A 72,089-nucleotide genomic window follows, 5' to 3' on the forward strand; every position below is an offset into this window, starting at 1 on the left:
TTGAGACGCAGACGTCTCATCTAGACACCTGGAAATGCAAATGCGCTACGCTAAATGCTAAATGTACTCGTTAAAACTCAAACGTTCATTAAAACACACATGCAGGGTATTGAATTAAAGCTACACTCGTTGTGAATCTAGCCAACAAGTCAGATTTTTAAAATGCTTTTCTGCGAAAGCATGAGAAGCTATTATCTGATAGCATGCAACACCCCAATATACCTGAAGGGGATGTAAACAAAATAATTAGCGTAGCCGGCGCTACACAAAACGCAGAAATAAAATATAAAACATTCATTACCTTTTATGATATTCGTTGTTGGCACTCCTATATGTTCCATAAACATCACAATTGGGTCTTTTTCCCGATTAAATCCGTCCATGTATGCCTAAAATATCCATTTGTATAGCCTGTCTGGTTCAGGAAAAAAGCTCTCTTCCAACACGCAACGTCATTTTTAAAAATTATATAAGTTGCCTATATTCTTTGACAAAACACTTCAACCTACTTTTGTAACCCAACTTTAGGTATTTGTAAACGTTAATAAGCGATCAAATTGATCACTGGGCGATCTGTATTCAATAGCAGCTACTCAAGAAAACAATGTCCCTTTTTCTCTCTTCCAAAATCGATTGCTGTATGCTGAACGGAATTAAGGATCTATTTGTCATGACACAAAGGATTTTTGGCTACATCGTGTGGAAGCTGTAGGAATTGCAATCTCGGCCCTATTTAATTTGGTGTCCCTTAAACAATACATGCAAGTGGCGCATGGATATTTTTTTCAGTTTTCAGTGACCAGTTTTTCTTGCGCTTTTCGATGAAACACACGCTCTGTTATAGTCACAGCCGTGATTTAACCAGTTTTAGAAACTTCAGAGTGTTTTCTATCCACACATACTAATCATATGCATATACTATATTCCTGGCATGAGTAGCAGGACGCTGAAATGTTGCGCGATTTTTAACAGAATGTTCGAAAAAGGAGGGGGTAGACTGAAGAGGTTTTTAAAGAAATGATGGACTGTCATTTGTCTTTGCTTATTTGAGCTGTTCTTGCCATAATATGGACTTATTGGTATTTTACCAACAAGGCCATCTTCTGTATACCACCTCTACCTCGTCACAACACAACTGACTGGCTCAAACGCATTAAGAAGGAAATAAATTCTACAAATTCACTTTTAACAAGGCACACCTGTTAATTGAAATGAATACCAGGTGACTATCTCATGAAGCTGGTTGAGAGAGAGAATGCCAAGAGTGTGCAAAGCTGTCATCAAGGCAAAGGGATATTTTTATTTGTTTTTATACTTTTTTGGTTACTACATTATTCCATATATGTTATTTCATAGTTTAGATGTCTTCATTATTATTCTACAATTTAGAAAATAGTAAAAAAATAAAATATCAAAAAACTTGAATGAATTGGTTTCCAAACTTTTGACTGGTACTGTATATGTCTGTGAGTTATGTTTACTATAGGTTAATGAGGCAATAAATCAAAATCAAATGTATTTATATAGCCCTTTGTACATCAGCTGATATCTCAAAGTGCTGTACAGAAACCCAGCCTACAACCCCAAACAGCAAGCAATGCAGGTGTAGAAGCACGGTGGCTAGGAAAAACTCCCTAGAAAGGCCAAAACCTAGGAAGAAACCTAGAGAGGAACCAGGCTATGTGGAGTGGCCAGTCCTCTTCTGTCTGTGCCGGGTGGAGATTATAACAGAACATGGCCAAGATGTTCAAATGTTCATAAATGACCAGCATGGTCGAATAATAATAAGGCAGAACAGTTGAAACTGGAGCAGCAGCACGGCCAGGTGGACTGGGGACAGCAAGGAGTCATCATGTCAGGTAGTCCTGGGGCATGGTCCTAGGGCTCAGGTCAGTTGAAACTGGAACAGCAGCACGGCCTGGTGGACTGGGGACAGCAAGGAGTCATCATGTCAGGTAGTCCTGAGGCATGGTCCTAGGGCTCAGGTCCTCCGGAGAGAGAGAAAGAAAGAGAGAAGGAGAGAATTAGAGAACGCACACTTAGATTCACACAGGACACCGATTAGGACAGGAGAAGTACTCCAGACATAACAAACTGACCCTAGCCCCCCGACACATAAACTACTGCAGCATAAATACTGGAGGCTGAGACAGGAGGGGTCAGGAGACACTGTGGCCCCATCCCCGGACAATAACATTTTCACGTGACTAAAATGGGACTCAAAATTCAAAAGGCACTTGCACTCTTGAGCTTTTTGTTTTGCAGGTGCACGGTAACAGTTTAATAAAATGAGAAAAAGGAAGAAACCCGCAGACTGCTCTTGATAGTATCTTATAAGCTTTACGTATCGGCCTCACGGCTTATTAAGTGATACTATCAAGAGCAGTGTGCGGGTTTCTTCTTTTTTCTCGCTAAAATGTGACTAAAATGAAAGGGCATTTCATTGACTAAAAATACCTGCTGTTTTTCGCATTTTGACAACTACACTAAGTCATTATTCAAATGACAAATGTGATCGGAGCTGTGCTTGAATACTCATACTAACCACACTGTTTGTGACATAAATTGAGTATGTAGTATGCTTATTTGTCATCGTATGGATATAGGTTGTATGCCAAAAGTTCCAGGATGTTGTACTACATTCTCCATAATACGGAGTATGCAAGCAGTGGACACTATTCTGTGCTTTTACGGCCCACAATGCAATTCTTCAGCAAATGGGCGATGCGTGCAAAAATTTTTGAATAAAATGGCCGAAAATATGCAGCCGAAGTCCGACGAGAGCGGATGCAAATTCATTGATTTAACTAATTATGACAAATGTTAAGAAAACGTTGAGCAATGTAATAAAGTAATGAGCTTTCAAATAAGTTACAAATAAGTTGTGAAGTTTGGGGCTGTTTGTAGGACACGTGGAAGAGGAAACTGATTAGAGGGCAGCAACAGGGGGCTATGGTAACCACAACGTATCAGCATCCACACTCCATCCCCATATTACTGAGAAGCTTTCTGAGCCTTAGGTTAGTACACACATGCTCAGATTTGCACACACACACACACCTAGCATTGATCTTATTTTGACTCCCACAGCCACTGCTCAAAAAGGGATAGCAAATCCGAAAGACTTGTGTCTTGTCATTACCAGAAAAAGTATTGTAACCCCATTAGGTTAATGTGATTGTGTACAGGTATGTGTTTTGTATGGATTGTGTGTATATGTCTGTGTAACTGCTTATTTTTGCAGCTGTGCCTGCCTGCTTGCACAGATCTGGGGAAGGGTACCAAAAAACATTCTGAAGCATTGAAGGTCCCCAAGAACACAGTGACCTCCATTTTTTGTCATTATGAGGTGCCGCACAATTGGCCCAACGTACCCCAAGGGGTAAAACAAATGAACACTGGTTCACACCATAGAGATACAGTAAATGCAATCATTATATTCATTATCTTATTTGGGATTGGAGAGGCATGTGGGGCATGTGGTGTGATGAGGTAGAGGAGGAGTGATTTGTGGAGTATTGTGATAGTGTGGAGGTAAACGGAGAGGTTCTAATAACAAGGAAATTGGGGTGAGGGATGAGAGGAAATAAAGGTGTTGAAGAAGGCAGAGGCATGGTGTTGTTGTGATAGGGGATAGTGACGGATGTTATCTGCTGTTGTGATAAGGGATAGTATAGTGATGGATGTTATCTGCTGTTGTGATAGGGGATAGGGGATAGTGATGGATGTTATCTGCTGTTGTGATAAGGGATAGTGATGGATGTTATGTGTTGTTGTGATAAGGGATAGTGACAGATGTTATCTGCTGTTGTGATAGGGGATAGGGGATAGTGATGGATGTTATCTGCTGTTGTGATAAGGGATAGTGATGGATGTTATGTGTTGTTGTGATAAGGGATAGTGACAGATGTTATCTGCTGTTGTGATAAGGGATAGTGATGGATGTTCTGATAGGTGATAGTGATGGATATTATGTGTTATGTGCTGTCCTGATAAGGGATAGTGATGGATGTTACATGCTGTTGTGATAGGGGATAGTGATGGTTGTTCTGATAGGTGATAGTGATGGATATTATGTGTTGTTCTGATAGTGATGGATGTTATGTGCTGTCCTGATAGGGGATAGTGATGGTTGTTCTGATAGGTGATAGTGATGGATGTTTTGTTGTTGTGATAGGGGATAGTGATGGATGTTATGTGTTGTTCTGATAGTGATGGATGTTATGTGTTGTTGTGATTTGTGATAGTGATGGATGTTATGTGTTGTTCTGATAGGTGATAGTGATGGATGTTATGTGTTGTTGTGATTTGTGATAGTGATGGATGTTATGTGTTGTTCTGATAGGTGATAGTGATGGATGTTATGTGTTGTTGTGATAGTGATGGATGTTATGTGTTGTTCTGATAGGTGATAGTGATGGATGTTATGTGTTGTTGTGATAGTGATGGATGTTATGTGTTGTTCTGATAGTGATGGATGTTATGTGTTGTTAAGCTAGGTGATAGTGATGGATTTTATGTGTTGTTCTGATAGGTGATAGTGATGGATGTTATGTGTTGTTGTGATAGTGATGGATGTTATGTGTTGTTCTGATAGGTGATAGTGATGGATGTTATGTGTTGTTCTGATAGGTGATAGTGATGGATGTTATGTGTTGTTGTGATAGTGATGGATGTTATGTGTTGTTGTGATAGTGATGGATGTTATGTGTTGTTGAGCTAGGTGATAGTGATGGATTTTATGTGTTGTTCTGATAAGGGATAATGATGGATTTTATGTGTTGTTCTGATAAGGGATAATGATGGATTTTATGTGTTGTTCTGATAAGGGATAATGATGGATTTTATGTGTTGTTCTGATGAGGGATAATGATGGATTTTATGTGTTGTTCTGATGAGGGATAATGATGGATGTTATGTGTTGTTGTGATAAGGGATAATGATGGATGTTATGTGTTGTTGTGATAAGGGATAGTGATGGATGTTATGTGTTGTTGTGATAAGGGATAATGATGGATGTTATGTGTTGTTGTGATAAGGGATAGTGATGGATGTTGTTTCATGACATGGACCAGAAGCACAAACATGTAAACAGTGCAGCAGTCCCCATGGACAAAGTATATGTAGGGTTGTCTAAGGCTACTGAGATGGGTACAGGTATATATGGTTTTTGGTGTTAATTATTGGAAAAATATTCACTGGATACTGAAGACCTGTTTATTGAGTCAGTGATGTAGATGGTCACATGTTACCACATGAAGCCCCACCTGAACAGTCACATGTTATAGGTTTAGATCCTGGGCATCATATACTCCATGACCAAAAGTATGTGGGCACCTTCTCGTTGAACATCTCAATCTAAAATCACGGCAATCAATATGGTGTTAGTCCCCTCTTTGCTGCTGTAACAGCCTCCGCTCCTCTGGGAAGGCTTTCCAGTAGATGTTGTAACATTGCTGACAGAGACTTGCTTCATTCAGCCACAGGTAGGGCACTAATGTTGGGCGATTAGGACTGGCCTGTAGTCAGCATTCCAATTCATCCCAAAGATGGTCGATGGGGTTGAGGTCAGGGCTCTGTGCAGACCAGTTAAGTTCTCAACAAACCGTTTCTGTATGGGGGCATTGCCACGTCGGCCCACTACTACACAGTGTGTTCCACTACTACTACTACTACTACTACTACTACACATTGTGTTCCACTACTACTACTACTACTACTACTACTACACATTGTGTTCCACTACTACTACTACTACTACACATTGTGTTCCACTACTACTACTACTACACATTGTGTTCCACTACTACTACTACTACACATTGTGTTCCACTACTACTACTACTACTACTACACATTGTGTTCCACTACTACTACTACTACTACTACTACTACTACTACTACTACACATTGTGTTCCACTATTACTACTACTACTACTACTACTACTACTACTACTACTACTACTACTACTACTACTACTACTACTACTACTACTACCACTACTACTGCCACTACTACTACTACTACACATTGTGTTCCACTACTACTACTACTACTACACACCCACTACTACAAGTACTATACTACTACACACACCACTACTACACATTGTGTTCCACTACTACTACTACTACTACACACCCACTACTACAAGTACTATACTACTACACACACCACTACTACAAGTACTGCACTACTACAGGTATTACACACCCATGACTACAAGTACTACACACCCATGACTACAAGTATGACACTACTACACACCCACTACTACCCTACTACAAGTACTACACTACTATACACCCACAACGACAAGTACAACACTATTACTCACCCACTACTACATGTACTACACACCAACAACTACACAACCACAACTACAAGTACTACACACCCACAACTACAAGTACTACACTACTACACACCCACTTCTACAAGTACACTACTACATACCCATTACTTCAAGTATGACACTACTACACACCCACTACTACAAGTACTACACACCCACTACTACAGGTACTACACTACTAAACCCACCCTACTACAAGTATTACACTACTACACACCCACTACTACAAGTTCTACAAGCACTACACACCCACTACTACAAGTACTACACACCCACTGCTACAAGTACAACATACCCACTACTACAACACTACACACTCACTACTACAAGTACTACACTACTACACACCCACTACTACAAGTACTACACTACTACACACCCACTACTACAAGTACTACACACCACTACTACACACCCACTACTACAAGTTCTACACTAATACAATTACTACACTGCTACACACACTCTACTACAGGTACTACACTAGTAGTAGTTTGTGTAATTTGAGTTGACTACAGAGATAGTATCATGACCATGGCTAAAGTGTTCCTTCACCTCCCATCTGACTGAACCTCTATCTCAGAGTCTCAGCCCCAGACCCAAAAGGTTTGGATGACATCACTGGTTACTCCACTGTACGGCGAGGAAGTCACAGGTGCGTGCAGATGAGGCTCCTTGTAACTAATTGCAGAATACCGTGATTAGATTATCTTCTTCTTCCTCCTCATCCTTTACTTCTAGTCATCTACCTGTCTGTTTCATGTATTCTCTCTCTCTGTTCTGTCCAGCTGTTGTATGATGCACATGTTGGTAAAAAGGAAAACCATTATTATGGTTCAATTGTAGGGTAGATAACAGAGAGAGATTAGTGAAGAGAGAGGAGAGAGTGTACGTGTGTCTGAATGCGTGTGTGCACGTGTCTGTTTGTGCGTGTGTGTGTGCGTGGTGCCAGACAGGTGGCAGGAAGTGGTAGGGTAATGAGTAGTGAGGTCAGAGACCCCTCTAAAGGGCTAGAGTAATTAGAATTCTGAGGAACAGCAATAAATCTCATTAAAAAGATAACATCCTCTACTAATTTCTCTTTTATCCATTGCTCTCTCTTTCTCTCTACTCTGCCATCTCTTTCCTCTGTCTCTTCTATCTCCTCTCATTTCTCCAAAATGTTTTCTCTTCCACACAGTTGTCTCCTCTCTCTTCCTCCTCCACCTCTGTCTCCATCCCCTCCCCTCCTGACCCTTCAAACTGCTTTCGTCCCCTATTCTGTTTCATTGCTCCAATCATCTATGGTCATATGTCCTTGTCCTCTTTTTTATTTTATTGCACTGTCCTTCACCTTCTCTTAACCCTTCTGCCCTCTATCATCAGCACCCTCTACTCTCACCCCCCGTCTCTCTCTATCATCAACCCCTCTTCTACCCCCTACTCACTGTGGAAGTCAAGCCAGAAAAAAGCCATTGCGTTGTTTGCTCTATAACCTGTTAGTTCATATGCCTTGCGATTGTAATATATAAGCCTAAAGCCGAGACAATAAGACAGTGGCAGAATAAATTCAACCACACCTTTTTTTCATCACAAAACCGGAGAGCAACCTCTGTCTGGTGAAGTCCACAAAGCATATTGCATGTAAACAAACAGTTACATGACCTAAAGCATGGTCAAGAAAGTTAATGTTTCTGACATTTTTGGACTACCAATCAACTAATGATTTAGAACCACGGAGAATTGCTTCAAGTCGCAAAGAAAACAGGTTCTGCCTCCACTATTCCAGCACCATTTCAACATCATCAAAACACATATGTTTAGTCTAATACGACACCATTCTTTCACAAGAAATTCCGTAATGTGGTATTTTGTTGATAGTGGTGGAAAACGCTGTCACTCCAGAATCTCTCATAAGTGTTCAATTAGGTTTAGATCTAGTGACTGAGAAGGCTATGGCATAGGGTTGACATAATTATCATGCTCATCAAACCATTCAGAGATCACTCATGCCCTATAGATGGGGGCATTGTCATCCTCAACAAGCTCTCAAAGAAGTTAAGGGTTAAGTTTAGGCACTCATTGGTTAAGGGTTAAGGTTTGGGATAGGGCTAAAACATTAAGTTTAGGCCATAGGAGGCTGCTGAGGGGAGACCGGCTCATAATAATGGCTAGAACGGCGCAAATGGAATGGCATCAAACATCTGGAAACATACCTCACACCATACAAACAGAAAGAACTGAACTAAATAGGGAGCTGATGAGACCAGGTGAGAAAGGAACACAGGTGAAATCAATGAACAAAAATGAAAGACAGGGCTAAGTTCCAGAACACAAAGAAAAAGAACACAAGATTGACTAAGAAAAGAAAAGCAGAACCTTACAAGTGGCAGGTCATTGGTAACAATAGAAAGAGGGCCCAGAGAGATGCCCTGCACTTGATCAAGGCAATTTAGCCTAATTGCTCCTGTAAATTGTTCTGGATTAGAGCATCTGCTAAATGACTCAAATATTTAATTCAAAATGGTTACGGTAAGGGTTAAGGTTCGGGATAGGGTTAAAATAAAAAATATGTGTTTAAATGCACAACATTCTGATCCTCAGGTCCAATTTCGACATCGATCTTGAACCTGGCTGGTCATCTTATAGGAGCATAGCCATGGTAGCCAAAATACCCAGCTTTTTTATAGATGACCCTAAGCATGATGGGATCTTAATTGCTAATTAACTCAGGAACCTACTCTCTTCATTCCTTATCCCCTCCCTTCCTCCCTCCCTCGCTTCAGCCAGACTGTAGCATGTGGAGGTAAGCCTGGAGAAGAACACCTGAGGAGATCACCGCAAAGAGAGAGTGTGTGTGTGCATGTGTGTGTTTGTGTGTGTGTGGCGGTAAGCCTGGAAAAGAGCACAGAGCAGAAGAATCCAATATGGACAGTAAATATATTTTCTTTAAAAACTTTTAACACTCCAGGCTTGTTACACACACACACACACACACACACACACACACACACACACACACACACACACACACACACACACACACACACACACACACAGAGAGAACGAGAGAGAAAGAAAGAGAGAGGGATAAGGTTATTGGAGTTTGTTTAGAAATCCTTAGAGGACTCATATAATTCAAGTCAATACTCTGGGGTATTGCCGTTCCTACAGTATAATCGAATGAGCATTTCTTCAATTAAATGTTCAATTCAATATACTTTATAGACATGTAACGTAAAATACTTACATTGTCAAAGTAAACACACACACTATGCAAACCATCACAAGCTACTCAAACCTTTGCTCTCGGTTAACAATGCACACATCGATATATTAACTAACTGTAACGTACAGTATGTATTAACTACTAATATGACAAATAGATAGCTCCCACATACTTATCTGAACAGAGCATTAAAACATCAAATCTACTGTATGTTTGATTCAGAGAGGTTGGGTTAAATGCGGAAGACACATTTCAGTTGAATCTATTCATTTGGACAACTGAATACAGTAGGTATCCCCCTTTCCTTTCCACACATATTGAAATGCTAATATGTTATAGTTGCCTAACAAGCATAGATCCACACATTGAAGTGTGTGTATTGTTTCATTACGGTTGGTGACTAGCACCTCCACATTTCTATAAGTTGTGAAGAATCGGCCACACCTTTTTGACATGGGTTGGTTCTGTGTCTAAAGAAGGTAGGTGACGGACAGGTGTGCTGGGTGTGTGGTCCCTCACACCAGGTGATGTGCCATAATCATGGGGTGGAGAGCCCACCTGGTTATTACTCATAATTACAATTCAGGGCACACCCCCTACATTCACTACACACACAAACAAATGAATGAATGCAAGCACCCAACGACCATGGTTCATCGTTCTTTCCTCTGATGATTTTACAGGGAGGCATTTAGTAGGGGAACAAGTGTTATTTATGCCCAAGGACACTCCTCCTCTCTTCTCCACTACAGTCATAACGTAATACTACCAAGTCTCCCCTTCCCTCCTTTGAGTTCAGGGAGTCTCTATGAGGGAGGTTGAAGGCCTCTAGTACATCTCTAGGTCTGTCTGCTGGGCATCTGGGCTCTGGTACTGTTGGTACTGAGTCTACATTGGTACTTAGAACAGACTATAGTGCAGACAGTACAGAGGATGTATTTCTTTATATCTGGCTCTATCTTAAAACAATTATACCGGCACACTGTTTAGAAGCCTCCTGAGTAGGGCTGTGGCGGTCATGACATTTTGTCAGCCGGTGATTGTCAAGCAAATAACTGCCGGTCTCACTGTAATTGACCATTCATTAACATAAACACGTTTAGCATCTCATGGCTTCCACATATAGCTTACAAGCCACTGATGCAGACCTTTGGAACATCTACATCTTAGAAAGTCCAATATATCCATGTAATATAGCCTACACCATCACAATAAATCACATTATTTATTTTTAGACAGGTCTAAAGAAACATGGTATGAAGAAAATGTAGTCTATTTCAGAAGAACAGAATAGCATACTCTGAGTTGTCCTTATGTTAGGCCATGCTCTGGCTATGCCATATGGCTGTGGGCTACACTAGTTCATTTAGCAGACAAGATTTGCTTAGTATTTTGTGGCATTATTTTATATTATGAAGAATACAATTGAAACAAAGCTGAATAGAAAGGATATCTTCCTGTGTTAAGTTCTTAACAAAGAAACAGGTATTACTATATGCGTAATTCAGAGTTACAGTGCCTTGCGAAAGTATTCGGCCCCCTTGAACTTTGCGACCTTTTGCCACATTTCAGGCTTCAAACATAAAGATATAAAACTGTATTTTTTTGTGAAGAATCAACAACAAGTGGGACACAATCATGAAGTGGAACGACATTTATTGGATATTTAAAACTTTTTTAACAAATCAAAAACTGAAAAATTGGGCGTGCAAAATTATTCAGCCCCTTTACTTTCAGTGCAGCAAACTCTCTCCAGAAGTTCAGTGAGGATCTCTGAATGATCCAATGTTGACCTAAATGACTAATGATGATAAATACAATCCACCTGTGTGTAATCAAGTCTCCGTATAAATGCACCTGCACTGTGATAGTCTCAGAGGTCCGTTAAAAGCGCAGAGAGCATCATGAAGAACAAGGAACACACCAGACAGGTCCGAGATACTGTTGTGAAGAAGTTTAAAGCCGGATTTGGATACAAAAAGATTTCCCAAGCTTTAAACATCCCAAGGAGCACTGTGCAAGCGATAATATTGAAATGGAAGGAGTATCAGACCACTGCAAATCTACCAAGACCTGGCCGTCCCTCTAAACTTTCAGCTCATACAAGGAGAAGACTGATCAGAGATGCAGCCAAGAGGCCCATGATCACTCTGGATGAACAGCAGAGATCTACAGCTGAGGTGGGAGACTCTGTCCATAGGACAACAATCAGTCGTATATTGCACAAATCTGGCCTTTATGGAAGAGTGGCAAGAAGAAAGCCATTTCTTAAAGATATCCATAAAAAGTGTTGTTTAAAGTTTGCCACAAGCCACCTGGGAGACACACCAAACATGTGGAAGAAGGTGCTCTGGTCAGATGAAACCAAAATTGAACTTTTTGGCAACAATGCAAAACGTTATGTTTGGCGTAAAAGCAACACAGCTCATCACACTGAACACACCATCCCCACTTTCAAACATGGTGGTGGCAGCATCATGGTTTGGGCCTGCTTTTCTTCAGCAGGGACAGGGAAGATGGTTAAAATTGATGGGAAGATGGATGGAGCCAAATACAGGACCATTCTGGAAGAAACCCTGATGGAGTCTGCGAAAGACCTGAGACTGGGACGAAGATTTGTCTTCCAACAAGACAATGATCCAAAACATAAAGCAAAATCTACAATGGAATGGTTCAAAAATAAACATATCCAAGTGTTAGAATGGCCAAGTCAAAGTCCAGACCTGAATCCAATCGAGAATCTGTGGAAAGAACTGAAAACTGCTGTTCACAAATGCTCTCCACCCAACCTCACTGAGCTCGAGCTGTTTTGCAAGGAGGAATGGGAAAAAAATTCAGTCTCTCGATGTGCAAAACTGATAGAGACATACCCCAAGCGACTTACAGCTGTAATCGCAGCAAAAGTTGGCGCTACAAAGTATTAACTTAAGGGGGCTGAATAATTTTGCACGCCCAATTTTTCAGTTTTTGATTTGTTAAAAAAGTTTGAAATATCCAATAAATGTCGTTCCACTTCATGATTGTGTCCCACTTGTTGTTGATTCTTCACAAAAAAATACAGTTTTATATCTTTATGTTTGAAGCCTGAAATGTGGCAAAAGGTCGCAAAGTTCAAGGGGGCCTTTCGCAAGGCACTGTATTTATGCAACTTTAGTTGTGATGCAAATGTTGGGCTATATTTAGATTTTTAATACATTCTAAGGCGGCGTGATACAACTCTAATGATGATTCGAAAAAAAATAGCATGGAAGGCATGAACTATGCTTTGTTTCTTGAGCAGGCTGCACACACTTCATCAGTCTCTCATTCACAATTTGACAAGCACTTTATAATATTCTCACCAGACCTCAAATTTTCTGGCAGCATCCCCCTTGTTTGGCCGTAATAACCCCTAAAAAAATCCATGCCTTTTGTGGCCAAAGTGGCCGTTGTGTCCTCCGGCTGATTATAATCATTATAATTCCCTTTTAAAAGCAATGAGGCTGATGTAACAGATCAGAACGTTTAGCTTAAAATTCAGATAAACCATTAGGCTATTTCTTATGCCAGTTAGACTCTACACCGGTTGTACATTCATTTTAAGGAGTTATTTGGCCTCTTTATTTGTGATACAAACCTTATCAAAACATATAGACCTGCGGACTAGGCTACATGATGTGTGTGACTATGATTTGAAAATAGAAGCGATGTGCTGAAATAAAGATTATAGAATCCCCATCTTTTTAAAAGAGGCCATCAAAACTTTGTTTTCTCATACAATTGCATAGCCTACAGAAATATTGCACAACATGAGCTCATGGACTCTCATAAATTGTTTGATATGATTTTCAAATACATAAGCATTGATCTCAGAGTGATTAGAGGTACAATGGAGTGCTGAGTACCAGGCAGTTAGCAAGTTTGGTATGCTAGTAATGACCATGAGCAGCATCAGAGCTTGGAGCCACCTAGTTACTGTGACTAAACGGTCACATGGAATTTGACTGTGATCATGACTTCTGACTTCCGGTGTGGTGGTAATACAGTCACCGTAACAGTCAGTAGAGGATGCCTAGTTATTCTTTAAAAGTGCCTTCCTTACCATCTTAAATAGGCATGCTCCATTCAAAAAATGTAGAACTAGGAATAGATATAGTCCTTCAATCACTCCAGATCTGTCTGCGATCTGTACGCTCTCGTTGGTTGGCCCTCGCTTCATACTCGCTGCCAAACAAACTGGCTACAGGTTATCTACAAGTCTCTGCTAGGTAAAGCCCCGCCTTATCTCAGCTCACTGGTCACCATAGCAGTACCCACTCATAGCACACGCTCCAGCAGGTATATCTCACTGGTCACCCCCAAAGCCATTTCCTCCTTTGGTCGCCTTTCCTTCCAGTTCTCTGCTGCCAATGACTGGAACGAATTGCAAAAATCAATGAAGGTGGAGACTCATATCTCCCTCACTAGCTATAAGCACCAGCTGTCAGAGCAGCTCACAGATCACTGAACCTGTACATAGCCCATCTGTAAACAGCCCATCTACCTACCTCATCCCCACACTGTATTTATTTATTTATCTTGCTCCTTTGCATTCCAGTATCTCTACTTGCACATTCATCTTCTGCACATCTACCATTCCAGTGTTTAATTGCTATATTGTAATTACTTCGCCACCATGGCCTATTTATTGCCGTAACTGCTCCTGAGTTGTAATGTTTCAACCTTACTGCATGGGTCATAGTCCTCTTATCTTTCATATGACTTAGGTTAAGAATTATTCCTGGCTATGTGACATCTGCACAATTTAGTTTTTTGGGGGGCAAAAACTAAGTTCATGAAAAATCTTGGAATTTTTGCTTTCCAAATAGTGTATGGCAATCATAACGTCTGGCCTGCTTGGACCTTTGTATGATTATTTGGAAAAGTTAGCAAGTACCAACAAGCTTCCTAAAGATGCCCTCAAAGATGCCCTCTGGTGGTAAGAACAAGTTAATGCCTAAATGTAACCGTAAACATGAAATTAATTAAATCTAATTCTGACAGTGAGAATGTGATGTTGTTGGTATGGGCAGCATGATGCGACTATAGGTTATTGATGAGTTGTAAAAAAAAAAGCTTGCACTCTATTCTTTTTTTCTTTTTTTCTTTTATTTCACCTTTATTTAACCAGGTAGGCTAGTTGAGAACAAGTTCTCATTTACAACTGCGACCTGGCCAAGATAAAGCATAGCAGTGTGAACAGACAACAGAGTTACACATGGAGTAAACAATAAAACAAGTCAATAACATAGTAGAGAAAAAAGAAAAAAAGAGGCTATATACATTGTGTGCAAAAGGCATGAGGAGGTAGGCAAATAATTAAAATTTAGCAGATTAACACTGGAGTGATAAATGATCAGATGGTCATGTACAGGTAGAGATACTGGTGTGCAAAAGGCATGAGGAGGTAGGCGAATAATTACAATTTAGCAGATTAACACTGGAGTGATAAATGATCAGATGGTCATGTACAGGTAGAGATACTGGTGTGCAAAAGGCATGAGGAGGTAGGCGAATAATTACAATTTAGCAGATTAACACTGGAGTGATAAATGATCAGATGGTCATGTACAGGTAGAGATACTGGTGTGCAAAAGGCATGAGGAGGTAGGCGAATAATTACAATTTAGCAGATTAACACTGGAGTGATAAATGATCAGATGGTCATGTACAGGTAGAGATACTGGTGTGCAAAAGGCATGAGGAGGTAGGCGAATAATTACAATTTAGCAGATTAACACTGGAGTGATAAATGATCAGATGGTCATGTACAGGTAGAGATACTGGTGTGCAAAAGGCATGAGGAGGTAGGCGAATAATTACAATTTAGCAGATTAACACTGGAGTGATAAATGATCAGATGGTCATGTACAGGTAGAGATACTGGTGTGCAAAAGGCATGAGGAGGTAGGCGAATAATTACAATTTAGCAGATTAACACTGGAGTGATAAATGATCAGATGGTCATGTACAGGTAGAGATACTGGTGTGCAAAAGGCATGAGGAGGTAGGCGAATAATTACAATTTAGCAGATTAACACTGGAGTGATAAATGATCAGATGGTCATGTACAGGTAGAGATACTGGTGTGCAAAAGAGCAGAAAAGTAAATAAATGTAACGCTCAATGAGTGAATGGGTGTGGAGTCAGGCGCAGAGAGCAAAGGATGAGGGAAAAAACACGCTTTAATGTCCAAAATCAAAAAGAACAAAATAGTTATACCCAACACAGGCGTAACTATTACTACAATAAGTACCCTTAGGCAAAAATACCAGGACAGCGAGAAAACCCAACAAAACACTAACACCTCTCACAAATCCGGAAGAACAAGCCCGCACAAACAGAAGCGGGCTAAATGAACTTAAATAACACCACCCTAACAACCAAACAATGAACAGGTGAAAACAATTAGACAAAACCAAACGAACACGGAACAAAGGATCGGTGGCAGCTAGTAGACCGGCGACGACGACCGCCGAGCGCCACCCGAACAAGAAGGGGAGCCACCTTCGGTAATATTCGTGACAATAAATATAAACAGTATGTTTGAAGTTGGTGAGGGAGATAAAAGTCTCCAACTTCAGTGATTTTTGCAATTCGTTTCAGTCACAGGCAGCAGAGAACTGGAACGAAAGGCTTGGCGACGAATATGGGTTTGGCGACGAATATGTAGCGAGGACCAGCCGACTAGAGCATACAGGTCGCAGTGGTGGGTGGTATAAGGTGCTTTAGTAACAAAACAGATGGCATGGGATAAACTGCATCCAGTTTGCTTAGTAGAGTATTGGAAGCTATTTTGTAGATGACATCGCTGAAGTTGAGGATCGGTAGGATAGTCAGTTTTACTAGGGTAAGTTTGGCGGCGTGAGTGAAGGAGGCTTTGTTGCGGAATAGAAAGCCAACTCTAGATTTAATTTTAGATTGGAGATGTTTGATATTAGTCTGGAAGGAGAGTTTACAGTCTAGCCAGACACCTAGGTACTTATAGATGTCCACATATTCTAGGTCGGAACCATCCAGGGTGGTGACGCTAGTCGGGCGTGCGGGTGCAGGCAGCGAACGGTTGAAAAGCATGCATTTGGTTTTACTAGCATTTAAGAGCAGTTGGAGGCCACGGAAGGAGTGTTGTATGGCATTGAAGCTCGTTTGGAGGTTAGATAGCACAGTGTCCAAGGAAGGGCCAGAAGTATACAGAATGGTGTCATCTGCGTAGAGGTGGATCAGGGAATCGCCCGCAGCAAGAGCAACATCATTGATATATACAGAGAAAAGAGTCGGCCCGAGAATTTAACCCTGTGGCACCCCCATAGAGACTGCCAGAGGACCGGACAACATGCCCTCCGATTTGACACACTGAAACTCTATCTGCAAAGTAGTTGGTGAACCAGGCAAGGCAGTCATTACAAAAACCGAGGCTACTGAGTCTGCCGATAAGAATATGGTGATTGACAGGGTCGAAAGCCTTGGCCAGGTCGATGAAGACGGCTGCACAGTACTGTCTTTTATCAATGGCGGTTATGATATCGTTTAGTACCTTGAGCGTGGCTGAGGTGCACCCGTGACCGGCTCGGAAACCAGATTGCACAGCGGAGAAGGTATGGTGGGATTCGAGATGGTCAGTGACTTGTTTGTCGACTTGGCTTTCGAAGAACTTAGATAGGCAGGGCAGGATGGATATAGGTCTGTAACAGTTTGGGTCCAGGGTGTCTCCCCCTTTGAAGAGGGGGATGACTGCGGCAGCTTTCCAATCCTTGGGGATCTCAGACGATATGAAAGAGAGGTTGAACAGGCTTTGGTTGAATAGGGGTTGCGACAATGGCGGCGGATAGCTTCAGAAATAGAGGGTCCAGATTGTCTAGCCCAGCTGATTTGTACGGGTCCAGGTTTTGGGTAAAGGAGAAGCTGGAGAGGCTTGGGCGAGTAGCTGCCGGGGGGGCGGAGCTGTTGGCCGAGGTTGGAGTAGCCAGGAGGAAGGCATGGCCAGCCGTTGAGAAATGCTTGTTGAAGTTTTTGATAATCATGGATTTATCGGTGGTGACCGTGTTACCTAGCCTCAGTGCAGTGGGCAGCTGGGAGGAGGTGCGCTTGTTCTCCATGGACTTTACAGTGTCCCAGAACTTTTTGGAGTTAGAGCTACAGGATGCAAATTTCTGCCTGAAGAAGCTGGCCTTTGCTTTCCTGACTCACTGTGTGTATTGGTTCCTGACTTCCCTGAACAGTTGCATTTCGCGGGGACTATTCGATGCTATTGCAGTCCGCCACAGGATGTTTTTGTGCTGGTCGAAGGCTGTCAGGTCTGGAGTGAACCAAGGGCTATATCTGTTCTTAGTTCTGCATTTTTTGAACAGAGCATGCTTATCTAAAACGGTGAGGAAGTTTCATTTTAAAGAATGACCAGGCATCCTCAACTGACGGGATGAGGTCAATATCCTTCCAGGATACCTGGGCCAGGTCGATTAGAAAGGCCTGCTCGCAGAAGTGTTTTAGGGAGCGTTTGACAGTGATGAGGGGTGGTCGTTTGACTGCGGACCTGTAGCGGATACAGGCAATGAGGCAGTGATCGCTGAGATCCTGGTTGAAGACAGCGGAGGTGTATTTGGAGGGCCAGTTGGTCAGGATGACGTCTATGAGGGTGCCCTTGTTTACATATTTAGGGTTGTACCTGGTGGGTTCCTTGATGATTTGTGTGAGATTGAGGGCATCTAGCTTAGATTGTAGGACTGCCGGGGTGTTAAGCATATCCCAGTTTAGGTCACCTAACAGAACAAACTCTGAAGCTAGATGGGGGGCGATCAACTCTCAAATGGTGTCCAGGGCACAGCTGGGAGCTGAGGGGGGTCGGTAGCAGGCGGCAACAGTGAGATACTTATTTCTGGAGAGAGTCATTTTTTAAATTAGCCTCAGGCTACTACTACACAAGCTGTTCTCTCATCAGGTGATCATATTTTCACCCATCAGTACTATTCTTAATTAAATCTTGTCTTTACTAATATGTAAAATTAGTTTAGATTTAGAATGGCTGATTATCAAATCGCCAGGAACAGGGGCAGGGGAAAAAGACATCTGTATGCAATGGAATAGCGAATGGAGGCCGCTCTCCCGTGGTTTGTTTTTTCAATCATGCAGGGTAGGCTACTCCATTTTGATAGAATGTGCTTTATATGAGCAGCTGAGAAATACATATACATATATATTTTTAGTGGCAACCGTCAAATCTCAGGTTTAATACTGCCCAAACTATTTATGTCACGGGCTTTCCATCCTTCTTCCTGCAGCTACCCAGTGCTTAATTTGGGAAACCAAATGAAATCTTTTCGGGAACATCGATAGTAACATGTTTTCACAACTAAACGTATTTCATTAAACTGTTGATAGCCCCGTTCTATACTAAATTCACTATAATTGTAGGCTAACTCCGTAAGCCGCCCTGCACAATAACTGAACCAACAGCATCCCCTAGGCCTACACATTCTCTCCCAGATTCATGGATAGAAAGTTTGGAACGTAGCATACAGTAACCAGTCCATCCAGTATGCGTAATAAAACAGTCCACACTCAAAGGCGATTACTAGAATGTGTTGAATTTTGGAGTATTACATACAAAATACATCTTAAATATGTTTTCTTTTAAAGGTTTTCCTGCCGTGTGTAATATCCGGCAGATGATTAGGCTATGTAGATTGCATAACGGCACAATATAATTTTTTTTTTTTTGGGGGGGGGGGGGGGGCCTTGGGCTCATATATAGGCCTATACATAAGCTCTAATATGGATGTTTTGAATTAATCATCCCCTTAGAAATCGCTGTCCATTTGGACTTCTTTCTTCAAATTGATCGAGTGAGGTGAGTTTTAAAAGCATGATACTGTATTGATGTGATTTTCGATTGCATTTGCTTGACATCAGAGTGGTTAGAGACTATAGAGCGCCGAATACCAGGCCATTGTATTTAAATGTAACCTTTATTTAGCTAGGCAAGTCGGTTAAGAAAAAAAATCTTATTTATAATGACAGCCTAGAAACAGTGGGTTAACTGCTTTGTTCAGGGGCAGAACGACAGATTTTTACCTTGTCAGCTCGGGGATTCGATCTAGCAACCTTTAGCGACCTGATGATTATTAGAGAGTTGGGTACTACTAACGCATGCCCAGAGGGCATAAGAGGAGATTACCGTGACTCAGCGGTCACATGGAAGTTGACTGCAGGTCATGACTCATGACTGCCGGAGTGGCGGTAATAAGGTCACCCCAACAGCTGTACTGCGGTAGGAGGCATCTACTAAATGAGGACCCACTGTAAGTAACCAGGGAAACGCTCCTACCTGATGAAGCACGAATCACATGATACACAAGCTCTGTTTCACTGCAAATGAGATACTAGGAATTCCTACAAGTATTCCTAGGAGTCTAGGAATACACTGCCTCTCAACTGACTGAATGTCTTGCTCTCTCTCTCTCTGTCGCTCTGTCTCTCTCTCACACACACTCACAAACTCACTCTCTCTATACTCTGAGTTTGTAATATCTTTCTATTGTATGCTCAGAATACACATACAGTATGTTATCAATGTTCTCTATCCTTTCACCAGACGTCACAGCTTAAAAAAGTATTTGCTTTTCCTGAAGGTCCTATCACAACAAACAGTAGTGGAATATTGCTTCAGCAGTAAGTATCTTTGTAGGACATTGCAACTCAACTCAAGTTAATAATTGTACCCAAGCACTGTAGAAGTCCTAGCTCTATTCAAATCTCCACTAAGGGAGCCCAGACCTTTCACTATGAAGAACTACTTAGCCCCTTTGCAGAAATCTACAAAATAAACTGATCACAATTAATGGGAAAACCACATATGGTGTATAGGTGTGAGAATTTTCCTTTTAATGAGGCAATATAAATGTGATGTTACTGTATTGTGACTAAAATGAAAGGGCATTTAGTTGACTAAAATGGCCTACTGTTTGTCATTTTTTACAAAAACTACAGTAGACTAAATAATCATTCAAATTATACAAATGTGACTAAGACTTAATGATATTTTAGGCAAAATGACTAAGACTAAACTAAATCGAAAAAAGACTGGCAAAATGGATTGTAAATAGGGTTAAAACATTAAGTTTATACATTCATTCAGAATGGTTATGTTAAGGGTTCATTTTCTGGATAGGGTTAAAACAGTGTTTAGATATTCATTCAGAATGGTTAACCTAAAGTAAACATATATCACTGACAGATAGATAGACACACGGACACACACACGTATAGCACACAGGCCCTTGCTTATCTTTTTGGAGTGAAGAGTTGTATGGGAGAAATGCCATGAGCCATAAGCCAGGGCCGCCGAGTCTCATACACTACCAATTACTGTGTGGAAAACCAATCAGACACACACACACTCTCTGATCTCCTCACACACGCTCTCATCAATTCACATGTTCACATATCACATGTGCATCAGTGGAGGCTCCTCAGAGGAGGAAGGGAGGACCATCCTCCTCAGTGAATTTCATAAAAATGTCAATACTGAAAGATAAAAAAGACATTATTTTTAGATGAAACTATACTAAATATATTTACCTCACCAAATAATCGATTAAAACACACTGTTGTGCAAAGACGGTCTACAGTAGCCTCAGCAGCACTCTGTAGGGTAGCACCATGGTGTAGCCAGAGGACAGACAGTTTCCGTCCTCCTCTGGTTACATTGACTTCAATACAAAACCTAGGAGGCTCATAATTCTCACTTCCTTATATAGACATAAACTGTAATTATGGCCACTTCCAAACTTTCAGAGGTCTTGCAGCATGAACTGACATGCTGTCCACCCAATAAAAGGACCAGAGAATGTATCTGGTACTGAAAGCATAAGCTACAGCTAGCTAGCACTGCGCAAAATATGTTGAGTAGTTGACTCAAAGAGAAAGACAATAGTTGAACAGTTTTTAAATACATTTATTTAAAAAAATAAGGAGAAGCAAGAGAGAAAAAGAGAGAACATCCTCATCAGTCAATTTAATAAAAATAAAAATAGTGAAACATTAAAAAGTGATCATTTTTAGATACACAGTATTTATTACAACTTCTGAAGGACGTCCTCCAACCTATCAGAGCTCTTGTAGCATGTACTGACATGTTGTCCACCCAATCAAAGCATCAGAGAATGAGATGATCTAGTACTGAAAGGATAAGCTACAGATAGCTAGCCCTACAGTGCATAAAATGTGGTGAGTAGTTGACTCAAAGAGGGAGAACACAATAGTTGAACAGTTCAAGAGAGAGCTAGCAAATGCAGCTAGCTAGTTTAGCCTACTCAAACACCCGGCTCAAACACATAGGACTGCTAGGTTAGCTAGCTGGCTATAGCTATACAACACTGGAACTCTTCCAAGTCAAGGTAAGCTTTAAATGTATTAATTTATTGCCACTGGGGCCTGCCGGTATGACTGCTAAACTGCTTGCTGACTGTACTCAGTAATGCATTGTTGTAGCGGGTTTACTAATGTGTTAGTTCTAGTAGCTATGTAGAGTAAGACGTTACTAACATTGTTAGCTAATATGGTGACAACAACGTAGGCTGTGTGTAGGGGTTAGCATTTATGATATGAATGTTTGGCTTTTTCGCCTGGTCACAGACAGCTGATGTGTTGTGCACTGATGAGCAAAGGGGAAAGGTGAGAGGAGGAGAGAGCGTGATAACGATTTATACAATGAGCAATATGTTCATGCTGTTTGTATATGGCTGTTATGAAAGTGAACTGTGTTTGTGTGTGATCAGAGGTGTATTCTTTCCACTGATTCAGTTGGATTTTTTTTTTTAAATGAAAGCAAACGGAACGAAATGGGGATAAACATACTTAGATTTGTCCAATAGAAACTCTTGTTCGCAACTTTTTGACTAATGAGGACACCATAGATCAGCTAGATGCAGGAAAGAGTGTGCAAGGCAGTAATGAACGTATGTGTCACTGTTTGTCACATTTATTACTCAAATTTCTCTCGACCTGTTCACATACGTTCTAACCATTCCTTCACAGGCTAGGTTGAAACAACTTCATGCTGGGTAGAGGGAACATGTTTGTATCATGTTGTAGCCTAAACCTATTGTCATGACTTGGCCCTTTCTGGGTGTAGATCGTGGATCCCACCCCCTCTCCTAAACGCAGGTTTTGTTTTCTCAGGTCTTGTTATCTCAGGTCATACATTTCTGGCAGAGACTCTCACCCTGGTCATGCAGAAAGAGAGGGAGAGAGCAAAGAGAGAGAACAAAGGACTTCACTTGGCCAAACTACTAAATCCCCAAAATGGGAGAATTAAACAATTTCTACTTTTGAGAATGTGGGAATGGTTCGTGGACACTGAAGGAAAAATTACGACGAGTGTGTATCATTTGGTGATTTCATGAAGGACAGGAAACACACATAACTGTATCTCAAAAAGTGTACACTTCCCAGCTGTCAGGTTTACATCTAAATATTGTGAAACGTATGTGGTTAAACATGAACTATTTGCAAAAAGTTGTAATGTGATGTTAACCTTCTATATGAGAGTTTGGATTTTCATATAAAGATTAACTAGTCAGTGGCCACACCCCCGTGAGCCCAGACATCACATTAGGCATCATGGACCGCACTAAGGTTGCAAATGGTTCAATTTCTAAGACCAAAACATGCCAGGTGACACTGGTGTGTGAAGTGGTTTAAACTACAAAGAGACCCACAGTAAGCTGGACATCTCGAGTGGTTAAAACCTCTACAAACAATAAGACTAGAAAACCATCCCTTGTGGAGCTTTGGCTACACGGCTAGAAATGGTTAAACTCTGAGACTGTCGAGTCACTACAGAATAAGTGAGAAATTCTAGACAACACAGCTAGAAATTACATAAACCTAGGAAAAGAATACAGATAACCGCCGAAACATCTATCTACGAGAACATTTCCGAATGGAAATCTGAAGTATCCATTCTAACAACCATGACATACTTTGATCTTCGGGGAAATGCAACCAGAGAGACTCCGATGAACTCTCCCACAGACCGGATTTCCACAGAGAAGACAACAACATCAGGGCATAAATATAAATTGCAATTTCTTTTCGAATGTGTGGTCGTTCATGTAAAGTATTAGCAATTTCTATGAGTGTAGTAATCCTCTGAGTTTTCCGCTCTTGAACCGCCCTCCCCTTTCTTTTGTCTACCAAGCCGTCATATCAGTTTCGTCCGCTAGGGACTTTCCTTTGTATCATGTAACAACCCAATGTATAATATCTATTTTGTTGTTATGTATTTCTGTGATTTGATTAGTTAGTAAATGAATAATTAAGCCAATTTGTATATTGCTTATTCATAATTTATGCTAGGGTTCGTGCAGAGAACCAATAATTTCATGACATTCAGATGAGACTGATAGAAGGTAAAGAATAATTAATGATGGACTGCTATTGATATAAAAGATCTTCAGATCTTTAAGAGCGTATTCGGGAGATGGCCGCTCTATTTAAACTATTGCTTCTGTGGTGCCCCGGATTCTTAATGAGTAAGTTATTGCCTGATTAATTTAATCAAAGAATTAAACGTTAGGTAATCGATTTGAAAATAACATGTTATCACATTAAGGATACTAGAGACACACCATTTAGATGCCCCTTGCAAGGAATCTAAAATAGGATGAGGCTTTAATTTTGATTCTGCTTATATAAAATTGAAAAGCAGATTGCAGAGTATATTATACAGCAAGGGAGTTGTAGACAGGAATTATTGGTCATACGTTTGGTTGCCTTTTTTTTCTTTCATTTTTAAATGTTTTACCCCCTTTTCTCCCCAATTTCATGGTATCCAATTGTTAGTAATTACTATCTTGTCTCATCGCTACAACTCCCGTACTCCGAAACACAACCCAACCAAGCCGCACTGCTTCTTAACCCAGCACGCCTGCAACCTGGAAGAAAGCCTCACCAATGTGTCGGAGGAAACACCGTGCACCCGGCCCGCCACAGGAGCAATGAGACAAGGATATCCCTACCGGCCAAATACTCCCTAATCCAGGCGATGCTAGGCCAATTGTGCATCGCCGCACGGACCTCCCGGTCGCAGCCGGCTGTGACAGAGCCTGGGCTCGAACCCAGGGTCTCTGGTGACACAGCTAGCGCTGCGATGCAGTGCACTAGACCACCCCACCACCCTGCATGTGGTTGCCATTAGAAGTGTCCAAGTGTCGCGTATCTGATAACGTCAGACTATTGAGTTGTTAAAGTTCAAATGTAGTCTGTTAGGCCAAACGTGTACTTATTCTGAGTGATTCAGACAGTATTAATTTCTAGAGGGAGGGCATAGAGCCAGATAATTAAAGTAATTTGAGAGATAGATGCGTTGGTGCTATTTCTGTCTCTCGTGTTTCAGGATCGGGTAGAGTAGGTCGACATTAATTTCTCAAGCGAGGAAACAGGGCCAGCTGTTTGAAATTTGAGGAGATATTAGCTTGACATGTGATAATTCTCTGTCCCTCGCGTTTTCAGTAGCATGATTTTCAATGTTTTGCTACGTATTTCGGTAAAACATCGCAAAAATAACGCAGAGAAATGGTTTGAACGTAATACATTATAAAACTGTTCCCTTGCTCTTTTGTGCTTTGAAGTGAGATTTCTGTACAAATAGGATTAGCTTAGCACTAGATGCTACAGCTAACAAAGGAACAGCAGCCATTTTGTTTTCTTGTGTCACACTGAATTTCCTCCTCCTTTGCCTGACGGAAGTTCCGCCCTTTGTACATCCGTTTAATTTCATATTTCTGCGATCAGTGACCCCTGGTGGTGCAGTACATTTCTTTAAAAATAATTATTTAGGTGGATCCCGTTTTAGTGGTTTCTTATGATATCCAGCACATCACAGTGATTGGATATCGATGTCTCATTCAATTGAACTAATACGTTTGCTAGATTCACCTTTCCAGGTGTATCTTTTTTCTTTTTTACCTTTAAGAACCAGGCAAGTCAGTTAAGAACAAATTCTTATTTTCAATGACGGCCTGGGAACAGTGGGTTAACTGCCTGTTCAGGGGCAGAACAACAGATTTGTACCTTGTCAGCTCGGGGGTTTGAACTCGCAACCTTCCGGTTACTAGTCCAACGCTCTAACCACTAGGCTACCCTGCCACCCCGATATTTTAAATAATATCCAAATAGATTGATTTTCTACAATGAGACAATTTTAACTTTTCCACATTAACCTAGATCAACAAGGTTCTCAGGTTAATTTAAAGTTTAATTCCAAAATAGCCTATACAGGTTTGATTTATCATTATCATGGATTAATCAGTCAAATTTGCTTTTGCAAAGCTCAGTACAAAAACTCAGTACTGACGGAAGTCCCGCCTCCAGCAGGAATCCCATGTGGCTTCGGCCTTAGGGATAAGTGAACCTAGTGGTGAATATACGATAACATTTGCTCTACTGATTACACTTATGATAATCCAGTAAATCTCAATTGATTGGATATCATCGTCTCATCCAAGTTAAATTGTTGAACATACCTTTTCAGGTTCTTCCAATTAAATGAGACGTTTTAAAACGTTCCAATATTAACCTAGATGAACCAACCTCTCAGGTTAATAGAAGTTTAATTCCCAGATAGCCTATTCAGGTATGATTAATCATTATCATTGATTAATCAATTCAATTTGCTTTTGCAAATTCATTCACGTCCAACTCAATGGTTCATTAACGTCTATATATAGATTAAAATCGTCTTTGCAGCTTCCAACAGCATCCAAAACTAAACTTGGAAAAATAGAAATAAAAGGCCTCTCCTCTCAAACGTTCTAATAATGTGCAAGCTATCAGAGGGAGTTCCCACTCCCCCGCTAATTTGTGAAACCTCACCCATAAAAGGATTGATCTCTGACCTCAGCAGTGACACCAACCCTAACTATGCCATTAACGTAAAAACAGTAGAAATCGCAACAAATTCTCTCCAAAATCAACCATCGGGTGCAAGCCTCTCCAGTTTAGCCTTGATGTCTTGCCATCCAAGACTGGAATCGTTCCAATACCGCAGTGCACAGCTGAAGCACAGGCAGGACATGGTAGACATAAAGGGACAGGTGGAGAGAACCGGGAAACTGATGGCAAACGCAGAAAATAAAAAAAATATTCTAGCTATGGAACTGCATTTGAAACCTGAATAATTGAATGTAGGTGCAAAAACGAATGAGCATAAACTCTTCAACAACATCGTCTTCTACAGGAACAAAATTGTCTTCTACAGGAACAACTCGATTTAGCCAAAACTAAATACGATGATGTCCATGCCAAACTATATAAATCTGACGAGTTATTTACAAACCAGAACGCTCAACTTGATAACTTGCATGCAGTTTTGTTGAACGTTACTCAAAGTAACAATGTTCTACTCAACATGCTGCAGACCAAAGACGATCAGTTAATGAACACAATGACTAAGTTGGATGACAGGTCAGCAGAACTCATTGTTAAGCAAATGGAGAAAATCTAATTACTGAATCTCTCTCTCCGTACTCAAGACCTCTATCTGCAAACAATGACAGATAAGTTTGAGACCAAAAGGAGCAAGTGCACCTGTGTCCAAAATCAGTACACTAAGCATTCAAGTGGACTCTGCAATGTAGCAGAATACCACCTTTAGGTACAATCTGGTGGAATTCGAGGACGGTCACGCGCTACAGCGTGACTACCCAACCAAGCAACCGGAGTCCGGTACTCAAAGGAGTGAAGATGATAGAAGGTTTTAGACTTTGCCTCACTCATGTGTCCCTCAGTCTTCTCCTATTGGCCATTCGGCACTGAGTAATATGGTGTCTCTTTTCCTACAAAGCCAAAGCTTGACTTCTCCTCTTAGCGTTTTGCCCCCAATTTCCCCACAGGATGAAGGCAACTCTCTCCGCCCGCTTGGCGTGGAATACCTTAACAAACTAGTCAAGAATTTCCCCACCTTTGACCCCATTCCAGGTCAGCCAAACGATACTGAGATGTTTCTAGCTAACATGGAGTACGCATTGGGTTCTGACAGGGTTATTTTTTTAAGTGAACGTTGAATAGACATGTGACGAGGTTCACTCGTCTACAACAGCAGCACATGCTAAATGACTACTCTAAACTTGCTACAGCTTTGACAATAGAATTCAGTGGTTCTGCGACTCGCAAACACGATAGCTCACTGGCTAACATTGTCAAACAAGCTTGGAATGAACACCCAGAGGTCCATAGGTCATCCCTGTAGACTTCCCGAAAACTGGTGCCTTGCAGCTGTAGACTTTTCATGTAGTTATCAACTTAGGATAGTGCCCTAATAACATATTGCAAATTAGGAATGCCCTAGAGATGACACTAGACAATGCCATGATAGGGTCATTTTGCCAAGATTTTGAATGTATGTAGAATACAGTCCAATTAGATGATTAAGGTGTGACAACTATATTTTGTATATCTTTTGTTTATGCTTTCAATCCTTTTCATTTCATTTCATTTCCTTTGACACTTAGGAAGTGATAGAGCCATAAACAACTTCCCCATACAACCATCACTTAGTGCCATTTGGGAAGACATGTAATGATATATTTTGTGAGTGTGTGAGTGTTGCTAACATCTGCCTAAGTTACTGCCCAGATTTTCCAGTCTGGACGACCAGACCACGGCTACGGAATGGCGATCCCGGACATCCACCGCCCATCCTTGCGGCAGCCTGTTCCATTTGCAGAAATCCCACCCGGGTCGACCACCAGAGGGGGAAAGCAACAGTGATTACCAACCGGACATCCACTGCCCATCCTTGCGGCAGCCTGTTCCATTTGCAGAAATCCCACCCGGGTCGACCACCAGAGGGGGAAAGCAACAGTGATTACCAACCGGACATCCACTGCCCATCCTTGCGGCAGCCTGTTCCATTTGCAGAAATCCCACACGGGTCGACCACCAGAGGGGGAAAGCAACAGCGATTACCAACCAGGACATCCACCGCCCATCCTTGCGGCAGCCTGTTCCATTTGCAGAAATCCCACCCGGGTCGACCACCAGAGGGGGAAAGCAACAGCGATTACCAACCGGACATCCACCGCCCATCCTTGCGGCAGCCTGTTCCATTTGCAGAAATCCCACCCGGGTCGACCACCAGAGGGGGAAAGCAACAGCGATTACCAACCGGACATCCACCGCCCATCCTTGCGGCAGCCTGTTCCATTTGCAGAAATCCCACCCGGGTCGACCACCAGAGGGGGAAAGCAACAGCGATTACCAACCGGACATCCACCGCCCATCCTTGCGGCAGCCTGTTCCATTTGCAGAAATCCCACCCGGGTCGACCACCAGAGGGGGAAAGCAACAGCGATTACCAACCGGACATCCACCGCCCATCCTTGCGGCAGCCTGTTCCATTTGCAGAAATCCCACCTGGGTCGACCACCAGAGGGGGAAAGCAACAGCGATTACCAACCGGACATCCACCGCCCATCCTTGCGGCAGCCTGTTCCATTTGCAGAAATCCCACCCGGGTCGACCACCAGAGGGGGAAAGCAACAGCGATTACCAACCGGACATCCACCGCCCATCCTTGCGGCAGCCTGTTCCATTTGCAGAAATCCCACCCGGGTCGACCACCAGAGGGGGAAAGCAACAGCGATTACCAACCGGACATCCAGTGCCCATCCTAGTATTGGACTGCTCTGCTTTCAGAAAGCCTACCAAGGTAAACCACCAGAGGGGGACTGCAATGGCAATCACCAACCAGGACATCCCCTGGCCATTCCTGTGGTACTTTGCAGCTTCCAGGAAACCTACCAAAGTAAACAACTAGAGGGGGACCGCAATGGCAATCACCAACCAGGACATCCACTGCACATCCAATTGATGGACTACTCTGCTTTCAAAGAGCCTACCAAGGTCAACCACCAGAGGTGGACTGCAACAATGATCTACAACCAGGACATCACATGGTCATTATTTTTATGTTGGTTTGCAACTTGCAGGAAAATCACAAGATTTAAACCACCAGAGGGGGGGACTTTCATGACTTGGCCCTTTCTGGGAGTAGATCGTGGCTTCCCCTCCTCCCCCCTCTCACTCGCTCTCCTAAACTCAGGTTCTGTTATCTCAGATCATACATTCCTGGTAGAGACTCTCTCCCCCTGGTCATGCAGAAAGAGAGGGGGAGAGCAAAGAGAGAGAACAAAGGACTTCACTTGGCCAAACTCCTAAATCCCCAAAATGGGAGAATTAAACCATTTCTACTTTACTTTTGAGAATGTGGGAATGGTCCTTGGACACATAAGGGACAGTTATGATTAGTGTATTTCATTTGATGATCTCATGAAGGACAGGAAACACACTTATGTGATTAAACATGAAACTATTTGTGAAAAGATTTATGTGATATTAACCTTCTAAATGAGAGTATGGATTTTCATATAAAGATTAACGAGTCAGTGGCCACACCCCCATGAGCCCTGGCATCACATTAGGCATCATGGACCGCTCTTTTCTACTGAAACGTATAAAACTAACTCCTGATGAAATTCAAACCAGACCATGCAAACCTCAGTGTAAACTAAGGTTGCAAATGGTTCAATTTCTAAGACCAAAACATTCCAGGTGACGCTGGTGTGTGAAGTGGTTTAAACTACAAAGAGAACCACAGTAAGCTGGACATCTCGAGTGGTTAAAACCTCTACAAACGATAAGACTAGAAAACCATCCCATGTGGAGCTTTGGCTACACTGCTAGAAATGGTTAAACTCTGAGACTATCGAGTCACTACAGAATAAGTGAGAAATTCTAGACAAAACAAATTCCTAGTCTGCAGCCAGAAATTACGTAAAGCTAGGAAAAGAATACATACAACTGCCGAAACAACTATTCTATGAGAACATTTCTGAATGGTACTCTGAGGTATCCAACCTAACAACCATGAAAGACTGATCTTCGGCGAATCCCAACCAGAGAGACTGATGAAATCTCCAGCAGACGGACCGGATTCCAACAGAGAAGACAACAACAACGTACCGGTGTAAATATAATATGCAATTTATTTTCCAATGAGTGGTTGTTCTTGTAAAGTATTATCAATTTCTATGAGTCTAGTAATCCTCTGAGTTTCCCGCTCTTGAACCGCCCTCCCCTTTCTTTTGTCTACCAAGCCGTCATATCAGTTTCGTCCGCTAGGGACTTTTCTTTATATCATGTAGCAACCCAATGTATAATATATATTTTGTTTGTTATGTATTTCTGTAATTTGATTAGTTATTAAATAAATAATTAAGCCAATTTGTAAATCGCTGATTCATAATTTAAGCTAGGGTTCGTGCAGAGAACCAAGAATTTTACGACGTTCAGATGAGAGTGATAGAAGGTAATGAACAATTAATGATTGACTGCTATTGATATAAAATATCTTCAGATCTTTAAGAGTGGATTCGGGAGATAGCCGCTCTACATAACTAATGCTTCCGTGGTGCCCCGGATTCCGAATGAGTAAGTTATTGCCTGATTAATTTAATTTAAACGTTAGGTAATCAATTTGAAAATAGCATGTCTTCCCATTAAGGATACTAGAGACACGTCACTATCAATGTTACATTGAGCTGGGTGAAAGGAATATGAATGACATAGAAATGCTGTAATAGAAGACCATGCTCATAATTATTTTTTATTGTATTTTTTTTTATAAGGGGCATTGAGTGTTGATGTTGATACGTTGTGTTTACCAAAGTCCCCGGTTTCTGCCCTCTAATCAGTTTCCTCCTCCACATCTCCTACAAAGTTCACAACCATCAATGTAAATCTCACAAAATTCCAAGTCCGTCATTATTCTTTAATGTCCTGGTAGTGAAGAAAGAGATTGACTTCAGCAGGGTTGCATGAGTCCATGGCACAGCCTGATATCAATGATGTGGCACAGTACTTACAGGACATTACCTCTGATTAGATGCAATCCCATGACTCCGGATCCAAAGGTTGCGTGTTCAGTGATACACTATTCTTTGTGTGTTGTTTTTCCCTATCCCAAACCTTAACCCTTAACATAACCATTCTGAATGAATGTCTAAACTTAATGTTTTAACCGTATTTAGTCAGCCACCAATTGTGCAAGTTCTCCCACTTAAAAAGATGAGAGAGGACTGTAATTTTCATCATGGGTACACTTCAACTATGACAGACAAAAGTAGATTTTTTTTTCTCCAGAAAATCACGTTTGAGTCAAATGTGAACAAGAAGTTACAGGTCTGTGAGAGCCAGAAATCTTGCTTGTTTGTAGGTGACCAACCAAATACTTATTTTCCACCATAATTTACAAATCCTATAATGTGATTTTCTGGATTTTTTTTCTAATTTTGTCTGTCATAGTTGAAGTGTACCTATGATGAAAATTACAGGCCTCTCTCATCTTTTTAAGTGGGAGAACTTGCACAATTGGTGGCTGACTAAATACTTTTTTGCCCCACTGTACATAGCCTTGTCGTACAAGCATATTTTTGCTGCATAACATCCTAATCTCTTCCCAACAGCAGAAATATGACAATCATATATAAGAATGATCTGGCCATGTAAATTCCTAATTCAGCCGACATAGATATTACACATTACATACACAACAAACAGAGAAAGAGAGCAAGAGAGCGAGCGAGAGAGAGAGAAGCACAATAACCAGATGGTGCTGCAAAGTATTGGTAAAGTAGTATGGGTTGCACCTCTGTCACACGGTTGTGTCATTTCCAATTATTTCAACGTTCCTCAAATGCCTCAGCCACCTTGATGTCCAGAAGTAGAACAGGCCGGGGGCCAGGAGCTACAAGGACTGTTTCGCCCAGTGATGTAGTCGAGTCACTAACCCTTGAGTCCGAAACGAGTCCCAAATGCCCTATGCTCAAGTCCAGATCTGAGTCACCAATGGTCGAGTCACGAGTTCCTATGGCAGAAATCCAAGTCCCAGTGCTCGAGTCCTGGTCCAAGTGCTGAGTCACATTAACTCAAAATAATGCAATTTACCCAGTCAGATATAGTGTAGTCGCAAGAGGAATTTAGTCAATAAATTGTTTGCTATCCCTTTTCCTTTCTTTCTCTGAGACCAAATGCTTGCATATAGGCTACTGGTAAAGTTACCAGGGCCACGTTCAGTTGCAAAATGTTCTCCTTACATTGCAGATAGAAAATCCATTAATCGAGATGACATTATTTATTTTTCAACATCTCAGAGAGGCATGTTTGTTTTACATAGCATATTTCTATCTGAATGTTCTAAAACGTTGTGTCTTGCTGAACGTGCCCCCAAGTTGTTAGCCATAGTTGGCAAATGTGTAGCCTAAACATGGTTAATGGTCCGGTCCACAAGTAGCCTAGTTTTAAAACAGCCGGCGATATGCTTTATGAATGTAAAATGCAGCCCCAATGCATGATAATAAGACAAAAATGTAGAAACGGTATTATGGGTCATATCTTTTGAATGGTAAGGGCTAGAAACAGCCGTTTTCTCTGAGGAAAAGAGGGAGACTTGTCTAAACTGGCTATGAAATACAGTGGGGAAAGTCAGAGAGTTGAGCGAGACTACAAATTCAACGACAGCCAACTTTTCTATACTCATGGGTTGTTTTTCTATTAAACACAATGCTGCTATTGTTTTCCACGGAAAGGGTAGCTAACTAGAAGGCTCATACTGGGTACAGAGTATCCTTCCCACTGCTGAAAATAACTGCTCTGCACATCTGTGCTACTAATTAAAATTTTGATTATCACTGAAAAGCGCTCAATCTCTCCAAAAACTTGTGTCTAGTCCATTTGCAGTCAGACTAGCCACCTTCTCTAATTACCTGCTTTCACCTGCACCTTTGTTTAAGAAACTCAATATTTTGTCTATTTATGACATTAATGTACACCAATTACGCACTTTCATCTACAAATACTTATACCTCCCAGACAGTTTACCTAAACCCTTCAGTGGATTATTTCAGGTTAATTTTGAAATCCATCTATATAACACAAGACACTGCGATAACCTTCACCCTCCCCACAGCTGCACCCCACATAGTAAATTCTGTATCAGACACAGAGGTACCATACTCTGGAATTCTTATCTTCACATTGCCAAAACCTTATCATCCCTCAGTAACTTCAAGCAAAGACTGTGTGTCAGCCTGATGAACCAAACTACCCAATAATCCCCTCCATGTAGCCTAACTCTCACACTCACACACACATGCACGCACATAATCGAACATGGTTTTCCACTTATATTTCTGGTGGGGTTTTCATTTAAGCCCTTTTTGGCTTCCAACCTCCGTTTTTACCAGTTGTTTTATCTGTACTGTTTTGTTGTTCACTTCTTTTCTTTGGTCCAAATAAATAAAACCTAAGATTTTAGTCACAGAGATAATTTTTTCTCGTTTTTGTTTATTTATAGTTTTTTTCTGGGTCTATTTAGTCAGTTATAGTCTCGTCAATTGCCACGGAAATATAGGTGTTTGACAAATATTTCATTCACATTTTTTTGCTGATGAAATTTACACTGGTTTGGAGTAACTTTTGAAGTTTGAGAAAGGTGGATAAATGTCAGAATCTGAAGTCAAAATGCTCTCATCTTATCCATCAACATAGACATGGCTCTAACTCCTCTAGCTCCATAATGAGATAGGGTGCAGGCCAGGCAGCAGGCTGTTAGCCAGCCTGCCAGCTTAGTGGAGTCTGCCACTCGCCAGTCAGTGTAGTCAGGTTAGCTATCCCCATTGAGACCGTATCTGTGCCTCGATCGAGGTATGGCAGTGTTCGATTTAGCAATCTCACTGGAATAAAGACCTCCATTCCTGTCATTATTGAAAGAGATTGTGATATCGCACATCTCAAAATAGGCGTACTTAATGTTAGATCCCTCACTTCCAAGGCAGTCGTAGTCAATTAACTATTCCCTGATCATAATCTTGATGTGATTGGCCTGACTGAAACATGTCTCAAGCCTGATGAATCAAATCAAATCAAATTGTATTAGTCTCATGCACATGGTTAGCAGATGATATTGCGAGTGTAGCAATATCTAACATGTAATCTAACAGTTCCACAACAACTACCTAATACACACAAATCTAAGTAAAGGAATGGAACAAGAATATACACATATAAATATATGGATGACCAATGGCCGAGCGGCATAGGCAAGATGCAATAGATGGTATAATATACAGTATTTACATATGAGATGAGTAATGCAAGACATGTAAACATTATTAAAGTGACTAGTGATCCATTTATTAAAGTGGCAATGATTTCAAGTATGTATGTAGGCTTCAGCCTCTCTGTGTTAGTGATGGCTGTTTAACAGTCTGATGGCCTTGAGATAGAAGCTCTCTTGGTCCCAGCTTTTGATGCATCTGTACTGACCTCACCTTCAGGATGGTAGCGGGGTGAACAGACAGTAGCTCGGGTGGTTGTTGTCCTTGATGACGTTGAGTAAGACGGTGTTTTGCTGACAACACACTCCGAGTGCCCTCACCTCCTCCCTGTAGGCTGTCTCGTCTTTGTTGGCAATCAAGCCTACTACTGTTGTGTCGTCTGCAAACATGATGATTGAATTGGAGGGGTGCATGGCCACAAAGTCATGGGTGAACCGGGATTACAGGAGGGGGCTGAGAACGCACCCTTGTGGGGCCCCAGTGTTGAGGATAAGCGAAGTGGAGATGTTGTTTCCTACCTTCAACACCTGGGGGGCTGCCCGTCAGGAAGTCCAGGACCCAATTGCACAGGGCGGGGTTGAGACCCAGGGCCTCTAGCATGGTGTTGAGCTTGGAGGGTACTATGATGTTGAATGCTGAGCTATAGTCAATGAACAGCATTCTTACATAGGTGTCTGTTTCTCTGTTTCTCTATCTCTATATACAGTATATATGTCAGTGTCTCTGTTTCTCTCTCTATATATATCTGTCCGTTTCTCTCTATATATGCCCTGCCTTTCTAAAAACTTCAAAAGTCAAGTTAATAAACAGATCACTGACCATTTCGAATCCCACCGTACCTTCTCCGCTGTGCAATCCGGTTTCCGAGCTGGTCATGGGAGCACCACAGCCAGGCTCTAGGTACTTAACGATATCATAACCGCCATCCGTCTTCATCGACCTGGCCAAGGCTTTTGACTCTGTCAATCACTGTATTCTTATCATCAGACTCAACAGCCTTGGTTTCTCAAATGACTGTGTGTCAAATCGGTCTCTATGGGGGTACCACAGGGTTCAATTCTCGGGCCAACTATTTTCTCTGTATATATCAACGATGTCAATCTTGCTGCCGGTGATTCCCTGATCCACCTCTACGCAGACGGCACCATTCTGTATACATCTGGCCCTTCATTGGATACTGCGTTAACCTCTGTGCGCACAGATCCCGTTAGCCGGATTAAATTCGACAACATCCAGTGAAATGGCAGAGCGCTATATAAATAGTAATATTAAACATTCCTGAAAATACAAGTGTCTCACATGGTTCAAAAGCCTAGAATCTTGGTAACCCAACTGCGTTGTCAGATTTCAAAAAGGCTTTACTGCGAGGGCATACGATGCCATTATCTGAGGACAGAGCCCTGTACCAAAATACTATTTCAACCAGCACAGGCGTAACAAAATCACAAATTGCAATAAAATAAATAATTTACCTTTGAAGATCTTCCTCTGTTTGCAATCCCAAGGCTCATTGTTACACAATGAATGGTCTTTTGTTTGATCCAATCCATTTTTATAGCCTAACACGAAACATTTTGTGAACCACTTGTGTCGTGAATTCCGTCTCATTCAACTTTCGACTAAACATTCGATGTAAATACACACACTAAACATGCGTTTATCCAGTCATGTTTGGTTTCATTGCAATCAACTGGTTGTGTGTAACACAACCAAACTTGATGTTTTTTTTCGTGGGACATATTGACCGAAGAAACCGATTTGAAGACAACAGGTAATGAATGACCTCTTTGTGCACCAATTATTTGACCCCTGTTTCGTTGATTGACTGTATTTTAACCCAATGACCACTGATCGTCTTGAAATATAGCTTGGTAGATAGCCAATGAGCTGAGGTAAACGGCAATATGTAATGTTTATGAGTTGGAAGACCAGCTCATGTAATAAACTCGGGCATAAAGAGGGTCATTCGCCATTGAAGATTCATATTGGAAGGAGCCACGCGTGTTAAGCACAGCAGTATTTCGGTAAAGTGCATCTTCAGCTATTTTCATATCAAACATTATGCCGACTAAGTCAGGGAAAGCAAAATCCAAGTCTAGATATACAGATGTACAAAAAAATATAGAAGAAATCGATAGGGAAAGTGAGACAGAGTTGCTCCTGGACGAAGATTCAGTTAGCGAGCATAGCTATGATTCCCAGATGGAAGATACTTTTTTTTGCATGGAGAGGACATAGTTTTGGTCCAGTAAGTTCTTCTCATGCTAATACCATTATTTGAAATTAATAATATAAAATATTGTTTGTGATATTTTACATTTTATTTGCAATATATATAAATGTAATCAGTAATGAAATGTGTAAAGTACACATTGGCTATACATTGTGGGTGGGGGTATGTTTGTATGTATGTGTATGACCTATAGCCTATGTTTGTGTGTGTGTGTGTGTGTGTGCTTAGATGCGTGTGTCGTCCGCGCCACCCCACCCCCACATGATATAGCCTATTTGAGGCTGTTGAGGGGGGGGGGGGGGGGGGGGGCAGGCCCACAACAATGGCCAGAGTGAAATGGAACAGCACTTCAACCTAGTGATTATGTTCCCTGTACTCTATATATATATATAGTATAGATCTGTTTATTATACCTGTTGATACAGGGCTCATACGTGAAACTATTCTAACTGAACGTTTTTTTATTTCACAGTGTCACTGACTCTGAATGGGAGCCCCCAATGTCAAGGTGTCCATCCCCCACTGAAGCTGGTTCATCCAGCCAGACCCCTGCTGTCTCTGGCTCCACACCTCCCGGGCCATCTAGATGTGTGAAGGCATTGACAAAGAAGCAGAGGAGGGGAAGTGTGCAACCTGCAAACAAAGGGACAGACAGGCATTGGCACACTGTCCTAGAAGATGATGCGGAGCCACCTCAACCAACATTTAGGCCGAAAAGGGAGCCAGGACCTCAGCTGAACATAACGGCAATGTACAGCCCCCTTCAGCTTTTTCAGCTGTTTTTCACCCCATCAGTTGTTGATTTGCTCGCGTCTAACACGAATAAGTATGGGGTGAAGAAGCAAGCAGGCAAAAAAGTAGCATGGAAGCCCATTTCCATGTCAGACCTTTTCTGCTACCTTTCACTGGTCATCTACATGGCGCTGGTGAAGCTGAAAACCCTGAGGGACTACTGGAAAAAGTAATCTCTCTACCAACTGCCTTTTCCCCTCACTGTCATGTCATGCAAAAGGTTTCTGGTTCTCTCACAGGCGCTTCATTTCAGTGACCCAGAAGTTGATGAGGACAATGAAAAGAAGAGAGGCACAGCAACGTTTGATAGACTCTGCAAAATCAAACTTCTCTACCCCAACCTTGTTGAGGCCTGCAAGACCTATTTTCAGCCAGCCCAGAACCTGTCCATAGATGAGAGGATGGTAGCCACAAAGGCCAGAATTAGCCTCAAACAATACTTGAGAAACAAACCAACTAAGTGGGGTTACAAGCTGTTTGTTTCGGCTGATTCTGTGTGTGCCTACACATGCAATTATTTTGTCTATGAGGGGAAGAACAGTTTTGCTACCGGTAAGGGACTTAGATATGACTCTGTAATGCAGTTATTGGATTTTCAACTGCTGGGGAAGGGCTACAAACTGTTTGTGGATAACTTCTACACAAGCCCTACCCTGTTTGCAGACCTTAGGAAGCTGGATGTGTGGGCTTGTGGCACCATTTGTACCAACAGGGTGGGCTTTCCAACGACAAAGGTGAACAACATGCCTAAGCGGGCTGATCGGGGTACCATGCAATGGATCTGGGAGATGGCCTGCTCTTTGTGAAGTGGATGGTTACCAGAGAGGTGGTGATGTGCACAACAATCCACAAATCCTTCAGTGGCGATCACATCGTCAGGTGCGTGAAGAACGCTAATGGGGCATGGACCACAAAAAATGTCCCCATTCCAGCTGCTGTGAAGGACTACAACAAGAGCATGGGAAGTGTGGACCTGTCCAATGCGCTGATAGGCTATCACAATGTTCTCCACAAGACGATGAAATGGTAAAAGACTTTCTTTTATCATTTCATCGACATTGCTGTGGTGAATGCATTCATCCTACACTAGGAAATAGCTAAGAGCTGTGGAAAGCCCTCCATCATCTCACAGCTAACGTTCAGAGAGCTGTTCATCAAGGAGCTTGCTGGCTACAGCACCATGTTCTGGCCCCTCTACCCCTGTCCCTTCTGCTCCTGCCACAAGAGGTGTTTATCTGCCCAAATTTATTTCTGCAGGCATGGATGTGCCTCAGGGCCATAAGGGCACAGCATGGAGGCGTCGTTGTGTTCTTTGCCAAATGAAGTCCCCCATCACCTGCACCACTTGGTGACCTTCTGCTTTACAGCAGAAAGAGGCAGCACAATATTTTTAGAGGACTGAGGGTCTTCCGAATATTGAAAGTTTGTAAATAGTTACCCTTGTTATTTTGTAAATGTATGCATTTTTTTATTCATATTTATTTTTTGGGGGGGTGTGTTAGAATACCATTTTGGTATTTTGTATATAGTTATTCTCTACAAAATGTATAACTTCACCAGTTCGGCTGCTTGGGTACATTTGGGCAACTTGTGTGGGACACCTGGGTTAAAGGCACAGGTTCATTCTGAAACTTTGCACAAGTACTGTTGCCCTCTTATGTTTTTCACTGAAATTGTCCCCATCATCCAATCTGAATGTTTGTTTTGTCTTGATGATGCAACAACAATAAAAATAAAAAACATGTGTTTTTTTCCTTGTATTATCTAAACCAGATCTATTTTTTATATTTGCCTACATTCAATTCACATTTCCACAAACTTCAGAGTGTTTATCCTGCTGATCCTCGACTTCGGCGATGTCATTTACAAAATAGCTTCCAACACTCTACTCAGCAAACTGGATGCAGTCTATCACAGTGCCATCTGTTTTGCCACCAAAGCCCCTTATACCACCCACCACTGCGACCTGCATGCTCTAGTCGGCTGGCCTTCGCTACATATTTGTCGCCAGACCCACTGGCTCCAGGTCATCTATAAGTCTATGCTAGGTAAAGCTCTGCCTTATCTCAGCTCACTGGTCACGATAACAACACCCACCCATAGCACGCGCTCCAGCAGGTATGCAGTTGAAGTCGGAAGTGTACATCCACTTAGGTTGGAGTTATAAAAACAAGTTTTTCAACCACTCCACACATTTCTCAAACTATTGTTTTGGCAAGTCAGTTAGGACATCTACTTTGTGCATAACACTAGTCCCTTTTCCAACAATTGTTTACAGACAGATTATTTTACTTACAGTGAATTATATCACAATTCCAGTGGGTTAGAAGTTTACATACACTAAGTTGACTGTGCCTTTAAACAGCTTGGAAAATACCAGAAAATCATGTAATGGCGTTAGAAGCTTCTTGTAGGCTAATTGACATCATTTAAGTCAATTGAAGGTGTACCTGTGGATGTATTTCAAGGCCTACCTTCAAACTCATTGCCTCTTTGCTTGACATCATGGGAAAATCAAAAGAAATCAGCCAAGACCTCTTGTAGACCTCCACAAGTCTGATTCATCCTTGGGAGAAATTTCCAAGCGCTTGAAGGTACCACGTTCATCTGTACAAACAATAGTACGCAAGTATAAACACCATGGGACCACGCAGCCATCGTCCCGCTCAGGAAGGAGACACGTTCTGTCTCCTAGAGATGAATGTACTTTGGTGTGAAAATGCAAATTAATCCCAGATCCACAGCAAAGGACCTTGTGAAGATGCTGGAGGAAACAGTTACAAAAGTATCTATATCCACAATAAAACGAGTCCTGTATCAACATAACCCTAATGGCCGCTCAGCAAGGAAGAAGCCACTGCTCCAAAACCGCCATAAAAAAGCCAGACTACCATTTGAAACTGCACATGTGGACAAAGATCGTTCGTTTTGGAGAAATATCCTCTGGTCTGATGAAACAAAAATATAACTATTTGACCATAACGACCATCGTTATGTTTGGAGCAAAAATGGGAGGCTTGTAAGCCGAGGAACACCATACCAACCGTGAAGCACCTGGGTGGCAGCATCATGTTGTGGGGCTGCTTTGCTGCAGGAGGGACTGGTGCACTTCACAAAATAGATGGCGTCATGAGGTAGGAAAATTATGTGGATATATTGAAGCAAAATCTCAAGACATCAGTCAGGAAGTTAAATCAAATCAAATCAAATGTATTTATATAGCCCTTCGTACATCAGCTGATATCTCAAAGTGTTGTACAGAAACCCAGCCTAAAACCCTAAACAGCAAGCAATGCAGGTGTGGAAGCATGGTGGCTAGGAAAAACTCCCTAGAAAGGCCAAAACCTAGGAAGAAACCTAGAGAGGAACCAGGCTATGTAGGGTGGCCAGTCCTCTTCTGGCTGTGCCGGGTGGAGATTATAACCGAACATGGCCAAGATGTTCAAATGTTCATAAATGACCAGCATGGTCCAATAATAAGGCAGAACAGTTGAAACTGGAGCAGCAGCACGGCCAGGTGAACTGGGGACAGCGAGGAGTCATCATGTCAGGTAGTCCTGAGGCATGGTCCTAGGGCTCAGGTCCTCCGAGCGAGAGAAAGAAAGAGAGAAAGAGAGAATTAGAAAGAGCACACTTAAATTCACACAGGACACCGAATAGGACAGGAGAAGTACTCCAGATATAACAAGCTGACCCTAGCCCCCCAACACAAACTACTGCAGCATAAATACTGGAGTCTGAGACAGGAGGGGTCAGGAGACACTGTGGTCCCATCCGAGGACACCCCCGGACAGGGCCAAACAGGAAGGATATAACCCCACCCACTTTGCCAAAGCACAGCCCCCACACCACTAGAGGGATATCTTCAACCACCAACTTACTATCCTGAGACAATCCTGAGTATAGCCCACAAAGATCTCCGCCACGGCACAACCCAAGGGTGGGACGCCAGTTTTTTATATTTTCTGGGTCAAGGTTTGGCTTTTTCAAGAGAGGCTTTATTACTGCCACTTTTAGTGAGTTTGGTACACATCCGTTGGATAGAGAGCCGTTTATTATGTTCAACATAGGAGGGCCAAGCACAGGAAGCAGCTCTTTCAGTAGTTTAGTTGGAATAGGGTCCAGTATGTAGCTTAAAGGTTTAGAGGCCATGATTATTTTCATCATTGTGTCAAGAGACATAGTACTAAAACACTTGAGCGTCTCTCTTGATCCTAGGTCCTGGCAGAGTTGTGCAGACTCAGGACAACTGAGCTTTGAAGGAATACGCAGATTTAAAGAGGAGTCCGTCATTTGCTTTCTAACAATCATGATCTTTTCCTTAAAGAAGTTCATGAATTTATCACTGCTAAAGTGAAAGCCATCCTCTCTTGGGGAATGCTGCTTTTTAGTTAGCTTTGCGACAGTATCAAAAAGGAATTTCGGATTGTTCTTATTTTCCTCAATTAAGTTAGAAAAATAGGATGATCGAGCAGCAGTAAGGGCTCTTCGGTACTGCACGGTACTGTCTTTCCAAGCTAGTCGGAAGACTTCCAGTTTGGTGGGGCGCCATTTCCGTTCCAATTTTCTGGAAGCTTACTTCAGAGCTCGGGTATTTTCTGTGTACCAGGGAGCTAGTTTCTTATGAGAAATGGTTTTAGTTTTTAGGGGTGCAATTACATCTGGGGTATTGCGCAAGGTTAAATTGAGTTCCTCAGTTAGGTGGTTAACTGATTTTTGTCCTCTGGCGTCCTTGGGTAGACAGAGGGAATCTGGAAGGACATCAAGGAATCTTTGTGTTGTCTGTGAATTTATAGCACGACTTTTGATGTTCCTTGGTTGGGGTCTGAGAAGATTATTTGTTGCAATTGCAAACGTAATAAAATGGTGGTCCGATAGTCCAGGATTATGAGGAAAAACATTAAGTTCCACAACATTTATTCCATGGGACAAAACTAGGTCCAGAGTATGACTGTGACAGTGAGTGGGTCCAGAGACATGTTGGACAAAACCCAGTCGATGATGGCTCCGAAAGCCTTTTGGAGTGGGTCTTTGGACTTTTCCATGTGAATATTAAAATCACCAAAGATTAGAATATTATCGTCTATGACTACAAGGTCCGATAGGAATTCAGGGAACTCAATGAGGAACGCTGTATATGGCCCAGGAGGCCTGTAAACAGTAGCTATAAAAAGTGATTGAGTAGGCTGCATAGATTTCATGACTAGAAGCTCAAAAGATGAAAACTTCATTTTTTTTTTTGTAAATTGAAATTTGCTATCGTAAATGTTAGCAACACCTCTGCCTAATGCGGGATGCATGGGGGATATGGTCACTAGTGTAGCCAGGAGGTGAGGCCTCATTTAACACAGTAAATTCATCAGGCTTAAGCCATGTTTCAGTCAGGCCAATCACATCAAGATTATGATCAGTGATTAGTTCATTGACTATAATTACCTTTGAAGTAAGGGATCTAACATTAAATAGCCCTATTTTGAGATGTGAGGTATCATGATCTCTTTCAATAATGACAGGAATGGAGGAGGTCTTTATCCTAGTGAGATTGCTAAGGCGAACACCGCCATGTTTAGTTTTGCCCAACCTAGGTCGAGGCACAGACACAGTCTTAATGGTAATAGCTGAGCTGACTACACTGACTGTGCTAGTGGCAGACTCCACTATGCTGGCAGGCTGGCTAATAGCCTGCTGCCTGGCCTGCACACTATTTCATTGTGGAGCTAGAGGAGTTATACCCTGCCTATGTTATACCCTGTCTATGTTGGTAGATAAGATGAGAGCACCCCTCCAGCTAGGATGGAGTCCGTCACTCCTCAGCAGGTCAGGCTTGGTCCTGTTTGTGGGTGAGTCCCAGAAAGAGGGCCAATTATCTACAAATTCTATCTTTTGGGAGGGGCAGAAAACAGTTTTCAACCAGCGATTGAGTTGTGAGACTCTGCTGTAGAGCTCATCACTCCCCCTACCTGGGAGGGGGCCAGAGACAATTACTCGATGCAGACACATCTTTCTAGCTGATTTACACGCAGAAGCTATGTTAAAACCTCTTAGTGATCCCTTCACGCGCCAATCCCTCTAACGGGATTAATTTGACAACACCCAGTGAAATAGCAGCGCGCCAAATTCAAAAACAGAAACTCATAATAATAATTCAAAAATCATACAAGTGTTATACACAGGTTTAAAGATCTTCTTGTTAATACAGCCACAGTGTCAAATTTCAAAAAGGCTTTACGGTGAATGCAAACCATGCTATTATCTGAGGACAGCACCCCAGCAAACATACACATGAAAATCATAATTCAACCCGCCAGGCACAACACAAAAGTCAGAAATAACATATAATGCATGCTTTACCTTTGAAGATCTTCTGTTGGCACTCCAATATGTCCATTAAACATCACAAATGGTCCTTTTGTATGATAAACTCTGTCGTTGTATATCCAAAATGTCCATTAATTTGGCGCGTATGATTCAGAATATAAACCAGTTCCAACTCGCGCAACATGACTACACATTATCTAATTAGTTACCTGTAAACTTGATCCAAACATTTCAAACAACTTTCCTAATCCAGAGAGATACAGAGAATGAGAGAGTGAAAGAGCACGGCAGCATGCGAAGTCAGATCAGTCCCCCACCACATATCCCACATGTTTAACCAACAGATTTCCTCCTGAACACTTTCCATAGTTTCCATCAGTGCTGTCAAAGACGGCTTGCTCTGGCAACCGACCCTTTATAGCCTCTCCCTGTCTCTCTCCTCATCTCCCTGTCCTACATGTAGGATGAAATAAGAGCCTGTCAAGTCTGAGGGATCACTGGACTGTCTCTTTGGGACAGAATCAAAGGATGCCACATCCATTTAGTATTGAGATGTCCCCATGCCTGTCGCCATGCAGCTGACATGGTGGGGTGGATGACAGTCAAGTAGTTCTCACAGTCTCACTTCAGAATTAAACGTTCATCCATGTTTCTCAAACGTCAAATTACAAAGTTGCTACAAACATCACATTTCTAAGTGCTTAGGCTTATGTTTAAGCATTTACTCCAAAATGTTAAGGTTAAGCATTAAATCTGAATAGTTAAGGTAAGGGATAAAGTTTGGGATAGGCTCAAAAACAAAAATCTCCATTGCTGGATTTGAACTTGCAACCTTCAACAGCAAATGCTTATGCCCCTGCACCATCCCCAAGCACAACCAAAACCTACTTGAAGGTAAAGGTGCACACTGTTACCCCTACCGTCCGATTTCCACATCATCTCCAGACGTCCTCAGACATGGATGGCGATTGAATCCTGACTTGTATCACGGGTGACCTGGTTGTGACAGCAGCCAAAACAGAAGTCTGGGAGGGGATGAGGAGGAGAAATGAGATGTGTCTCTCGCTGCCCTGGGTGGCCCTTCTCCATATCTAAGAGACAAGGAGCTAGTAGAAAAGACAAGACTGGGAAGTTACTCCATTGTACCTGCATGGAAATATAGATGAGATAGGATGCTGAGGTTTGAATGAATTACCCTTTACAGCTGTTATACGTGACATCTAAAATGTGTACTCCCTTTAGTTTAGGTCACTCAGAACGTATTGAAACACAATTGTTTCTTATTCTTTCAGTGCTATACTGGGTAGAGTTCGCTGAGGATTTTTAGTTCAGTTTATTTATTCGACCATTTAAAAAAACAAGCACACATGACACTTTAAAATGCCATTCATGAGTAAAATCATCGAGGATAACACAATAAAGTCTGGGACTTATTTCCATTGTGGTCATTAAGGAGGGAGGTCTCAGAGAAAGTGTCATCATTAGAGACTGATTCCATCAGATTCTAAAGAGTGGCATTGACTTCCAAGGGGTCCCAGTTCAGCATCAGTGGGTCGATTGTCATTCAAAACAATTGACTTCTACAAAACAAATCACAGGCATCTTGTCTAAAGGATCCAATAGCAGGCCTCTCTCTGGAGAGGCTTCACGGAAAGCCCCACTCTGTTTGTTGTTTTTAAAGTACCTCTCTTGTAGTTTCAGCATGCCAATTCTGTACTTGTCACTTTCTCCACACAGAGGACGTGTTACCCACTGAGTTGCCGTGGTCCCCATGTGCTATTCTGGGATGTTCTAACTAAGCTAAACTGACAGGACTGGTGTTGACCCCTCTCCCCCCCACACACACAGTATGCATCAACGCATACACTAGCACACACACAGCGTGCATGAAAATATGTGCACACACAATGATCCTTACTGTAGGTTCTATGATATGATTAACTGCAGCACAGGTTCTTATGTAGCTGAGGAGAAGTGTCTTTGTAAATGGAATTTAAAAGTTTCCCACTTGAAGTTGAGTGTATTACATCATATCCTGAGTTTTTATGTCATGCTGTATTTTGTCTGTGAGTTGACAGACACTGTCCTTGATGGTTACTTTGCTAGGGCACATGGAGAGAGAGACTTTGTCTTTCTTTACTTAATCTCATTTCATTTAACCCCCCCTCCCCTTAAAAATAAAAATATATCCTGTACTGCATACATTTACCATACTCACCTTTCTATCTACGACATTATACAAACCAACATCACAATACCCACTCCTACAACTGTATATCCAAAACATCTTCCCCAGCTATACAGACAGCCCCCCCAACACACCATATCTCCTCAAACATCTCTACACATTTTATAATTTTCTAGAACTCAAACTCAACCCTGAGGCGCACAGAGACCATTCCATTAAACAACAGTAAAGAGTCTGTTATCCCCCCACCTTTGACCCTGTTCCTCCTTGTTAGCCAAAAACACATTTGGCTTTCTCCTTACTCGAATAACTGTATTCCATTATGAACATCCGAACAGTGAAAACCACCCCCAACCTCTCACACAGACATTCCAACAGAGACATTAAAAGCATTAACCTGGTGCACACAGAAAACACATGAATCACAGTTTCTTTCATTTTACAGAAAAGACACCCCTGCCCAATTCAACCTGTGCCAACCAGCTGTTAGTGGCTAGGGCTCCATGAAGAACCCTCCACTGGAGGTCCCCTGACCTCTTTGGTGCTGGGGGTTTATAGAGTCCCCTCCACCTAAAACCCACCAAACTCTCCGCCCCACATTCCCCCTGCCACTGATATGCCTTCACTCCTGTTAGGCTCCTAATGTTCCTAACCTTAATGCAGAGGTTGTAGAGGGCTTTACCTCCCACATCCTCAAACTTCCCTAGGCTCGGAGTGTTAAAATCGAACAAGTCCTCCAGACCCGCTTGCCAGTCTCCAGTCTCTGCCGTCATCTGCAGTGGCGGAAACATTGGTGGCACACAGGGTGGCCGACTGATCTACAGGGGTGGCTGGGTTGTGGAAGATAGGTTCATCCCACACCCATAGCCCAGGCTCCACACCCTCTTCTCGTATGGGCCTTATATGCTGCCAGGCCCTCAGCATTGCAGAGTAAAAATCTGAGAGACCTGCTGTACTCAGCCTCTCCAGCTTCATCAGGAACAGCTGCCGGTCCAACCCTAATCCGCCAGCTCTCCTCAGCAGCTCCCTCCAGCCAAAATCAGCATGGTACAGCAGTCTCTGCACCGCCTTTAGCCTGAAAGCAGCCATCCTGCTCTCCAGTTCCACCAGGCCCTGTCCTCCTTCGTGGACGGTCATGTACAACACTGCTGCCTTCAGCCAGTGATGGCCCGACCAGAAGAAGTCCACCAGCTTGCGGGGGGTTTGAGGACAGCCAGTTTATGCCACAGGGAAGATGCTACCAGGTTGTTAATTATCAGCATCCTCCCTCTATATGACACTTGGGACAGGAGCCACCTCCACCTGGCCAGTTTCGACACCACTGCCTGTGAAAGACCCTCCCAGTTCTTCCTTACCCACTTCTCTGAGCCCAGGTACACCCCCAACACTTTAAGCCCTTCACAACCCCACTGCAAAACCCCTGGAAGCAGAGGAGGAGCCCTATCCCTCCATGCCCCACATAAGATGCTTTGCTCTTGCCCCAGTTTACCTTAGCTGATGAAGCTCCCTCGTACACCTTCAGACTGGTCTCTAGTGCCTGCATATCCTGATCATACCTGACCATCACAGAAACATCATCTGCATATGCTGACACTGCTATGCCTGTCACCACATCCATTCCTGTCCAGCACACTCCTTGCAGTCTCCTGCATAGCAGTCCTAAAAAAGGCTCAATGGCTAGTGTGTATAACTGCCCAGATAGAGGGCATCCTTGTCTAATGCCCTGTCTCACCCAGACTGGCCTACTGAGCCCACCTCCCCAGCATACAACAGCTTCACACATGTCAAAAAACTCTTCCCAAACCCAAACACAGACATCACATTAAACAGATACTCATGGTCCACTCTATCAAAAGCCTTCTCTTGATCTAAAGAGACCAGTCCAAAGTTCACATTAGAACCTCTCGACAAGTCCAACATGTCCCTGATTAAGAACAAGTTGTCTGTGATTGAGCGTTCAGTCTGTTAGAGAGGACCTTGGCAAATATCTTGTAGTCCGCACAGAGTAATGCCACAGACCTCCAGTTCTTAAACTCTAATGACTCCCCATCCCGCATGAGGGAGCGTAATCATCGCCTGACACTAATTAGCATAACGCAACGGACATAAATATTCCTAGAAAATATTACTATTCATGAAAATCACAAATGAAATATATTGAGACACAGCTTAGCCTTTTGTTAATCACCCTGTCATCTCAGATTTTCAAAATATGCTTTACAGCCAAAGCTAGACAAGCATTTGTGTAAGTTTATCGATAGCCTAGCATAGCATTTTGTCCAGCTAGCAGCAGGTAACTTGGTCACGGAAATCAGAAAAGCAATCAAATTAAATCGTTTGCCTTTCACGAGCTTCGCATGTTTTCACTCACGAGACTCCCAGTTAGATAGCAAGTGTTCCTTTTTTCCAAAAATATTATTTTTGTAGGCGAAATAGCTTCGTTTGTTCTTCACGTTTGGCTGAGAAATCGCCCGGAAATTGCAGTCATGAAAACGGCAAAAAAACATTCCAAATTAGCTCCATAATATCGACAGAAACATGGCAAACGTTGTTTATAATCAATCCTCAAGGTGTTTTTCAAATATCTATCAATATATCCATCGGGACAATTAGTTTTTCAGTAGGACCGATTGGAGTAATGGCTACCTCTGTATTTTACATGAGAATCTCTCTGGAAGCATCAGGTGACCACTTGCGCAATGTAGCCGCTTACGGGTATTCTTCAACATAAATGCGTAAAACTACGTCACAATGCTGTAGACACCTTCGGGAATACGGAGAAAGAGTAATCTGGTTGATAGCCCATGCACTGCTCAATAGGGACGCATTGGAACGCAGCGCTTTCAAAACATGAGGCACTTCCGGATTGGATTTTTCTCAGGCTTTCGCCTGCAACATCAGTTCTGTTATACTCACAGACAATATTTTTACAGTTTTGGAAACTTTAGAGTGTTTTCTATCCTAAGTTGTCAATTATATGCATATTCTAGAATCATGTCCTGACAAAATATCCCGTTTACTACGGGAACGTTTATTTTCCAAAAATGAAAATACTGCCCCCTAGTCACAACAGGTTTTAAGTTCACACATGTCCCCTTTTTTGGGCAGGAGAGTCAGAGCCACCCGACGGCAGCTCATCGGCAACTCTCCTTCCCCGACGCATTCACGCAACACGCAAAATAAGTCCTGTCCAATTATTCCCGAGAGTTTTTTATAAAACTCCACTGGGAGTCCATCGACCCCCGGTGCATGACCGGGGGACATCTGGGTTACGGACTCTGCCAGTTCATGGGACAACAGAGGGATGTCCATTTCATCCCTCTGTGCCAGAGAGAACTTAGAACACACGTCTGCCCTATACAATTCAGTATAAAACTCCACAGTCCGCTCTCGCATCTCACCCACCACAGAGGTCACCCGCCCATCAGACAGCCATGGACAATGCATACCCTTGGCTTCACTGCTCTGTCTTTCCAAACCAAAGAAGGAGGAGCTGGGAGCATCCATCTCCTTGAGCATGGAGAACCTAGCTCTTACAGGTCCTCCCTTTGCTTTAACCTGGAAAAAACTGCCTAGGTCCCTATGTAATTCAGTTAAATTAGCCTGGAGGCCTACATTGCCTTGCCCCACCATCTCTACCTCTATCTCACTAATACAACACTCTAGTTCCCCCAATACTCTCCTAGCCTCTGACGATGAGAGAGCTGTGTACTGTTGACAGAAAAGCCTAATTTGGACTTTCCCCACACCTCACCATTAACTCAGACTCATACTCCTCTCTTCGCTGCCCCCACCTTTCCAAAAAGGTCTGGAAACCTGAGCAAAAAGTGGCATCTTGTAAGAGCTTTACATTGAACTTCCAATAAGATGCCTGCCGGGGCCCTGGTGAAATAGACAGCCGAGCCATGGTTATGTGATGATCCGAAAAACCCATCGGGAGAATGGTAGCGCCCAGCCTATTGCTCCGATTCCTAGACATGTAAAACCAATCAAGTCGGGCTGCACTCACCCTTACCCCAAAAACCTTCACCCATGTATACTGTCTTGTGTTTGGATGTTTAGTTCTCCAAACATCCACTAGGTCGAACTGATTAATGATGTCCCTTAACACTCCCACTGACACTGAATGAGGCTCTACCCCATTACCCCATTGTAAAATCCATTGTACAGTTCCAGTCCCCTCCGACCACCAACGTCTCCTGAGGCGCTACCTGTGAGAGTTCCTGTCTAAGATTCCCAAATAGAACCCCTCTTTCTCTCCCTGTGTTAGGCGCATACACATTTATAAAGACAAAACCCATGTTGTTAATTTCTGCTTGAACAACAAGCAGCTTACCTTTACACCTCCTTTGAGGAGCAACGTTTTACAGACAGCCCCGGTGCAAAAAGGACTGTCTCTCATGCACTAAGATCTGTCCCATGGATCAACACACAGACAGCCCCGGTGCAAAAAGGACTGTCTCTCCTGCACTAAGATCTGTCCCATGGCTCAACACACAGACAGCCCCGGTGAAAAAAAGGACTGTCTCTCCTGCACTAAGATCTGTCCCATGGCTCAACACACAGACACCCCCGGTGAAAAAAGGACTGTCACCCCTGCACTAAGATTGTCCTATGGCTCAACACACTTGCTCCTTTCCACCAGAGCCCCCAATCGACTTCATTCAACACATCACTATGAGTCTCCTGCAGAAACAACACCTGTACATTTTTTTGTTTTACATATTCACCCAACACACTCCTCTTTCCCACATCTCTGGTGCCATTTATATTGAGCGAGCCTACCCGAAGAATCTCCATAAGAAGTGGGAGAAAAGCCAGCAGAGAAAGAGACCAATAGCAAAGCTCAAAAATGCCCCAGTGCCAAAAGCACTTTACATCCACTGTTTAGCTGGAATGAAATGTTCAGATCCTGTATATTTAACATAAATTCAAACCATCATAAATCTAGCCTCATGCTATAGTGTTTGGTTAGTTAGGCCTCGTTCCAAATGGTACCGTATTCCCAATATAGTGCACTACTTTTGACCAGAGCCCAGATCTTATATTACTGCAATTATTTTAATATTGGTGTTACATATGTATCATGTGTACAGTTCTTTAATACATATTTTATTTGTCACATTTGACTGTGTAAAAGCTTGCAGTGCTATTTTCTTCTCTGAGAGGGAGGCGTATATATATTTTGTTTTGCAACAAAATATGATTGTCTCTTTGCAATAAAACAATTGATAGGTTTTAAACAAATGCATGTCTGTCATTTAACAACCCCATGCTGTGATTCGATGTGGAAAAAAACAGACCAATCTCTTTCATAAGATCTTCAAATAAAAAAAGCAAATTTACCAAACTTTCAGTAAAATTAATAAATACACTCTAAAAAGTAACTGCCTAACTCATAAAATAAATTGAGTATTCAACACCTAAATGGCTATTCAACACCTCCAATGGTCAGTAAACCTCAAATCATGAAAGTGGAACTTATACATCAATTTCTTTGTCACGCCCTGACCATAGTTTACTTTGTATTTTCTATGTTTTGATTGGTCAGGGTGTGATCTGAGTGGGCATTCTATGTTTCATGTCTTGTTTGTCTATTTCTATGTTCAGCCTGATATGGTTCTCAGTCAGAGGCAGGTGTTCGTCATTGTCTCTGATTGGGAACCATATTTAGGTAGCCTGGGGTTCACTGTGTGTTTGTGGGTGATTGTTCCTGTCTATGTGTTTTTCACCAGATAGGCTGTTTTAGGTTTTCGTTACGTTCATCACGTTCTTTATTTTGTAGTGTTTGCATTGATTCGTGTTTTACGTTTGTTCATTAAAACATGGATCGCAATCTACATGCTGCATTTTGGTCCGACTCTCCTTCTCACGAAGAAAACCGTTACAGAATCACCCACCACCAACGGACCAAGCAGCGTGTCAACAGGCAGCAACAGCAGCGTAAAGAGGAATGGACATGGGAGGACGTTTTAGATGGCAAGGGCTGTTACACTTGGGAGGAGATACTGGCTGGAAGAGATCGCCTCCCATGAGAACAGGTGGAGGCACTTAGGAGAGCAGAGGCAGCCGGAGAGAGGAGCCGGCGATATGAGGGAACACGGCTGGCAAGGAAGCCCGAGAGGCAGCCCCAAAAATTTCTTGGGGGGGGGCTAACAGGGAGTATGGCTACGCCAGGTAGGAGACCTGGGCAGACTCCCTGTGCTTACCGGGGGGCTAGAGAGACCGGACAGACACCGTGTTATGCAGTGGTGCGCACGGTGTCTCCAGTGCGGGTGCATAGCCCGGTGCGGTATATTCCAGCTCCGCGTGTCTGCCGGGCTAGATTGAGCGTCGAGCCTAATGCCATGAAGCCGGCTCTACGCAGCTGGTCCCCAGTGCGTCTCCTTGGGCCGGCTTACATGGCACCAGCCTTGCGCTCGGTGTCTCCGGTTCGCCTGCATAGCCCAGTGCGGGCTATTCCACCTCGCCGCACTGGCAGGGCGACCGTGAGCATTCAACCAGGTAAGGTTGGGCAGGCTCGGTGCTCAAGAGCTCCAGTGCGCCTGCACGGTCCGGTTTTTCCAGTACCACCTCCACACCCCAGCCCTCCGGTAGCAGCTCCCCGCACCAGGCTTCCTGTGCGTGTCCTCGGCCCAGTACCACCAGTGCCAGCACCACGCATCAGGCCTACAGTGCGCCTCGCCTGTTTAGCGCTGTCGGAGCCTTCCTCCTCTCCAGCGCTGTCGGAGTCTCTCACCTGTTCAGCGCTGCCAGAGCCTTCCTCCTCTTCAGCGCTGTTGGAGTCTCCCGCCGGTTTAGCGCTGTCAGAGCTTTCCGCCTCTACAGCGTTGCCGGAGTCTCCCGCCTGTTCAGAACTGCCAGTTAGCATAGAGCTGCCAGTCTGCAAGGAGCTGCCAGTCTGCAAGGAGCTGCCAGTCTGCAAGGAGCTGCCAGTCTGCAAAGAGCTGCCAGTTAGCATAGAGCTGCCAGTTAGCATAGAGCTGCCAGTCTTCAAGGAGCTGCCAGTCTTCAAGGAGCTGCCAGTCTGCAAGGAGCTGCCAGTCTGTAAGGAGCTGCCTGTCTGCAGGATGCCGCCAAAGCTGCCAGTCTGCAAGGAGCCGCCAGAGCTGCCTGTCTGCAGGATGCCGCCAAAGCTGCCAGTCTGCAAGGAGCCGCCAGAGCTGCCAGTCTGCAAGGAGCCGCCAGAGCTGCCAGTCTGCATGGAGCCGCCAGGGCCGCCAGTCTGCATGGAGCAGCCAGGGCCGCCAGTCAGCATGGAGCAGCCAGGGCCGCCAGTCAGCATGGAGCAGCCAGGGCCGCCAGTCAGCATGGAGCAGCCAGTCAGCATGGAGCAGCCAGTCAGCATAGAGCAGCCAGTCAGCATGGAGCAGCCAGTCAGCATGGAGCAGCCAGAGCTGCCAGTCAGCATGGAGCAGCCAGTCAGCATGGAGCAGCCAGAGCTGCCAGTCTTCATGGAGCAGCCAGTCAGCATGGAGCAGCCAGAGCTGCCAGTCAACCAGACTCTCCCAGATCTGCCAGTCGACCAGACTCTTCCAGATCTGCCAGTCGACCAGACTCTTCCAGATCTGCCAGTCGACCAGACTCTTCCAGATCTGCCAGTCGACCAGACTCTTCCAGATCTGCCAGTCGACCAGACTCTTCTAGATCTGCCAGTCGACCAGACTCTTCTAGATCTGCCAGTCGACCAGACTCTTCCAGATCTGCCAGTCGACCAGACTCTTCCAGATCTGCCAGTCGACCAGACTCTTCCAGATCTGCCAGTCGACCAGACTCTTCCAGATCTGCCAGTCGACCAGACTCTTCCAGATCTGCCAGTCGACCAGACTCTTCCAGATCTGCCAGTCGACCAGACTCTTCCAGATCTGCCAGTCGTCCAGACTCTCCCAGATCTGCCAGTCGTCCAGACTCTCCCAGATCTGCCAGTCGTCCAGACTCTCCCAGATCTGCCAGTCGTCCAGACTCTCCCAGATCTGCCAGTCGTCCAGATTCTCCCAGATCCGCCAGTCGACCAGATTCTCCCAGATCCGCCAGTCGACCAGATTCTCCCAGATCCGCCAGTCGACCAGATTCTTCCAGATCTGCTAGTCGACCAGGATCTGCTGAAACCGCCAGCCAGCCAGGTTCTGGTAGTTTCTACTACCTGCCTGGGCTTCTTCTCAGTGCTGAGCTTCTTCTCAGTGCTGAGCTTCCTCTCAGTGCTGAGCTACCCATCTGTCCCGAGTTACCTCTGTCCCGAGCTGTCCCTCTGTCCCATGTTATCATTGTGGTGGGTAACCTATTTAGGGACGTTTAGGAGGGGGATTAAAACTGTCATGTGGGGTCCACGTCCAGCGCCAGAGCCGCCACCGCGGACAGATGCCCACCCAGACCCTCCCCTATAGGTTCAGGTTTTGCGGCCGGAGTCCGCACCTTGGGGGGGGGGGGTACTGTCACGCCCTGACCATAGTTTACTTTGTATTTTCTATGTTTTGATTGGTCAGGGTGTGATCTGAGTGGGCATTCTATGTTTCATGTCTTGTTTGTCTATTTCTATGTTCAGCCTGATATGGTTCTCAGTCAGAGGCAGGTGTTCGTCATTGTCTCTGATTGGGAACCATATTTAGGTAGCCTGGGGTTCACTGTGTGTTTGTGGGTGATTGTTCCTGTCTGTGTTTTTCACCAGATAGGCTGTTTTAGGTTTTCGTTACGTTCATCACGTTCTTTATTTTGTAGTGTTTGCATTGATTCGTGTTTTACGTTTGTTCATTAAAACATGGATCGCAATCTACACGCTGCATTTTGGTCCGACTCTCCTTCTCACGAAGAAAACCGTTACATTCTTATAGATATTTGAGCACAGTTAGCAAATAGGTTATTGAATAAATATAACTTTATTTAGTTGTGTTCTGCTAATCTAAAGTTCATTTTTTACAAGTTATGATTATGTAATATAAGGTCAATCTAACATTTTAAAAAATAAGTTCTTAGTTGATTCTGTTATGTTTTACATCTTAAAATAATAAAGTAGTAGTCAGACCAGCAGTGACCTATCATTCAGGAGTTTGAGCCCCAACAGTTTAGCTACAATAAAAATACAACATTATATATATATATATATATATACACACACAATGCATTCGGAAAGTATTCAGACACCTTCCCTTTTTCTTCCGGTTACAGCCTTATTCTAAAATTGATCTACACATATTATGACAAAGCAAAAACAGGGTTTTAGATTTTTTGCAAATTTATACAATTGTAAAAACAGAAATACATTATTTAGATAAGTATTCATCAGCTCATGTGCATCCTGTTCCAATGATCATCCTTGAGATGTTTCTACAACTTGATTGCAGTCCACCTGTAACAGTTTTCTTCCGCTGAAGGAGAGGACCAAAATGCAGCGTGGTTAGTGTTCAACATCTTCAATATAGACGAATAACGAGAACACTACAAAACAACAAATGTGAAAACAGTCCAATCTGGTGCAATGACAGAAGACAATCACCCACAAAATACCCAAAGAACATGGCTGCCTAAATATGGTTCGCAATCAGAGACAACGATAAACACCTGCCTCTAATTGAGAACCAATCTAGGCAACCATAGACTTATATAAACACCTAGACCCAGAAAACACCCCATAAACATACAAAACCCCTAGACCAGACGAAACACATAAATCCCCCATGTCACACCCTGACCTAACCAAAATAATGAAGAAAACAAAGATAACTAAGGCCAGGGTCTGACACCACCTGCGATAAATTCTATTGAATGGACATGATTTGGGTAAAAAACATATTTGGATAAAAAACACTTTCTTATATTAATATTTCTAAAAACAGTATTAAGCAGTTTGTTCTATATGAGGTGTAATTGATCATGAGGAACGGATCTCAAAACCGTCTGGAAAATTGATGTTATACACTGAGAGAAGCCATTCCCACCATCAACAAGGTTATGTTCACCACTTTTAATGACAGCTATCTTCCTCCACTTACTGCTAGATGAATGAGCACTGTGCTCAACAATGCCTGCTAAGTCGGGTTAAAATGACAAATACATAAAACAATGTTAAACATTAAGACACGACCAATGAAAATTACTAATCAGAACTAGTTACTACTTGTACTTGAACAAAATGTGTAATGAAGGTTACTCATTGAAGTTAAAGGGACCCTACATTGTTATGTTCACTACAACAAATATTAATGTTCAATTAACTTAAATTGTTAGAGTTCAGAATACATCATGAAATGTATTATCAAAAATGCCATAAAACAGTTAAGTATTTACAGCTTCAAAAGATAACCATATGGGTGGTGATGTCCCTTTAGTATTTTAAGTATGACTTGGGTTACTCAAATGGTTCTAGGCAACGGGTTTCTACCCCAAAAGATTGTTAGCAGAAATAACTACTTTTACACTATAGTGTTTTGGAATAAACTCTTCAAGCACTAAAATACTGTACTTGGATAACAGACACACAGAAACACACACACCCACACACACACACACACACACAATCCCATGCTTGTGACGTAATAAAACCACAGTGCCATCCGCGCCTGACTGTGAAGAAGGGTTGTGAGGAGGTCCCTTTTCCCAGTAGGATTACCCTGCTCCTTCAGGGCAAAATGGTATGTTAAGCTGCAACAGAGCTTGTTTGATGTACTTCTCCCCGCAGAAGCAGTGATATGAAAGTAGTATTTCACTCTGGTCCGTTTCCTGAATTGGTTTCATACGTGTGAAGTAGGAACACATTTATTTCTGTCAGTGGGGGCAAAAGGAACATGCTACAGTGGTGATTCTGTATGTTGTACAGTAGAGAGGTATAGAACAGACACTTACACACTTACACACTTACACTCCCTGGGGGATTTGTACTATCTTCAATAGCAAAAATCCTTAGCTCTCTCTCTCTCAACCAGGGTTTCTTAAAGAGCAACTGCCCTTAAAAAGCAACTAATCCCTTTGAGTTGTCGATATAAGTCTGAAACAGTTATATTAGTGTCAAAATTGAGAGTAAATAAGATAATTTTGATCAATCCGTATCGTAATGGAGTTTGGAACATTTGTGCATCACAATGGGTAAATTAAGGTTTGGTTTGCCCACTAACATGGGGTGAACAGCTGCGGTTATTGCTGTCTATCCAATAGCATAGACAGTGAGACAGACCTGCCCAGCAGCTCTGACATTGTTTACATATGACAACACTTGAAAAGAAAGAATTGACCACCTAAATATCCTCAGCTAAAATGTCAACATTTATCACAGATTTCTTGAGTTATTTTAGATTAATTCTGGGGATTTGAGGAAGTAAAATAGGCTTCCACATCTACAGTGTCTCATGGGGGACAAACATCATTAACCAAACACAGAATCGGTCAGAAACACACCTCTAGGTCTGGAGCTACAGAAAAACACTTGTCAATCGGGGTGTTCAGTGGCTCTTTAAACTACAGTATGTGTCGGGACCCAAAGTGAGTCCAGTGCATGTGAGAGGTGGGTCGCATGTAATGAGAATACATCTATAATCATACAATATTCATTCTTAATTTATTGCTCTCGCTCTTTCTCTCTCTATTTTTCTCTCTCTCTCTGATTTTTTCTCAACCTGCAAAATTATGGAGACTGATTTACATATGAAAGTGTTCACCTTATCAAAAAACACAGAGAGCATTGAACAGATGGGAAATCCATTCGATTTTCAATGCAGGATACAGTGTGGAATGGAATGTCAGCTGTTGACAGTCTGTGAATCCTGCAGGCACATATTAGGAATAACAATTGGTCAAAATGACAGTTGATATTTCAGTTGTGTTTCACTTGTCTCTAGTGGTGGCTCACTGACAGAATATAATAGAGTAGAGTTACACATAACCCATCAACAATAGCTGATTTTAACCCCTAAGGATCCCTGCTTATAGCGAGCAATGCCATTCGTAATGTATCGAAGAACACAATAATCCTCAAACAGAGAGCCTTACAGCTCTCCTGGTCAATGCTCACACAGTCTTGAAAGGCCACTTTGTTAGACAGGGAGCTACTTCGTACCCATGAGAACACTGTCAATTATTGCAACAGCTAGATGAATCACTTTTTATTAGAAAGACAAGGTTTCAACCTGCTGACTAACAGCTAGCTATTGATGAAATTGATCAAAATATATGTTCGAAACAAGAAAAACTTCATTTAAATATAACTGTGTTAAAATATTCGTAAATTTACACATTTTGAGGAATATTTGCTATTTACTTGTGTAACAAAAGATCAATAAAACAAAAAAGTGTCACTGAGTTCGGCGTTGTAAGTGACTGCATTTTCCGGTCTTTTTCTTAGCCAAACGTGATGAACAAATAATCATCTTTTTGGAAAAAATGAACATTCGCTATCTAACTAAGAGTCTCGTCATTGAAAACATCCGAAGTTCTTCAAAGGTAAATGCATTTGAATGCTTTTCTTGTTTTTGTGAAAATTAACAAAAGGCTAAGCTTGTGTTTGAATATATTTATTTAATTTCATTTGCGATTTTCATGAATAGGAAACGTTGCGTTATGGTAATGAGCTTGAGGCTATGATTACGCTCCCGGATACGGGATTGCTCGATGCTAGAGGTTAACAACACTATCATCTCAGATTTTCAAAATATGCGTTACAGCCAACGCTAGACAAGCATTTGTGTAAGTTTATCATGGCATAATGCTATGCTAGGCTCTGGTGGTAGCAGAGAAAAAAAAATTAATAGGAAAAGCAACCAAATTAAATCATTTACCTTTGAAGAACTTTGAATGCTTTCACTCATGAGACTCCCAGTTAGATTGCAAATGTTCTTTTTTTCCAAAAATATTATTTTTGTAGGCGAAAAAGCTCCCGTTTCTTCATCATGCTTGGCTGAGAAATAGACCAAAAAATTCTAATACGCCAAACTTTTTCAAAATTAGCTACATAATATCGACAGAAACAACGTTGTTTAGGATCCATCCTCAAGGTGTTTTTAACAAATATATTCGATAATATATCCGTGGAGGCAGTTGGTTTCTCATAAGAAGCGATTGGAAAAATGGCTACCTCAGTATTTTACGCAAGATTTTCTCCGGGAGACACCATGTGACCACATGCTATATATGGTCCCTTACAGCCATTCTTCAATGGAAATGCCTGAAAAGATGTCACAAAGCTGTAGACACCTTGGGGAAAACGTGGACAACGTAAGCTCATTCGTAGCTCATTCACAGCCATATAAGGAGTCATTGGCATGAGGCGGTTTCAAAAATGCGGCACTTCCTGGTTGGATTTTTATCTGGGTTTCGCCTGTAACATCAGTTCTGTGGCACTCACAGACAATATCTTTGCAGTTTTGGAAACGTCAGAGTGTTTTCTTTCCAAAGTTGTCAATTATATCCATAGTCGAGCATCGTTTCGTGACAAAATATCTTGTTTAAAACGGGAACGTTTTTCATCCAAAATGTTTAATAGCGCCCCCTAATGCATAAAGCCCTTCCTTTTGTCCCCTCCATAATGCATAACTGGTAACAGGTGTGCCTTGTTAAAAGTTCATTTGTTGAAATTCTTGAAACTGGCTCTCATAAGGACCACCACAGTGTCACGCCCTGACCTTAGAGATCTTTTTTATGTCTCTATTTTGGTTTGGTCAGGGTGTGAGTTGGGGTGGGCATTCTATGTTTTGTGTTTCTATGCTTTTCTATTTCTGTTTTGGTCAGGTATGGTTCTCAATCAGGGACAGCTGTCTATTGTTGTCTCTGATTGGGAACCATACTTAGGTATGCTTTTTCCCACCTGTGTTTGTGGGAAGTTAACCTCTAGCACTTAGCCATCCCGGATCCGGGATCGTGAATACAGCCTCAAGCTCATTACCATAACGCAACGTTAACTATTCATGAAAATCGCAAATGAAATGAAATAAATATGCTAGCTCTCAAGGTTAGCCTTTTGTTAACAACACTGTCGTCTCAGATTTTCAAAATATGCTTCTCAACCATAGGAAAACAATCATTTGTGTAACAGTAGCTAGCTAGCATTTAGCTAGCTAGCATTTAGCGTTAGCGTTAGCATTCAGCAGGCAACATTTTCACAAAAACCAGAAAAGCATTCAAATAAAATCATTTACCTTTGAAGAACTTCAGATGTTTTCAATGAGGAGACTCTGTTAGATAGCAAATGTTCAGTTTTTCCTGAAAGATTATTTGTTTAGGAGAAATCGCTCCGTTTGGTGCATCACGTTTGGCTACCAAAAAAAACAGAAAATCCAGTCATCAAAACGCCAAACTTTTTTCCAAATTAACTCCATAATATCGACTGAAACATGGCAAACGTTGTTTAGAACCAATCCTCAAGGTGTTTTTCACATATCTCTTCGATGATATGTCGTTCGTGGAAGTGTGTTTTCTGTCCTGAATCCCAGAAGAAAATGCCCGCACCTGAAGATTACGCACCAATTTAGACAAAGGACACCGGGCGGACCACTGGAAAATGTAGTCTCTTATGGCCAATCTTCCAATGATATGCCTATAAATGCGTCACAATGCTGCAGACATCTTGAAGAAACGACAGAAAGGGCAGACTCGTTCGTGGTGCATTCACAGCCATATAAGGAGACAATGGAAAACAGAGCTTCAGAAATTCTGCTAATTTCCTGTTTGAAGTTTCATCTTGGTTTCGCCTGTAGCATGAGTTCTGTGGCACTCACAGATAATATCTTTGCAGTTTTGGAAACGTCAGACTGTTTTCTTTCCAAAGCTGTCAATTATATGCATAGTCGAGCATCTTTTCGTGACAAAATATTGTGCTTAAAACGGGCACGTTTTTTTATCCAATAATGAAATAGCGCCCCCATAGACTCAACTGGTTTTAACTTTGTTTGATGGCACATAGCCTTAAGCTTCACAGTTTGTTTTGTATTGTTTATTGTTTTGTCGGCGTCATCTCGAATAAAAGAGAAAATGTACGCTCACCACGCTGCACCTTCGTCCAGTTCTTTTAACGGCCTTGACACACAGGAAAGGAAGACCCAGAGTTACCTCTGCTGCAGAGGATACGTTCATTAGAGTTACCAACCTCTGAAATTGCAGCCCAAATAAATGCTTTACAGAGTTCAAGTAACAGACATGTCTCAACATCAACTGTTCAGAGGAGACTGCGTTAATCAGGCCTTCATGGTCGAATTGCTGCAAAGAAACCACTACTAAAGGATACAAATAATAAGAAGAGACTTGCTTGGGCCAAGAAACATGAGCAATGGGCATTGGACTGGTGGAAATCTGTCCTTTGGTCTGATAAGTCCAAATTTTAGATTTTTGGTTACAACCGCCTTGTCTTTGGTTCCAACCTGGCCTCCACAGTTTGGTTAGCCACCTGCAGATTCAGGCAGGGTGGTAACGCCATGAGTTGGGATTATGGTTCATTATTTAGCAAGCTAGCTACATTTCTTAACAAAAGATTCCACTATGCAAGTATCAATTTCAATAGAATGTCACTGCAATAACTGCTGATAAACGTATTAGCTGGTAAATTCACTCTGGCTATCTATTCTGATTTCAGACCATGGGTAAGATAGTCTAGCTAGGTACATTTTCAGATATTACACATTTCTAATTTTTTCATTTCAAGTTAAAGTGTACTGTTAGCTAGATAGCTAACGTTAGCTGGCTGGCTCGTAAGCTAATGTTATGTGTATAATCTTATTGTTTGTATCTCAGAGCCATTTCCTTGGCTAGTTATAGCCTAATGTTAGCTAGTTAACATTGAACCTGGTTGGTTAGCTACCTGCAGATTCATGCAGGGTGGTAATGTAATGAGTTACACATCACACTTTAACAGGGTGACTGTTTTGAAATAAAATGTTCAATATGTTTAATTAACCATTGAAATGTTCTAGGTTGACACATTTTTTTTATTATGGCAAATTAAGTCTGACATTATAAAGTGGAAATTAAATACTTTGGAAGCCTTTTTAAACCTTGAATACACTACAAGTTTGCATTTCCTGCTGTTCAGGAAAATCATTATCAACGAAACAGTGATCAAATTAAGATTATCGGCATGTGTATTGACCTTGGGACCATGGGGATGATTGAATCCTTGCCAGAGGCAGTTGCACAGAGACAATAGGCCACAGATGTGAATGCACTCTCTGACTTGTCATGTGACTGAGGCAGGGATGCAGGTGTGTCTGTGTGTTTCAATGAGTGAGTGTTTCTCTGTGTGTGTCGTATGTGTAGGGGTGAATGGAGGCCCTGGGCATTGTCCAATTAAATGTGATCACCTGAGTGCCCTCTTCACTGCAGGCTCTGCCACTAATCTAAACATAGAAACGCACGAATGAATCCATGCACAAACACACACACACACAAACTCTCCGTCTTCACCTACAGTGGGGCAAAAAAGTATTTAGTCAGCCACCAATTGCAAGTTCTCCCACTTAAAAAGATGAGAGGCCTGTAATTTTCATCATAGGTACACTTCAACTATGACAGACAAAATGAGTAAAAATCCCAAAAATCACACTAAGATTTTATGAATTTATTTGCAAATTAAGGTGGAAAATAAGTATTTGGTCAATAACAAAAGTTTATCTCAATATGTTGTTATATACCCTTTGTTGGCAATGACAGAGGTCAAACGTTTTCTGTCAGTCTTCACAAGGTTTCCACACACTATTGCTGGTATTTTGGCCCATTCCTCCATGCAAATCTCCTCTAGAGCAGTGATGTTTTGGGGCTGTTGCTGGGCAACACAGACTTTCAACTCCCTCCAAAGATTTTCTATGGGGTTGATATCTGGAGACTGGCTAGGCCACTCCAGGACCTTGAAATGCTTCTTACGAAGCCACTCCTTCGTTGCCCGGGCGGTGTGTTTGGGATCATTGTCATGCTGAAAGACCCAGCCACACGTTTCATCTTCATGCCCTTGCTGATGGTAGGCTTTGTTACTTTGGTCCCAGCTCTCTGTAGTACATTCACTAGGTCCCCCCGTGTGGTTCTGGGATTTTTGCTCACCGTTCTTGTTATCATTTTGTCCCCACGGGGTGAGATCTTGCATGGAGCCCCAGATCGAGGGAGATTATCAGTGGTCTTGTATGTCTTTCATTTCCTAATAATTGCTCCCACAGTTGATTTCTTCAAACCAAGCTGCTTACCTATTGCAGATTCAGTCTTTCCAGCCTGGTGCAGGTCTACAATTTTGTTTCTGGTGTCCTTTGACAGCTCTTTGGTCTTGGCCATAGTGGAGTTTGGAGTGTGACTGTTTGAGGTTGTGGACAGGTGTCTTTTATACTGATAACAAGTTCAAACAGGTGCCATTAATACAGGTAACGAGTGGAGGACAGAGGAGCCTCTTAAAGAAGAAGTCACAGGTCTGTGAGAGCCAGAAATCTTGCTTGTTTGTAGGTAACCAAATACTTATTTTCCACCATAATTTGCAAATAAATTAATAAAAAATCCTACAATGTGATTTTCTGGATTTTCTTTCTCATTTTGTCTGTCATAGTTGAAGTGTGCCTATGATGAAAATTACAGGCCTCTCATCTTTTTAAGTGGGAGAACTTGCACATTTGGTGGCTGACTAAATACTTTTTTGCCCCACTGTATATCATGAAATGGAGGTCACATAAGGAGACCGACTAACATTGAATGAATAAATAAACTAGTGATGGTCACACCTGAAGTAAACAACTAAAAGCAGATATGAAACCAGCTGAACCTGCTTCATTTGGGAAAGGCTTCCTCTTCTCAGCCCAGTGAGATAGGCTGATGAACACAGTTTCATAAGGACCTGGAGGGGGGGCTTAAATGGCCGTAGAACTTAACATTTAAACCTGGGCTTTTCTGCTACTCATTAAGAAAAACAAGATGTGCATCTTGGGGGTGAGGTTTGATGTGGATGTGTTATGTTCTCTATATTGTATCCAGGCAGTAATTGTTGTTTGTCCCTCTTGAGTCACCATCCCATACAGGCAATCTACTTAGGGTGACCAATGGCTTATCAACCGCATGACAACATGAAAGTGATTTGTCAAGAATCCAATGATGCGACCGTAATGTGTTTCCTGGTTGGTAGACATATCTTTGATGACAGGTCATGTTATTTCAATATAACATAGTCTTATAGGTCGCATTCTCCTACTCAAACGTTGCATGCATCAACCAATAGTTACATGCCACATCATCGACTGTTCCATCGGGGGGCAGACTGCTATTTTATTTTATTTATTTAACCAGGTAGGCCAGTTGAGTTCAAGTTCTCATTTACAACTGCAACCTGGCCAAGATAAAGCAAAACAGTGCGCGCAAAACAGTACAGAGTTACACATGGGATAAACAAACGTACAGTCAATAACACAATAGAAAAAAATCTACAGACAGTGTGTGCAAATGTAGTAAGATTAGGGAGGTAAGGCATTAAATAGGCCATAGTGGCAAAATAATTACAATTTAGCATCAACACCGGAGTGATAGATGATGTGCAAGTAGAGATACTGGGGTGCATAGGAGCAAAAAAATCAAAAACAATATGGGAATGAGGTAGTTGGGTGGGCTATTTACAGACGGGCTGTGCACAGGTGCAATGATCAGTAAGCTGCTCTGACAGCTGATGCTTAAAGTTAGTGAGGGAGATATAAGTCTCCAGCTTCAGTGACTTTTGCAATTCGTTCCAGTCATTGGCAGCAGAGAACTGGAAGGAAAGGCGGCAAAAGTAGGAGTTGGAATTTCGGGATGACCAGTGAGATATACTTGCTGGAGTGAGTGCTACGGGTGGGTGTTGCTATGGTGACCAGTGAGCTGAGATAAGGCAGGGTTTTACCTAGCAGACTTATAGATGACCTGGAGCCAGTGGGTTTGGCAGGGAATATGAATCTAGGGCCAGCCAACAAGAGCATACAGTTCGCAGGGGTGGGTAGTATATGGGACTTTGGCGACAAAACGGATGGCACTGTGATAGACTACATTCGATTTGCTGAGTCGAGCGTTTGAGGCTATTTTGTAAATGGCATCTCTGAATTTGAGGATCGATAGGATATTCAGTTTTACGTGGGTATGTTTAGCAGCATGAGTGAAGGATGCTTTGTTGCAAAATAGGAAGCCAATTCTAGATTTAATTTTGGATTGGAGATGCTTAGTGTGAGTCTGGAAGCAGAGTTTGCAGTCTAACCAGACACCTATGTATTTGTAGTTGTCCACATATTCTAATTCAGAACCTTCCAGAGTAGTGATACTAGACGGGCAGGCGTGTGAGGACAGCAATCGGTTGAAGAGCACACATTTAGGTTTACTTGGCCAGGTCGACGAAAACGGCTGCACAGTACGGTCTTTTATCGATGGCGGTTATGATATCATTTAGGACCTTGAGCGTGGCTGAGGTGCACCCATGACCAGCTCTGAAACCAGATTGCATAACGGAGAAGGTACGGTGGGATTCAAAATGTTCGGTGATCTGTTTGATAACTTGGCTTTCGAAGACTTTAGAAAGGCAGGGTAGGATAAATTAAGGTCTGTAACAGTTTGGGTCTAGAGTGTCTCCCCCTTTGAAGAGTGGGGGATGACCGCGGTAGCGTTCCAATCTTTAGGGATCTCAGACGATACGAAAGAGCGGTTGAACAGGCTAGTAATATGGGTTGCAACATTTGCGGTGGATAATTTTAGAAAGAGGGGATCCAGGTTGTCTAGCCAAGCTGATTTTTAGGGTTCCAGATTTTGCAGCTCCTTCACAACATCAGCTATCTGGATTTGGGTGAATGAGAAGTGGGGGACACATGGGCAAGTTGCTGTGGGTGTGCAGAGCAGTTGGCCGGGGTAGGGGTAGCCAGGTGGAAAGCATGGCCAGCCGTAGAAAATGCTTATTGAAATTCTCGATTATCGTAGATTTATCGGTATTGACAGTGTTTCCTAGTCTCGGTGCAGTGGGCAGCTGGGAGGATGTGCTCTTATTCTCCATAGACTTTACAGTGTCCCAGAACTTTTTGGTGTGGTGCTACATGGTGCAAATTTCTGTATGAAAAGCTAGCCTTTGCTTTACTAAATACCTGTGTAAATTGGTTCCTAACTTCTCTGAAAAGTTGCATATCGCGGGAGCTATTTGATGCTAATGCAGTACGCCACAGGATGTTTTTGTGCTGGTCAAGGGCAGTCAAGTCTGGAGGGAACCAAGGGCTATATCTGATCTTAGTTCTACATTTTTTTAATTGGGATGGTGAGGAAAGCATTTTTAAATAATCAGTAGGCATCCTCTACTGACAGAATAAGGTCAATATCCTTCCAGGATACCCGGTCCAGGTCGATTAGAAAGGCATACTCGCTGAAGTGTTTTAGGGAGCGTTTGACAGTGGTGAGGGTTGATTTTTTTGAACCGCGGACCCATTATGGACGCAGGTAATGAGGCATTGATCGCTGAGATCCTGGTTGAAGACAGCAGAGGGGTATTTAGAGGGCAGGTTGGTCAGGATGATATATATGAGGGTTCCCATGTTTATGGATTTAGGTTTGTACCTGGTAGGTTCATTGATAATTTGTGTGAGATTGAGGGCATAGACCTTAGATTGTAGGACGGCCAGGGTGTTAAGCATATCCCAGCTTAGGTCACCTAACAGTACGACCTCTGAAGATAGATGGGGGGCTATTAATTCACATATGGTGTCCAGGGCAGAGCTGGGGTTGAGAGGGGTCTATAACAAGCGGCAACAGTGAGAGACTTATTTCTGGAAAGGTTGATTTTTAGAAGTAGAAGCTTGAACTTTTTGCTGCAACAGAGCCTGGGCTCGAAACCAGAATCTCTGGTGGCTCAGCTAGCACAGCTAGCTGCAGTGCCTTAGACCACCGCGCCACCCGGGAGGAGTGATCTGTAGTGATTTGACTGCTGCCAGCCATCTCTTGTCATGCCAGGCATAAACTCAACCCGACGTTGTGACAACCTCAGTTATTCAAATCTCACAAATATATGTTTTGGAAGATATGACTATGTGCAACAAGTATTATATTTACGTTTGTAGTAAATTTTGACATTAGAATTCATTTTTCTGCTCTTGAATCAACACTACATAGACCTTTTTCAGCCAAATATGATTTTTTTTGGTTCAGCTGCTCTTTAAAAGCGTACTATCACCACTCATATATGAGTTAAAGGGACAGAAGTGTTGTGTGGTTCTACCTCTGTGATGATATCACTTCAACACACTGCTGAGGTTTCACCCTAGCTGTACAGAGGGCCCTGTGGTGAAATGTTATCCGAATGTCCGATTTCACAACTGCTTTGAAAGGCACTGATATAAGGCCTTTTCAATGTTTTTACAATGCAATAAATATACAGTAACAGTCAAAAGTTTGGACACAACTCATTCAAGGGATTTTCTTTATTTTTACTTTTTTCTACATTGTAGAATAACAGTGAATAAATAAAAACTATGAAATAACACAGGGAATCATGTAGTACCCAAAAAATGGTTAAACAAATCCAAAACATATCTTATTTAAGATTCTTCTTCAGCTTTTCACACTCTTAGCATTCTCTCAACCAGCTTCACCTGGAATGATTTTCCAACAGTCTTGAAGGATTTCCGACATATGCTGAGCAGTTGTTGGCTGGTTTTCCTTAACTCTGCGGTCCAAATCATCCCGAACCATCTCAATTGGGTTGAGGTCGGGTGATTGTGGAGACCAGTTCATCAGATACAGCACTCCATCACTCTCTTTCTTGGTCAAATAGCCCTTACACAGCCTGGAGGTGTGTTAGGTCATTGTCCAGTAAACAAATGATAGTCCCACTAAGCGCAAACCAGATGGGATGGCGTATTGCTGCAGAATGCTGTGCTAGCCCTGTTGGCTAAGTGTGCCTTAATTCTAAATAAATCACAGACAGTGTCAACAGCAAAACACCCCCACACATCACACCACCTCCTCTATGCTTCAGGGTGAGGACCACACATGCAGAAATCATCAGTTAATCTACTCTGCATCTCACAAAGACACGGCGGTTGGAACCAAAAATCTCAACTTTGGACTTGGGACCAAAGACATATTTCCAATGGTCTAATGTTCATTGCTTGTGTTCCTTGGGCCAAGCAAGTCTCTTCTTCTTATTGGTGTCCTTGAGTAGTGGTTGCATTGCTTGTTGTTTGGGGTTTTAGGCTGAGTTTCTGTACAGCACTTTGAGATTTCAGCTGATGTAAGAAGGGCTTTATAAACACATTTGATTTGATTTGGTTTCTTTGCAGAAATTTGACCATTAAAGTCTGATTATCCCAGTCTCCTATGAACAGTTGATTTGAGATGTGTCTGTTACTTGAACTCTGTGAAGCATTTATTTGGGCTGCAATTTCTAAGGCTGTTAACTCTAATGAACTTATCCTCTGCAGCAGAGGTAACTCTGGATCTTCTTTTCCTGAGGCGGTCCTCACGAGAGCCATTTTCATCATAGCGCTTTTTACGACTGCACTTAAAGAAACTTTCAAAGTTCTTGAAATGTTCCGTATCAGCTGACATTCATGTCTTAAAGTAATGATGGTCTGTCGTTTCTCTGGTCAGGCTCCGGAGACGGGCACATCATGCACCGCTCCCGGAAATACTTCTCGCCAATGTCCAGTCTCTTGACACCAGGGCTGCATATATTCCCTCCCAAGCAAACACATCGATGGCCCTGAACAAACTTTATTTGACTCAGTGTAAACTGGAAACCACATATCATGAGGCTGCATTCATTGTAGCTGGGGATTTTAACAAGGCTAATCTGACAACAAGACTCCCTAAATTTTATCAGCATATCGATTGTGCTACCAGGGCTGATAAAACCCTGGATCATTGTTATTCTAACTTCCGTGATGCATATAAGGCCCTCCCCTGCCCTCCTTTCGGAAAAGCTGACCACGACTCCATTTTGTTGCTTCCAGCCTATAGACAGAGACTAAAACAGGAAGCTCCCACGCTCAGGTCTGTTCAACGCTGGTCTGACCAATCTGATTCCATGCTTCAAGATTGCTTCGATCACGTGGACAGGGATATGTTCCACATTGCGTCAAACAACAACATTGACGAATATGCTGATTCGGTGAGCGAGTTTATTAGCAAGTGCATTGGTAATGTCGTACCCACAGCAACTATTAAAACCTACCCAAACCAGAAACTGTGGATTGATGGCAGCATTCGCGCAAAACTGAAAGCTTGAACCACTGCTTTTAATCAGGGCAAGGTGACCAGAAACATGACCGAATACAAACAGTGTAGCTATTCCCTCCGCAAGGCAATCAAACAAGCTAAGCTTCAGCATAGAGACAAAGTAGAGTCGCAATTCAACGGCTCAGACACAAGAGGTATGTGGCAGGGTCTACAGTCAAAAAAGAAAACCAGCAACGTCGCGGACCAGGATGTCTTGCTCCCAGACAGACTAAACAACTTCAAAGCTCGCTTTGAGAACAATACAGTGCCACTGACACGGCCCGCTATCAAAACCTACTGACTCTCCTTCACTGCAGCCAACTTGAGTAAAACATTTAAACGTATTAACCCTGGTTATCTGCTGCAGACCCAGACGGCATACACAGCCGCGTCCTCAGAGCATGCGCAGACCAGCTGGCTGGTGTGTTTACGGACATATTCAATCAATCCTTATCCCAGTCTGCTGTTCCCATTGTTCCTGTTCCCAAGAAAGCTAAGGTAACTGAGCTAAACGACTACCGCCTAGTAGCACTCACTTCCGTCATGATGAAGTGCTTTGAGAGACTAGTCAAGGACCATATCACCTCCACCCTATCTGACACCCTAGACCCACTCCAATTTGCTTACCGCCCCAACAGGTCCACAGATGACGCAATCGTAACCACACTGCACACTGCCCTGACCCATCTGGACAAGAGGAATACCTATGTGAGAATGCTGGTCATCGACTACAGCTCAGGATTTTACATCATAGTACCCTCCAAACTCGTCATCTAGCTTGAGACCCTGGGTCTCGACCCCGCCTTGTGCAACTGGGTACCGGACTTCCTGATGTGCCACCCCCAGGTGGTGAGGGTAGGTAACAACATCTCCACCCCGCTGATCCTCAACACTGGGGCCCCACAAGGGTGCGTTCTGAGCCCTATCCTCTACTCCCTGTTCACCCACGACTGCATGGCCATGCACGCCTCCAACTCAATCATCAAGTTTGCAGACGACACTGCAAAGTGGGCTTGATTACCAACAATGACGAGACAGCCTACAGGTAGGAGGTGAGGGCCCTTGGAGTGTGGTGTCAGGAAAATAACATCACACTCAATGTCAACAAAACAAAGGAGATGATCGTGGACTTCAGGAAACAGCAGAGGGAGCACCCTCGACGGGACAGTAGTGGAGAGGGTAGTAAGTTTTAAGTTCCTCTGCGTACACATCACGGACAAACTGAATTGGTCGACCCACACAGACAGTGTGGTGAAGAAGGCGTAGCAGCGCCTGTTCAACCTCAAGAGGTTGAAGAAATGTGGCATGTCACCAAAAGCACTCACAAACTTTTACAGATGCACAATTGAGAGCATGCTGTCGGGCTGTATCACCGCCTGGTACGGCAACTGCTCCGCCCACAACCATAAGGCTCTCCAGAGGGTAGTGAGGTCTGCACAACGCATCACCGGGGGCAAACTACCTGCCATCCAGGACACCTACACCACCCGATGTCACAGGAATTCTATAAAGATCATCATGGACAACAACCACCCGAGCCACTGTAAAAAGGGCGAGCGTTTTGCTGATGTTAATGATGTTAACAGAGTGCCCCATGGTGGCGGTTGGGTTATGATATGGGCAGGCATAAACTACGGACAACGAAATCAATTGCATTTTATCTATGGCAGTCTGAATACACAGAAATACCATGATGAGATCATGAGGCTCATTGTGACCAACAGAGGCATATCTGCTTTCCCAGTCATGTGAAATCCATAGAATATGGCCTAATAAATTTGACAGATTTATTTCAATTGACTGATTTTCTCATATGAAATATACAATCTTTGAAATTGTTGCTATTTATATTTTTGTTCATAAACTAGGGTCAGTTAGTTTACATATGCTTTGATCATACAATGGCAAAAGTTTCCCTTTTACACTAACCAAATGTTGAACTTGAAAAGGTATTATCTTTAACAGAAGAGATGAGGGAGAGGGACTGGACAGTGACTCAGAATTCAAGTCTAGAAGTGAAGCCCACACCAGTGTCTCCCCTCTCTGTCTATCTGGTGTGAGTCACTCCACCTGAAGAGTCTACACTAGGCTTTTGAGGTTTGAGAGCTGACAAATACACTCATATCACAAGGACAAGGCCAGCTTCCCTCTCCATCCTCACCTCTTCTCTCCTCTCTTCCCTCTCAAACAGTTATTTTTTATTTTGGCCTGATTAGTGGAGTGTTACAGGGATGGTTGTCCTCCTGGAAGGTTTTCCCATGTCCACAGAAGAACTCAGGAGCTCTGTCAGAGTGACCATTGGGATCTTGGTCACCTCCCTGACCAAGGCCTATCTCAATTGGTCCAGTTTGGCAGGGTGGCCAGCTCCAGGAAGAGTATTGGTGGTTTCAAACTTCTTCCATTTATGAATGATGGAGTCCACTGTGTTATTGGGGACCTTCAATGCTGCAAAAACCAAGGAATTGTCTGTAGAGGTCCAAGACAGGATTGTGTTGAGGCACAGATAAGGGGAAGGTCTAAAACATATGTGTGTGTGTGTGTGTGTGCATCTATTCATAAACATGTGGCAAACAAATATAAGAGCACACAAGAGTATACATGCACACACACACACACACACACACACACACACACACACACACACACACACAC

General features: G+C 42.6%; 1 long non-coding RNA gene across 1 annotated transcript; it reads left to right on the forward strand.

Annotated features, from left to right (window-relative positions):
* Positions 1-21,756: 21,756 nt before the first annotated feature.
* Positions 21,757-23,906, forward strand: LOC149976959 (uncharacterized). Its single transcript, XR_016487481.1, has 2 exons — positions 21,757-21,975; positions 22,760-23,906. It is a non-coding gene; the product is annotated as an uncharacterized LOC149976959 (long non-coding RNA).
* The last annotated feature ends 48,183 nt before the right edge of the window (positions 23,907-72,089 follow it).

Source organism: Oncorhynchus mykiss, chromosome 16 (genome assembly GCF_057628025.1).
Source record: "Oncorhynchus mykiss isolate SJ-2025 chromosome 16, ASM5762802v1, whole genome shotgun sequence".
Taxonomy (NCBI): Eukaryota; Metazoa; Chordata; class Actinopteri; order Salmoniformes; family Salmonidae; genus Oncorhynchus; species Oncorhynchus mykiss.